The sequence below is a fragment of the Dicentrarchus labrax genome, unplaced genomic scaffold (assembly GCF_905237075.1).
Source record: "Dicentrarchus labrax unplaced genomic scaffold, dlabrax2021, whole genome shotgun sequence".
NCBI lineage: Eukaryota > Metazoa > Chordata > Actinopteri > Moronidae > Dicentrarchus > Dicentrarchus labrax.
In genome coordinates, this window is record NW_026136719.1 from 27,483,963 (window position 1) to 27,542,876 (window position 58,914).

Consider the following 58,914-nt stretch of genomic DNA (forward strand, 5'->3'; position numbering starts at 1 on the left):
TACAGTGTGTTTTCACTCTCTTATGGTCTGAAGCTTGTACACTTTAATACTCAATGACAGGCGAGACTTCATGGGGAAAAAAGCAGATTAAACACCCATCTCCACCCTCTCAAGCTAGCAGATTTATTTGATGATTGTAGATTTGATCTAATTTTCTTGATTCTTCATTTTTCTTGTTGTCTCTATTGTCAACAGACTGTGAACTGTCAACATCCTGACATATGCTGAAACTAAGAGCATCCTCTCGCCTGCTCACCCTCCCTCTCTCATTGTACCTCTCTGAAAAACACACACAGCTCACTTCCTCACTGAGCTGCGGCTCAGGACAAACTCCTCTAAGCTCGCCATGCCTGATGACCTCATCTGATCTCAGCCCTCACACATCACTGCCTCTGAATCCCAGTTATCCTTAGAGGCCTCATATCTGTAAACACCAAATATATACACACACGCACAGTGATTTGGTGAGTGTGTTGTTCCCCATGTGAGGAGGGAGTATGAGTCAGTGTGTGTCCGTGTGCACGTGCAGTTGGGTGGGTGGAGGTGGGGCTAATCGTCCTCATCCTGTCACTTCCTCTGTTCCTCTGTCTGCTCAGGTTCTGGGACGACTTTACGGATAAACAACAGAAACAGAACATGTTAGAAGCCCGACTGACACATGTATTGGCTTCTTCCTCGCCGCACGCTGATGGTCGCAGAAAGTCTTTGCTTTGTTAGATGTGTCAAGACACCAGACGTACAAGGAACAGAAAAGTAAAGCAGGCCTCATTTCTGTAATTAGCAGAGTGATAAATAACCAGTGTGCAGTGGATATACCTGTACTACACTGACAACATTGGAAAGAAACAGACATGACATAGAGATACATATTTTTAATTATCATGAGCAATAAATAGATTTTGGGAGATATCTGGTGTTGAGGTAATTTCTTAAAGGGTCAGTTCACCAAAATAAAAAAAACATAGTTAGCTCTAGTGATATTTAACCATGCAGATACAGTAGTTTTCTTTTCATTTGCACTGAGAGCTTACTGATATTTCTGCTGCCACACACCGTAACAGTGAACATAAATAGGATTTAATTTGTTGTGCTCAAGGCATTAGAACAAATTGCAATTAAAAAGATTACACATTACACACATTAACACATTTTTCCAGGAGCAGTGTCAACAACCAACAGGTTTTCTTAGGGACTATTTTTTCGGTAGAAAGGAGTTTTGTGTAAGAATTACCAATTAGGCAAAGCAAGCAACTGTCCTGGGAACTGCTATGAAGGCCCCAGATTGTCAGTGTAACAATTACTTTATTGTATTTTTAATGAATTGGAACTGTTTGGACATTTTTTTTTTACAAAAGCTGAAATGATAAGGACCGTACAGTGGTTTCACATAATCTTGAGGCTTGGAGAGAGATGTGTCAAGATCCAGTTACATTTTTCAACAAATTTGAATGACACACAGCAAACCTTGGGTTGGGGAAATGTGTGTATTTGGATCTTTATATGGCTCAAACTACATGTAGCTTTTGAATTTGTAAATATAGGTGCAGTATTATTATCACAAAATCAGTTCAACTCCACTGTATTAGGGTGGAGGCTGAAATCTCAGCGAGGATATCTCAAAACGCGGACAAATAAAATCAATATTACTTCACGCAGATATAGTAGGTACCTCTAGAGGTAGTAATGGAAGTTTAAACAAAACATGACAAGACTGAACTCCCTTCTCCTTTAATATTTGAGCCAGGTTTCTCCACAGCCACTCACCCAGTACAGTACAAGGAGTGGTTACAGAAGATCATGTGTATTGTTAAATGTCTGTATCCAACCTCACGGGGCCTCTACCCAACCCTAACTACATGAGGCCATCGCTGATGAAACACACTGAAAACAGCTCATATGCTCTACTGAATCAAGCCCTCGCCCCAAAGGCAAACTCATCATCTTCATCCCTGCTGGAGCGCCTCTCCGCCCTCTTCCCCAATGTCAGACCTTTGCTCACAGAATTCAATTAACTCTGGCTCAATCAGAGCGTCTCTGCACGCGTCACAGCTGAAGGTGAAGGTAAGGTGAGCTCCCAAAGTAGGCCGTTGACGTCTGAGAAGTCAGGGCTGAATGCTGGAGCCATCAAACTTCCGGAGGCTGGACAGGATGTGGGATTTATGTGACAGGCTGCCCGAAGATGTTAGCATTCCTGGGCGTCATGGACCTCGCCAGAGCGATGGCCTCCTTGCCATGTGACATAGATGGCCGCACATAGGCTGCATAGATGCTTCCCTCCCCATCAGGAGAGAGTGTCGGTCACAGCTTGTCCCCGCTAACCAATGCGGCCTGTCACAGTGCAACACGACACACCTGGCTGACACATCACAGGAAACACAGCAGTTATATAAACATCAGAACGAGACAAAACACTTTGGTTCGGTTTAGCTGCACAAATAATCAAAATGAACGATGATATACACTATACCCATGAATTATGAAAAAGAGAGGAAAACAAGAAAATAAATCACATACAGCAACTTGTTAAGATTAAACCAGTATTCTCATCCATTTGTGTGGTTGGGCACCCTTGCTGTGGCACAGAGACATCTCCCCTCTAAACTTCTCACATGGGTTCATTTCAATAACTGTTAAATGACAGTTCTACTGCAGAGATAGAATTCTCCAATATTTCACAAAAAAGAAAAAATCCTCAGATTTATCTTGTGAACCGTAATGTAATATTTGTACGTTTGATATACAAACATTTTTTTGTGTGTGTGTGCTTAAGGGGAAAAATAGGCAAAGAAGCCTGTGTGCAACAGAGCTGTTCTATGTAATGTGATTGACAGCAGCACTTTCACAGCCTATCTTGTCATCTTTTCTGAGATGATGGACATTTTCTCTGTTTCTTGCCATTTTTTTCTCTCAACTGTTCCTCAGGTCTAAAGCATTCGAGCATTCGACCCATCTCCTTTCATCTTCCTTCAGGATACAAACTGTTCTTATTTCCAAAGACACAAAGGGCAACACAGTTTGATGGCTGAAGTAAAAAACTTGCAACAGTTTCATATAAATAAATATTTATTTCATGCAGTGATGTACCACGATAGTGATTCAACCTGTAGCCAGTAGATATAAGCTTTTACATTTCTAGCAGACATGCTAGAGAAATGTCCATGATGTGTTTTAAGACAAGCATTTTGCAATATAACATAATCACATCTTTGAAATGAATAGAAATAAAATGGCCCCCTCCAGGGGCGACTCTGGAGCCCTTTGTGTGCCACAAATGTCTTACATCTTCCCCCAAGTTTACACAGTGGCCACAACTAATCATCTTTTCTAGCCAATGCAGAGTTAAAATGAACCTTCTTGGGAGCCACGTGAGTCATGCACAGCGTTGCTGCCCACGTCTTTGTGTGTGGGGGCTGATGAGTAATCCAGCTTGGACTGAGGCAGGAGGCGAGCCTTTGAAGCCAAGTCTCAGCGGAGTGGGGAAATATTGAAGCACAGACCAGGCTAAACACACCGCTAATGCAAATCTAATGCCAGTGAAGGCACAGTCAAGTGAGTTAGTCACCATCATCAAAATTCGACTGTACGATCTACATTTGGTCCCATTTGGTGTTTTGCACTTCAATGACTCAGTGGAATAATATGATAATTGGATAGTAGTTCATTAATACAGCCAGCTGAGCAGGAATAAACTCTTGACTCTTGACTCTTGACTCACTTGACCAAAATGTCACCGTTGTAGCAGGAATAATCCGCAGCAGACTGGCTACAAGAATAAGCAGTGATGTAAAATTGGCCTCAGGCTGCATGAACAACAAAGGTTGCCTGTAATTCTTACGTAAAGTGTATCAGTGGACTGAGGTCACTACTATCAGCTGAACCAATTGCACATGCCACCAATCACAAACCCCAATTTTAGATTTGACAATTCCAAGTAATAGAATACTGTGGACTTGAAACAATTGACATAAAATTAATAAGTATTTTGACATACAATTAATTGTGGTTATGTTCAAACAAACAAGACAAACCTTTACAGGTTTGTGCTCCTCCAATGTGAAGCTGATTTTCTATGTTTTATATGATAGTAAATGTTGGGCACTGACATTTTTAATCGTGAACTAAGGTTCAGGCCCTATTGACTCAGTAGGGCTTGCCCGCCTGTCAAAAGTAGCAAAGAAGAACCTGCATTATTATTGTTTTTGGCAATCATGTCAGAATTATATGAATGCAAAGTCTCTCTTTAAAGATGTCATAATGCACCTGGAGATTTGTTTTTCACCACCTGCATTCAGCTTTTCGTCGCTCTCTTTTCAAGTTTATCAGCGTGGCATTTCACCATGGTGCTTTCTTCTTAGCAGAGACTATAGCGGTAGCAATGGCATCAATAACATTTGTAATTTTAGAATCGAAATTAATCTTTGAGATCACTGACTGAGACTTCAGCAGGGACTGATATGGAAGTGAAAGGTTGAATGAATAATTCACTGGTGTTTTCAGTGATAAACCATTTTATGATTAACTTTGATTGAACATTTGTGTGCACAGTGATAATCATCTCCAAGAAAACACAGCAATGATCAGAAAGAGCAACATCAGTCAGCACAACCTTAGAAATGTTAAGACTCCTTGAAGATGATTAAGTCAGAGTGTGCCCCATATTGTGTGTGAGCTCACATTATCCAGAATACATCACAGTTCTTGAATGTTAACCTCACCAACAGTAACTACGAAGTCAATGCAGATGGTAGACAGCAGTTCAGCAAATTAATCAAAAAGTTGGCTTGTAGATGTTTAAGAATGCAGCTCGACATGATGAATTCAACTGAAGAGCAACATGTTCAAATGAAGCAAATTTCCCATGAGACATCTGCGTGCACTGGACAGAATTATTAAACAAAAGATCAACTCCATCTCCTTGCTGGTGCTTCATTCATAACAGAAGTTGGGAGGCGGAGAGTCCTGCTGCAGTCTTATCTTGGTCTAGCCAAGTTAGAAACAAAAAAATAAGATTGTTCTTCATAATTAAATCATTAATTAAAATGAGTTACCTGATGTTTAATAAAGCTAAATTTAGTGTTTTTAAAGTGTGAGTGACAACGTATTGATATCAAATTTGATGCATTTGTAGAATTAGTTGATTGGATCTTTTTCATTCTACTACTTATCATGAAGGAGCATGAATAGGAACATAAAGTCCAGAATAAGAGTCTGCTTCTGGGCGTTGGTGGCTGTCAATATACTACTACGATGCAGTATGTCTATGCCTAGTAGGAGAAAGGAGAAGCATATTGGCAGTACTAGAAGTAGACAAAGGACTCTGTCTGTCCTTTCTTTGTCGTCTTATCAGCAAGTTCACTATTTGAGAATTTGTTTAGTTTGGCGACATGGCAGTGACTAGGGGAGTGAATTTATTGCAAACATTAACCAGCACTTTCGGGCACCCTGGTAGCTCACCTGGTAGATCGTGTGCTACAAGTGTCAAAGACTGATTCCCTACCACAGTGACCCAGGTTCGATTCTGGTCCAGGTCTTTTGTTGCATGTCATGCAATCTTTCTCTCTCCCCTGCCTTTTCTGTCAATTTCTCCAGCTGTCACTGTCTAATAAAGCATAAATAAACAGCACTACTATTTTATCCTTCAATCCCACAAGGGGTGAGGCAGGGGAGAGGGAAGAGGGTAGGGAGGAGGAATTTGGGACACTGATCTGTGAGCTGGTTGTCATCATACTGACACTGAGTCTGTGATGTTTTGTCTTTGTGGCGCCGAGGCTGCTGTGTGACAGGGTGCATCATCTGAGGCCTGGCCTATGGGTGTCGCAGACTGAAGCATCCGTCAGTGCCTTAACTCCAGATCTGCTTGGGTGGAAGCTGAGCTGATATGGAGAGCCCCTGAAAAGATGCCTGCTTCCCCAGAACAGACTGAAGTGATCAATGTAGTTGATTCCTTCCAGCTCACAGTTTTTGCTGAGCCATGTACTCAGTGATAAGAGCCAGCTGAACCTGACCCCTCTGTTGACCATTGGCAGTGGTCAACTGATAAAATAAAACTGGACCTGGGAAGCAGCATGGTTTAATCTTCTTACCACTAATGTTTCTAATAGCGCCAACAACCAGAGTTACAGGATGAATTGTCTCTTTAGATGAGTTTTTTTCCTTTTTATATTGGCTGGCACTCTAAATACTCCCATGTCCAAACTTGTCATCTCCACTTCTGTCCCATTGTGATTTATTAATGGTTCAAACCTGTTTTCCAGCTGTCATGTCATGTCGGGATTGACTGTGGTCTGTGTTTATGCCCACCTATGGCTGTCTCCCAGATGTACAGGGCTAAGCTAAATTCATAAATTCTTCCCTCTGTGGGTGTACAGTCTTGCATTTATCTTTAGGTTTAGCACCCAGATTATGCCCACAGGTAGAAATCCCGTTCACAGCACATGACTTCACTGGTTTAATTTAATTTAATCTTGGGAATGTTATATTGTCATTTAGATACAGATGTCCATTTAAATCTTGTTGACTTGAATTCTAATGAACTAACTCGCTAACTATCTAAGTGTAAATATCCTTGTCTTGAGAAAACACAGTGAGTAAAAGATTCTCAAAATGTTACATGTTAAACAATTACAGTTGATAATCATAATTATTATATTTCACAAAGTAACGAGGATGGCCATAATCAGGCTATTATGCAATGTCTAGCACACACACAGAAGACAGTTGTGGTAGCACACTGTGATGATCAACAACATGACTTTAAATAGCTGCTTTTTAATGATCACATTATCACAGTTTCCATACAAAGCACCCTCTAATAAAACAAGAAAGTTGTATAAGGCCCACAAATCATGCAGTGCAGAAAAACATCAACCATTATAAGCCTCCGAAGCAGTGATCCATTAAATTGAGAGCACAAAGGGACAAAGAGAAAGGGTCAAGCACCGCCCAGAGTGTAGTCCATGTTAGAACCTACAGGACGCAACAGAGCCATCCATGTTAACACAAGCTTTCGTACCCTCCTCAACAAAAACCTACTGTATATTGCCTTCTGTTTGGCGATCATGGAGAACATGTGCGCTCACTAACAGCTTGCTTTGCTGCGGCTATGTGATTATACATGTCTGTTCACATGTGAGTTGCCACGATGCATCAACTTAATTAATGTGAATGTGCTCGGAGCAGCCTGGAGTCATTCCTGCCCACGGTAGAGAGAGGCTGTTACATCACTCACACACAGAGCAGAAAACACAGGAACACACACAGAGCTATTTGGAGACATTTTCCTGCCTGTACGTGTGGAATAATGGTCTCCTTGTAATGTCAAAGACAGATTCCTGTTCATTTGTTGTACTTGGTGAGCCATTCCTGCCTCTTTTTCCTTTTATTTTCCTCTTCAGAGCAGCTTCAGTGAGGTAGTGTGTGCTGTGGAGCTGCAGCTGCTGAGCCACACACTGACTTCTGGCTGCATTCATTAGCTCCTGTGTTTCTAGGAGGGTCTGGTTAACAACCCTGCGCAGGCTTTCAGCCCTCATCTGTGTCTCTCCTCCCCCTGCCCTCCGTGCCAGGCTGCAGGAGTAAAGCTCAGACGGTGTGTGTGGTCCCCCCCAATGGGTGCACGGGGGCACTGTGTGGGCAAAGGGAGGGGGTTTTGGGTGCCCACAGAGCCAGTGGCCTCTTCCTTAAAAATTTGTTTCGCATAAATTTGTATAAATAAACAAAGGAAAATCAATCTTGGTGCCAAAGTTAACAAATAATATATTTTTTATGAGAGCTAATACTTTTTATTATCATGCAAGACTTTGTGCCAGCCTTTGAAATAATCCAGCCCAGAATGATTTTGTAAATATTCCTGCAGGAGTGAGTTTGTGCTCCCTGACCCAAAGGCTTTACTTAAATTACAAAAAATGAATAAATAAATAAATAAATATCCAAGACTGTAGCTGTGAACATTGACTGCACGGTTTTATTTGCAGTCTCCAAGGCATTTTGTGAACCTTAACATTACTCATGGTTGGCTGCAGTTCCTCATGTGTCACAACAGTTTATAGTCTGTCCTCTGTGGATGCTCGTGAAGTCGCCGAAACAAAGCCTGGGTCATTTGTGAGGGTGGAAAACCCGAAAGACAGAACATTCATTTTAATTTCTGAGATAGGAAATGTTCAGACGTCTCCTCCTTCTCAGTTTATCATTACATCTCTACTACTGTCACACCATGGATGTCAGTATGGATAGTGTAACTTGGCAATAGTGCAACTCTTTGGGGCTACAGTAAATTCTTGTATGTTTGCTTTTTAGAGATAACTGTGATTATATTCTATATGTGAATTTATACTTGCAAGTAATTAGTGCTTTCTAACAGGTCCTGTATGTACTTACTAGATTCTGGTATGATGAGGTGTTGTGTAAAGTTTAACACTCTGCTATAAATGGTACACAACGACGTTGTCTGCTCAGGCAGCCTGCCACCCAGCCTGCTGCTCGTCTATAAAAAGCGATAAACTCTTACTTCTGAATGACAGCACGAAGCACGACGAGTCTTCAGTGTCAGACTGTTGCTCTGACTCATACAGCGAGGATTCATCAAACCTCACATCATCTGCCAGGCATGTCAGGAGAGATGATTCTTTCAAGCTGAACCAACAAACTTTGCACACCAGCGTCTCCAAATGGCAACGAGACATCCCTGAAAACTATTTGAACTTCAAAACCCAGAAATCCTATGAGGTGACGTAAGTAAACTGCAGTCTGTCTGTTCATGTTTACCAACCCGACCAGAGTGGATTGTTGCTTTATTGTTGTGTTTCATTTCATCAGTACATTTTATCTTGTTTTTTCAATGTTGATGCCTGACATAATAAGGCTAGCTCGCGTGTTTGCCCGGTGCCAATTATAACATCATATTATGAGTTATGACTGATGCGAAGGTCAAGTTATCAATACTGAGAGATTCAGAGTTCTCTGTAAATCGACTGATTTTCATGAAATTTGGTTTGTCATAAACCTGATACTGGTTACTTAATCAATTAATTAATTCAGTTACAGAGTGGCTCTATGCCAAAAAATATGAACAGCCAGAACACTTGAGCACATTTCTGTGGCACCTTTCCACTCCTGACTATCTTTTCACTGAGCTGATTAGAGCCGCCTTGAGACTGAATTCATTTTCACAAATAAACAGGTTAAATCTTTCATGTTTATAACACAAGATTTCACGAAAATCGGTTCAGACATAAGAGATTTACTCTCCCCCTTGTAATGAAGTCTGTATCTCTCAGCATCTTCAGCTAGCAGCTCTTGAACTCCCCAATATGGGGTCCACACGTCAAATCGAGAAGGCGGTTTCTATGCTTTTATATCTATGGCTGAGATGGCTAACTTCTGGTTTACCCCTCTGTTCATTTGAATGGGGATAAAATGATTTAATCGTTTGTTTCTTCTAGACTTTCCAAACATTATTGACCCAAATGGATATATTTCGGATAATGAAACGTCCATTTTGCGGGGGCTGTGATGCTCACTCTATTTTACAGCTATTGTATATTACTACTGTAAGCATATGGGAAAAGGTAATTTCGGCCCCGTGTGCAGCACGACAGATGTCACTACTGGAATGACATAGTTCGGCCACCATAGACATGTATACATGACATATATATGTCTGTGTTGGCCACAATGCTAAATTAGCTTCAAAGCCCACCGCTCTTCCTTAGGGCCTGATTCAGACACCACCATTATCAGCTCCTCCATCATTCCTCCCTATCTTCTTTCTGCCCCCTTCTATTTGATTTGGTTACCACCCAAAAGTTCAGCATGGTGGCAGAGAAAAATCTTTGTGTTCACGTGGGCGGCAACCGTTGTGATCAAAATGACTTCCCCTCTGCTGCCTTCCCCTCACATGACTGTAGGCGGCGACCAAAACATTAAAGTTGCGGACTGTGAAACCAAAATAATGAGTTCAAAATAAAGCTCTGTAGGGCTGAGGGGAACTGCAGTCCTGAGAGATAGTTCGATAGATTTTTCACTTTGAGCAAACCCTTCCACATTACTCACAATTTGATCCTTCGTTAACGTGAAAATGCATCTTTAATACTTACATTGTCTGTTTTCACATTCTTCTCTGATGCTGCTGTTCTTATAGGGTTTCCTGGCGTAGCTGAGATCTTCATCTCATATGATTCCGTTGTTGGAATTTTTGAGACAGTCTGGAGGATAATGTAGGTAGGAAAGTTGCTACGTGGAGTGGACTGGTATCATAATGGAGGCTCCCAGGGGCCGCAGGGCCCGTCACCCTCTCCTTATTGGGATGTGTGTTGGCACAGTCCCCCCCCGCTGGCAACCAGCAGGCTGGGGGCCCGGGGCAGGGGGAGGTGAAATGTCAAGAGCAAAATGCAAATTCATGCTGACAAGCGGTGCAGAAAACATGTTCTCTGCGACTCGGGGAACCTTGATATTTCACAAAGTCAAATGAACATGTCAGCCAACACTGCAGGGCAACTATTGGGTTATTTAAAGAGGAAGTTCAGAAACCAGGCCGGCGTTACGTCACAGGCAGCAGGGACTGTTTACGTGCAGCTCAGCGGACAAGGCTCGCCTTTGTTGTGGTTGTTATCCTCCTTCTCCAGCCTCCCTCTGTCTGTGAGCCATCGCCGACTCTCAAAGTGAGACACAATGAGGGTGGGCCGATAGATGGGACACATACTGGTTCACATTAGTCTGTCATTACATCACTGCTGTGCTCTCATCCGCCAGATCCACTGTCAGAACCGGTCCCTGTGTGTTGTCTGTCTCCAGCACCGAGTTCCCAAAAACACCATGTAGCTCCCAGCTCCAGTTATGATTAGCAGCAGGACAACTTCAAGACTGGAGGAGCAGATTCAACCTCAAACATTATTAATACAGGCTGCTGCTGTTCAATGCTGTTAAAATGGAGATCAGAGAGTGAGGACAATGGAACTTTCTTATTGTCACTCTACTGTGATAATGTGATTCTGAGTTTCTAAATGTGAGTCACTTGTTGTCAGCTCATGTCTCTTGCATCACCTTGAAAAGAAGCGTGGCTCTGTGCCTGGCAACGTCAGCCTGTAGGCCAGTCCACCATTTGGTCGAGGGTGAAATATCTTTCACACAAAATTGTATACAGACATTTTATTTATTTATATTAGTCTATTTGCTTCTGCACATTTAAGTGTTTCCTGTACAAACAGATAGCTAGGGAGGGACTTGTCGTTGATATTGATGGGTGGGTATCTTCCAGGCATTTTTGTCACTATGGTTTCACTGCAGCTCAGCAAGGAAACAGTCCATGAAAATACAAAGAGGGAATTTTGTACTAAAAAGACAATAATTGGGGCACCCTGGTATCTCAACTGGTACAGCTGGCACCCCATCTACCAAGGCTGAGACCTTGCTGCAGTCGGCAGGGGTTTAAGTCTGACCTGTGGCCCTTGGCTGAGTGTCATCCCCTCTCTCTCCCCCTTTCCTGTCTATCTTGAGCTGTCCTAACGAATAAAGGCAAAAAGCCACCAAACACAGAACAAGGACTGTGGACTTGTTCCCACTACGAAAAATGCTGTACACTGTACAGTACACATGGGTATGTGGATGTTGTTTGCAGATAGACCAGAAAAAGTTCTCACAGGAAGAAACCTTTCCTGTAAGGGGTTTAATTTAATATGTTTGTGCGGTACAGTATGTACCATTTGTAAAATACAATATTCATATTAAACATGAGTAAGCCATGCCTGCATTTAATTCATAGCTGAAGATCTGTTTCTTCAGCACAGGATGTCCCGATGACGCACTCCGACTCTGACGTCTGGGGTCATGCTCCCATTTGTCTTGAAGTCTGTGGATCGTCGCTGTGCTGATGAGCAGCTCTGTGTAAGAGGTCATGCCTCCTGCAGTCGGACATGAAAAACACACTGAGCTGTCGCTGCAACTGAGAATTAGAACATCCAAATGTGACGTTATGACGTCAACATTTACGTGGCATTCACAACTGACGCTGTATCAGAGTAAATAGAGCATGCAAGTAGAATATTCTCCATATGCTGCCTATGGCTAACGGGAGCAATTCAGGCTGCTTCAACCGCCAACGACAAGGGCCTGAATGCAGTGTCCCACACAAGGACAAAAAAAAAGTGGCACCCATGTCTGAAAGGCTAACAACCCTGTCTGTGTGAATGTCCCCAAATAGAAGCTAATTGCAACAGGGAACGGCAGTTTTCGGCTGTTCGGCAAAGTGGCAAGCCCAGACAGAAGAAGACATGTGACGCGACCAAGTGATGTGTCCATGTGAAGAGATCTCTGTCACTGAGCCTACGTGCACATTTGACACAGCCAGCCTCACGTTGGCCTGATAATGTCAATATCATTTCCCTCATCTCCTGTCAGCTCGCTCCTTGTCACTGAGACGGGCTGAAAATGGAGAACTCCCACACTCACTCAATGACAGTGCTGGAGCTGTACAAACAAAGCTCTCAGTGTCAGTAATTCAGGGGTATTCAGACTTTCTCCCCTGCAATCTTCTGCGTCACTGAAATGTTGAATAGTTTAACAAAAGCACTTATTCACTTTCTCGCCCAGAATTAGATGAGAAGATCAATATCCCTTTTGTTAGAGGTGGTATCGATCTTCTCGTCTAACTCTCAGCAAGCGAATGAGTGCTTTGCCAAAATGTTAAACTATTCCTTTAGTCCCAGCTTCTCTTTTTGAGATGGGGGATGAGATTTCACTGGTTCAGGTTCCAGAAAAAGCAAACAACGGATAAATTAACATAACTACTGTTGTTCCGAACTGAAAAAAAAAAACATTAAATGCTTTTATTCAGTCAAGTACCCAGCGTGGGTGTGAAAACAAGCAGTGGTTTAATGGATTCACATAGTGGCGTTAAAAGCCTGAGAACTCTGGGAAAGTGTCAAAACGAGTGCTGAGGTGCCCTTGATCAATTTTTGCAATCTCCAGTCGCTTCAGTGTAAGTGACTGGTTTTACTGGTTAGTTTCTAGATGGAAGTGGTCCACATGTGCAAATATAAATCAGAATCAGAATATAAATCTAACCACTAATGCCCAGTGATCCGGGCTGGAGACAGCACACAGATTGAGAGTGTGTCTTCCTGGTGAGTCATGTGGCTTCAAGAAATCTGCCATCTTGTAACCCAGCAACAGCATACGAAGCCAAGGCTGACGAGAAGTAAAAAAATAAATAAGACCTGTAACCCCCCCGACACCTCACACCACCTCACCCTCATTCTGTCACACATGTAAATCTGTCCGACCCAGCTCGACACACAGGAGAACAATGCACAAGCCAACTCCACAAAAACATGTGCAGCCCTCAGCACCTTCCTCGGGCTCGCCCCAAAAAATTGTATCACCTTAATCAGATTAATTCAGGGGCTAATTTGTTGCCGGTTGCCTGGCTGGCGTCAGTAGCACAGATCCATAACTTATCGAAAGCTGATTAACACGTCAATCCTCCTGCGTGTGCCTGCTAAGAACGAGGAGCTGTGTGGCTGTCAGGATTACTTAAGTGTGAACGGAAGACCAAGGCATCCAGACGGGAGAGCTCTGCATTAACTCTCACTCCTGTCATCACAAGCTCTCGTCATAGTGATACCTCAAGTTGGGCTTTACATTTTAAAATACATTGTTGTAATTCATCATATTTCATTAAACTAAAACAGTTTACTGTGTTGGGAATGTGAAAATGCAGGATAGGATATGGTGATATGCAGGCAGATGGTCTGGAGGTGGGAGGATCACAGGATTGTGTCTCTACAGTAGCTACTGTGCTTTGAGAAAACGTTCTTGAACAAGGCACTGAATGTTATTAAAAGGACGCTGCTGCTTCTGACCTTTGACCTTTTCAGTGGAATTTGCACATCTCCAAATGTAATGTCTGAGTATCTTCTTCCAAAACGCAATTTAATCTGAGATTAAAGCTCTGTGTTTCACATTGTCAGCTCTCTTGGGAACTCAGGTTACATGATGCCTCCCAGTGGTGACTTCTGGCAGTCAGGCGACATACAGAAATGTTCCCTCAATCTGTTAATGAGCTGTGCTTTTTGCCACTGAGCCAAAGAGACAAACTTGGGGGGGGCTCTGCAGCAGGCCTGTCTCGTGCGGCCGTAGCAGGATGGTAAAAGAGGAGCTGGCGTGATAGTTCCTGACAGCATCACAGTCTTGGCCATGAGCACAAACTGCCTTGCTTACATAACAGGCCCATTGTTACCGCCTGGTCACTGTCATTAAATTTCATGGGAATCACATTAAATTACACCCCAAACAGCGAGGAGGTTTGGTCAAAGCCAAAAAGAAGATGAGATTTAGGAGTTAAGAGTGGAAACAGAAGACACATGTTGACACAAATTCTGAGACGAAAGGATCGCAGTCTCATCCCACCACGTAAGTCACGACACTGGGGGCAAGCGGGCACTCTCCAACGAGCAGAGGCGGCACAATGAACCCAGCTTCTTGTTAACCGCTGGGAACTGCTCAGTTGACAGAACTCTAACACTCCTTCACAGTGCTGACACTTCACCACCTGTTCATAGCACTTCTGGTATCAAAAGGAGTCTCACAGGAAGATTATTTATAGCTGTACATCTGTGAAGAGATTGGGCTTTGAGACAGACACAAGACACACTTCTTTCATCGGTTCACAGTCATTTTGTCTTGTGAACCTCGTCACGCAGTGCTTAATAGTTAAATCAAAGAACAGTTTTCTCTTTTGAGTTTGTTTGATGTGATTCAAGGAGCCAGGGAGGTTAAAAATGAGTCAGCATTTACAAACAATACAGCAAAACCTGTTAATAGTAATATAAGAAAACAGAAAATAGTTGTGATGAAAAATTAAATAAAAAGTATTTTCCAGCCTATAAAAGCCCTCACATTTCTCTTGCAACACACTGATGACTGCAGACACTTAGAGAGGTACTGACATAAAAGTACCAAAAAACCGTTAAAAATAAGTGATATTAGTCATGTTGTGGTTTGAGTTTTGGCTTACAGTCTCACCCCTCTTTCTCAACCTTATTACTGTCCAAGTTCCCCTTGAACAAAGCCCTTAAAAGGATGAGTTCAGGTACTTCCAAATGTGGAATAAAAAGGCCATGTAATCTTTCCACTATGGACTATGAACAATGTGCATTTGTATGACCACACTCCATACCCTAACACTCTCTCTCACTCTCGTACACACTGATGTAATGATGCAGGTGTTTTCACGCTGTTCAGTTGGAATGATTTATTCATAATCATGATAGCATAATAAAACAATGAACATTGAAAGCACTGACAGTTGAACCCAAGGCCTCTCACACACAGCATGCACCACCCCGACCCCAGCGTTCACAGATACACTGAACATTCCTAACGCCAAGAGACTCCTGGCTTCTCAAAGTCCTCTTTTTTTTTTTAACTCTTCGTCCCAGTCAGTTTTTTCCCCTGTTCTTTTTTTTTTTTTAATCCTTTAAATATATTTTGATATAAAAACAAGCCCACGTATGATGAATCAACCATGTTTGTGAACTGCTTCTCCCCCTTCTCCTCCGGTTATTGTCCTGCCCCGCCCCACACCACCTCCCACTCCTCCGGGCAGTATTGGTTGGAGGACGAACATGATACTGGACCCTAAATCCTCTCTCTTCCTGTTCATGCTCTCTTCATGGACACTTGAAAAAAACCAAAAAAACAACAGTCTGATGGGGTGATGGTGGAGGTTAGGGGAGACAGCACTAAAAAAACGGTTTGATAACCTCCCTGAAAAAAAAACAAAAGCAATAAAAAAGATTCCTTAAAAAAAGTAATTAAAAAAAGAAACCACAACAGTCCAATCGAAAGTGCTGGAGTGAAGTCTGGAGCTCTGTAGACTGGAGGCACTTTGGCACAGAGCGAAGGCCCCACACCTGACACCACACCGAGAGGAGGGAGGGAGGGAGGGAGGGATAGGAGGAAGGATGGAATGACAGAGAGCTTGGCTGAATTCATGCAGAGCCACGCGGTGATACAGAGATCCAGGAATGATGGAGAGGTAAGGGGAAGAAGAAAGCACCTGACAAACGTGGAGGAAAAGGCCAGCCTCCCCTCCAGTTAATGCCATGTTCGGGAGAGGAGGAGGGGAGGAAAACAATAAGAAAGAAATGGGATCTTCAAGGTAGAGGAAGAAGAGAAACTTGGACCAAGAGAAAGGAGACAAAGAGAGAGGGTGAGCAGCGGCAGGTATAGAAGGAGGAAAGAGCAGTGGCCCATCGAGAGAGGAGGAGTCTGTCTGGCAAAAGCTATACAACACAAACAGGAAAACAGTCCTTGTATGGAAGCAGAGGGTGGCTGGCGGACGTCTGAGGTCAGGGGAGGGGGCACCGTATGGCAGTCCCACAGATCAACAAGCTGGGCAGGCAGGAGGAAGGTGCTGTGGTCCCTCCTCTTCTCCCCTTCCTCCTATTTTACAGCTGTGCTGGGCTGTCTCTTGCCCCCCCCCCTTCTCCCCCCTTCGCCCCTCGTGGGCCTCCTCTTCACAGGTAGAGCTCCTTGGCTCTGATATGCTGCAGCTTCTCCCTCAGCATGCGGAAGGAGGGCCGCACCGCTGAGTCCAGGGTCCAGCACTGCTTCATCAGGTCGTACACCACGGGCGGGCAGCCGTCTGGGGCGTCCATCTTGTATCCCTTCTCTACGCGGGGCACCACCTCTTTCAATGGCTGAGAGACAGAGACAGAGCAACGTTGATATGGATTGCATGATGTTGGTCGATATTCAGCCGATACAGCTGACAATGTGAGCCAACTGCAGTGATGTAAATGTAAGGAGTGGTGAGGGACGCAGAAATAACTGAATTCATACTGTACAGTGCATATTGGGTCACATTTTCATCACCTGCTCCAGCAGTCTGATGGCACAAATCTAATTATTTTGAGGTCAAGACATTCCACTAATGCTGTACAAAAATAATAAATAAATAAATACTGGTCCCAGCAATGAAGCCTGCCATCTGCTGGTACACCTTGAACCTTGGTGAGATTTACAGAAATCTGGTGATCGGGCACTTACAATTCTAGGGTAAGGCACGCGCCCAAAGGAGTAGATCTCCCAAAGTAGGATTCCATAACTCCAGACGTCCGACTTGGTGGAAAATCTCTGTTGGATAAAAAAGAAAAAAAGAGGGGGGGACAATTCACACATCAAAGAAAAGGTATGTAAAGAGCTTCCTCTGTCTTAACTGGGTCTCGGTCTGTTTGTTTTAGTGCTGTTTCAGGAGTTCAAGTGAGGACACATGAATAATATGACAATAACCACAACTCTATATAAGCCTATATTAAAAAAATTAAAATGCCAAATGTATTCTGCGAGTTGAAGTTTCTGGTAAGCATCTGCTCCAAGAAGTGTGTACATGCAGATTAAGACACGAAAATGGAGGAGAAGCATGCTGCCTCTTAGTTAAACGGCTGCTATCGAACAAAGCCCAAAGTCCTGAACTGGATTCCAGTGCATCTGAACTGGTTAACAAGTTCCAGGAGTATAAGATTGGATAAAAGCTGTCTGAGCTTTTCTATACAAAGCCTGGGCCTCATGCAGGAGGAGACCTCTGTAGAGATGTCGGCTCCTGGTAGAAAACTCCTGAACGATGAACACTGAAGGAATTCTAATTTGGGGAAGCTGACTGCAATGACGGCTATGGTGGTGGAGATGACAACTTCCATGATCCCACGCTACTTTACAACATTATCAAACTTTGTTTTTTTTTTATGCGGGAGACCCCCTAGCTGCAGAAATGATATACCGTACGTTTCAGAGATAGGGTTTCATTTGCCAATTTTTTCGTACTTAGAATTTTCTCAATGAATGAAATTCCTGAGTTGTCCAGACCTGTCGAGTCTGCCAGGGGATGGATAACACTTGTTTGGACTTCAGAATCAAAACGCATTAATCTGAATGAATTTATAGTTTAAATATGATAATGAAAACAACTAATAAATGAAATGTCACCAGCATCACAGCTGTTTTTTCTTGAGTTGAGTATGCTAATGATGAAATCTCATAAATGTGCACCTACTGCACTTATGGACACATGGCTTTTATTATCAAGCGGAAACATTTACAACATGTTTGTGCAGTTAACAGCTTGGTGAAGCCCAACGTTTGGGTTTTCTTGATTAATGTGATATCAGAGCAGTCAAACAGGTGAAAACAAATGCCAAGAACACATCAGCCCAGGTGTGTGAGCACCTCGTCTTCCCCTCTCACCTTCTCTCTTAGTGCTTCGGGGGAGGTCCATTTGACAGGCAGCTTGGCAGTGTCCTGTATGGAGGAGGCCTCCTTGGTGAGGCCGAAGTCGCTGACCTTGGCGATGTTGTCGTCGGACACCAGCACGTTACGAGCTGCCAGGTCTCTGTGGACGAAGTTGTTGGCCTCCAGGTACTCCATGGCTTCACACACATCACTGGGTGACACAGTGAGACAGGAGAGAGGACGAGTGAGGACTGGTTGATTAAAGTAATGACAACCTACAGGTGTGCTAAAAGAATGAATGCAAAAATGATGGCGAAGATAGCAGAGAAAACACACAGGCTACATGAGAAAATACTACACAATACATTACACAAACACACAATATATTTCCTCCTCTACTTTCTTTATGTTCATGCAGTTAAACTCTAATCCCCGGCACTCTAACAAGTTCATTGAATCATGAAATAAGTACTTGCGAATGCATGTGTATTTATGCCTGCTGATCTGAGTGTTCACACTTATGTAATGGTTGCACTCTTTTCAAGTTGTGATGGGTTACAGCATCAGCTAAATGACTCTTAAATTCAAAAATAAATAAAAGGCACTTGACTTGTAGATAAAGAAGCCATTTATCAAGGCAAACAACCTGCAGGATGGTTGCTTGTGTAAACAAATGGTTCTTTTGTGTTCCCAGTCAAGTGCGTGATACAGTTCTTTTGAAATTCTCTTCAGATGCTGACAACTAAAGAGCAGCAGTTTAGCTCTAGACCCTGAGCTGCACTGATTAAACATTTGTCTTTTTTTTACAGATGTAATAAGTACTTGAACAGAGATGAAGAGGACTCACAGTGAGAACTTGAGTAAGCAGTCTCCACCGAGCACGGTCCGTCCTCGAGAGCGCAGGTAGTCCACTAGACTGCCCTGTGTGACACAGTTCAGATTATTATTAACACATGTGGAAGACCGGGAGAATTTTTAGTATGGGGCCACACTATGTTAGAAATATGTTTTTACAGCAATCAATTTACAAATTCAAACTTTGTGATGGTTCCAAACAGGACTGAGTGACAGTTTTGTCATCCAAATATCATGTCTTTTCTATATAATTTGTTATTAATTATTTTTAATAAGTTATTTAGGCAATAAATGATACTATATATATATATATATATATATATATATATATATATATATATATATATATATATATTTATTAGCTTGATTAGTAGTAATTTCTTCTTTATATGATAATAAAAGGAGTAGTTCCACATCTTTTGGAAATAGGCTTAGTTGCTTTCTGGCACAGACTTAGATGAGAACACTGATATCACTGAAGTACAGTAAAGTAAATATGAAGCTACCGCCAGCAGTTCATTAGCTTAGCTTAGCATAAAGACTGGAAACTGATGGAAACATCTAGTTTGGCTCTGTCGAATTATGACAGAAATTCACCTACCAGTATCTCTAATGCTCACAAATGAACTTGTTGTATATAATTTGTTTTATCCATACGTTATGTACCAATATGCCAGACTATTTCCTTTTAGTGAGAAGTTGCCAGCCGAGGCAAAATAAGACTGTAGGAAGCCTAGGAACAGTCCAGTTAATATTCCCCAATAAAATGGCTTTGGTTTTTGTGCAGATTAAAACAAAATGCAATGTTTTAAACTATGTCACTACAACTATAACACTGTTCCCACAGGTTAACAAACAAACAATAGTTTTCCATGAGAGGAGACTGAAGAAAACTTGTGTGACAGACCTTAGCCATGTACTCTGTGACAATGTAGAGACTGCCCCTCTCCTCGACAATTACCCCTAGCAACTGCACCAGGTTGTTGTGCCTCAGTTGCCTGTACAAAACAGAACAGAAACATGTTAGCATGCTGGAAAATATCAAGGTGTCTTCTGTGTGTCTTTTTCTTAAAAGAGCTAATGGAAAATAATATAGTATATTTTAAAGGTAGCATGAAGGACAGAGCAATAGTTGGAGGATCTTACGTCATGACTGAGGCCTCTGCGATGAAAGCCTGCGCTGTGGCGTCATTTTTGATACACTTGACCGCCACCTTGGTCCCTCTGTAGTCTCCTACCATCACATCTGACAATGACACAGACAAGGTGAAGTTTTAGTACAATACTCAAAGCCACCATGGTCTCTGTTGGCTCTGATCTATGAAGTTAAATGATGCAGAGATCCTTGTGGAATCAATTCCTCACCTCCAAACTCCCCTTTGCCAATGGTCTGCAGGAGTTTCAGCTCTTTCCTGTTCAAGGCCCAGCCGCCTGCCAAGAGAAGACAGAGAACACTTAGCAGACTTCACAGTCGACCACAACCATGCTGTAAGTTTAATAACATTATTGTAAATCCCCCAGAGAAAAGGGTTATAAAAGATATAATGTTATCACACAACACATTTATATGAAATTGAGGGTAAATTATTGACATTAAAGAAACAGAACTACTTAACTATTTAGAAAAAGTTTCACATATATCTTTTGGTCAGAGTTATACTTTCGGGATGATGTATCTCTCATTTGGGAGGAGCAGTGTTCATTTATTTCAAACATTTAGCTCTCCCAGTTTTCTGGTGTAAGAATTAGCCGGGTCAGATGGGTACATGAAGAGAGGCAGAGGTGGAGGAAGACTCAGATTGACCTTGAGAACTGGTGAAGCCCAGCACTCGTCCCCAGACACAAAGATTAATTACCCTCTGTTGATTAATGCTATTAGTACTAAGATGATAGAAGACTCTTTAATAGGATGCAGGCCTTGTCTGCATACTGTGCATGTGCCACAGACTTTACGCCTGTGAGGTTTAAGTGACAGTATATATAAACAAGTACAATAATGTCCCAGTGTGCTTTGGTGCCAGTGTCCCTGTAGAGCAGTGTAATGAGCTTGGTGTGTCCTTACTCCTGGAGAACTCGTCTTGCGCTGCCACTGTTCCCTCCATCAACTTGGGTTTAATCAGCCTGGTGCAAAGGCCATCGGCATCTTTGGTGTAATGCTGGGGACAGAGTTAAGAGGATTAAATGCATTTTCAAAACATAAAGACAAAAGTCAACATGTTTAAGTGTTGGAAAAATAAGAGATATAGAATACTATAAGATCCAGGTTGTCATTTTGTAAGGGGTTTCATCTTTAAAAAGTTCCAGTTTTTAAAAAACCTGCAGTGTATCCTGTAATAGTTCTTCTTCGTTCTGCCATCTTACTATCTGACTGATGTTCATAGATTAAATTGGAAGGTTGAGTCTGTATACAAGCTTTTGATTTGTAAAACAAAAGGCTGCTGTTTCCCACTCTACAGAAGAACAGGAAGGTAATGAGGAAAAGAAGATTCAGGCTATGTTGGAAGACTTGATGTGAGGGGGCTCCATCTATTTAACATGTACGGGATAGCAGTGGTGTTTGCCTTCACCAAACAGAAAAAGCATGAGGGTACTTTCATCAACATGCATCATTGAGAAAGAGAATCAGAATCATAAACAGGATCTCTGCCTCATTTCCATCTGATACAGATTGTTTAGAGAAAACTAATTTTACACACACACACACACACACACACACACACACACACACACACACACACACACACACACACACACACACACACACACACACACACAACCATGAATAAAATCAACCCAATTCACTGAGATGACTGGATCAGTCGGTTGAAATGAGTAAACCTCTGCTGGAGATTGACAGTACGTGTATGGCATCTGATTAGGGCTCCAGAGTAGATCCTATGCTGGGAGGTGTGAAGGTCTGGAGCATTTATTGTGGGAACCAGCAGCAGAGGAGGAGTGTGTGGGTGTGAGAGAGGTCAATGCGTTTGACCTTTCACCCCCAGAAGCACAGCAAACCAAACAAACCCCAAACCCATACACACACACACACACACACACACACACACACACACACACGTATATATATATATATATATATATATATATATATATATATATATATTTGCCAATCATTAAGAAATCAGTTTAAACATTTGTATCAATGCACACTGTAAATGTCCCTTTTTGGTGATATTCTGTTACGTCATCTTAATTAACTCCAAATTTGAGAGACAGAAAAAACGTGAAAATGTGAATCAGTGTCTTCCTAACAGAAAGCTGATGTCATCAAACATCAAACCTCTGTGTGACCACCAAACTAATAAAACAGCAAAAGAAGCAGCTACCCCCCCACAACAAAACCATTGTTATACAACTGCGGCATGGCAAACTGACCACACAGTGCAAGTTACCAAAACAACCACCAGGGGGCAGCATGGTGGAGCATGGTCAGCTCCACTACATGATATTCAGCTGACACTTCCATATGCCAAACAACTACACCACCCTCTATTCATACATGTAAATACAGAACCACACACAATAACCTTGAGCTATATCCTCTGTTATTATGTGCAGTGTTTTCTATATCAGCATTTAAAATGAACAGTAAAGACAACTTGAATGAATGTTGCATAATTAGTACCGCTTGTTTAATGCATTTTTAGTACACAATGGTACTAGACATATCAAGATCTCGCCCATATGTAATTAACACAGAAGGGTGTAATCACAGAGTAAAAATACAAAAAGGGCACTGTAGCTGAAAATGCTTCCACCGTGCTGCTACACCATTGTAAATACCATATGGAGCAATCTTTGTTTCACTGCATACATGTGACTGACAGGCATAGATCACTGTGGATGTAGTGACTGGCAGAAGGAGGCCTTTGGCTGTTTGGGTATACACACTATATGCATAAATATATATACTATATGTGTGTATGTAGATCTGTGACAGGCCAATAAGACCAGGAGAACAGTGAGCAAGCCGGAAAAACACACAAGAATCCAAGGAATCCTCTCACAGGCTATTATAGAGAGAGAGAGGGAAGACGCAGGGGAATGGATAAAGATATAGAGATATTGGGAGAGAGAGAGACAGAGAGAGATGTAGGGAGGGGAAGCAAAGTAAGAGGTTGAGATGGATAACAAAGAGAGGAGGAAAGAAAGCAATATGCCAGGTATACATGAGGGAACACAAAGAGAGAAACAAAAGGGAGGGAGGGAGGTGGAGAAAGGAAGTGGAGGCAGAACCAAGCCTGGAGGGTGTGAACGAGAGAAAGAGAGAGACTGAGTGAGAAGGACAGAGAGATAGAGATTGTGGGTGGCTGATAACTAGAATACACCAGGGATGTAGATGGTTTCGGTGCCAGCTGGCACATTCCTGTCGTCCACTTCCAACGCCCCGCGAGGCAGAGAGATGAGGTCCAATTAAAAGTGTGATAGCCGCCAATCCAGCTCTTCTCTTTATCTGAGAGGATGAAAGGCTGCCACCCCCCCTCCCTCCCTCCCTCTGCCATCATGTCTCCTGTCTTCGCCTCTCCACACTCTGTCCTTCCTCTGAACTGGCTTTCAGATAACAGGCAGGGAGTAAAGGATCAGACAGCTTTTTGAAGAATGTGAACATATACTTGAGCCTGATTTTTTTGACGGAAACCCCCTGGGGACACTGTATGTGTGTGGGTCTTATGTTTACAGAGTTATGTAACTGTACTGCTATATTACCACAGTGCAACTGAATTTTACTAATCATAAAATATAAAAGTAAAGTACTGGATTCTAAATCTCAACCATAACATCCTGGATATAGAAATCAAATTTAAATATGGATGATTTTTATTCCCAACTTCACACAGACTTATATATCCTTGTATTTTCTTTCAGTCAAAATTACAACTGATAACAAAAGCTTATGGGTGTACTGCAAAATAATCAGAAAGGCCTTAAATATAACAGACTTTGATTGCTTCACTACGCTGTCTGATTGACAGTGAGTGGTGACTGAAGAGGCAATTTTGAATACATAAACATTACTGGAAACAAAGTGAGAAATAATACAAAGTTGATGAAATAACCCACCTGTTTTTATACCTTTAACTTTTTGGGGAGGTATCTATAGATAAGTTTGCTGTGAAAACCACATTTTTGTCACAATAGAATTCTGGAACATTCAATACAGCCTTCTCGGCCAACAACTAATGATTATTTACTAAGGATTAATTACTGATGGTCCTGCAGTTTATTTTGAATTACTGATGAATCTCTAGATCATTTGCTTGATTAATCCTTTTGTCTATGGGATGTCAAAAAATATGTAAAAATGCTCATTACAACTTCCCATGATGTCTTCAAATTGCATGTTTTGTCCAATCATGTTTGTTTTACACTATCGCATGAGATGAAAAAGAGCAGAAAGCCCTTAAAATTAAGAAGCAATACATGAAAATATTTAGCATTTTTGTATGAAAAATGACTGAAAGTATTCATAAATGATCAAAATAGTTGCAGATGTTTTTGTTGGCAAATGACTTCTGATTCAATGAATTGACTAACTAGCTCTACAGTCTTCCTGGAGAAACACTTTTTGTTTTTTTCGGCATTTTGCTTTATTGGACAGGACAGTCAAGAGAGAGGCGGTGACATTGACAGTGTGATACCCGGGTGCCAAATGGAATCCATATTCTAACCCACATTTTCTGCCACAGCAGCTGTTTTAGGGCAGAAAGTATTACTAGCAGCTCGCCCTACATCTCACTGACATTCAGGAGAGAGGAAGCATCATCTGCAACAAAATGAAACATGGGTGACATTAAGGACAGAAGGTCAGCATGTGGTTTCATTTTCTTACAAACAACTGTGACCTTTCAGTTCTCACTATGTTTAAGTTTAAAGAGACGCCAACCAATTGGCACTGATAATGAGACAATTATCCTTTTCATCTGCCTGACTGAAAGCCAAGGGTGTTATGGGTACCATGGTAGCAGCTATGTTCTCTGTTGTCCCTCACCTCAACCAGCTGCATGAGGTTCTCAAAGTACTCCTCCTCGTCAATAGTGAGCTTGCCGTTGTGGTAGATGATGCGGTAGTGCTCCACCTTGCCGTCGCAGCTGACGCACAGGGTGTAATCGCCGGGATAGTTGGTGCTCTCCCTCACCAGGAACAAGCCCGTCTCCGGAGGATAGAGGAGCCGCTCAGCCTGCTCCCGAGTTATCTTCCCATGGAACCAGCTACATGGAGCGAAGAAAAGATGGGGGAGGGAAAGGGAGAAAAGAGCAAAACAATGGAGAGAAAGAGAGGGAAGAAAACTGGTTAGGGGATTCAAAAACTGACCTGTACGGTTTGTATGCCCACACACAGACAAACACGTAGATGCACACAAACAAGTTGCAGCGACAAACGTACACCAGTAAGAGACAACAAGTCTGACAGAAAGTACAGAAATACAATGATGTGCCTCTTCTTGTTCTTGTGGAAAACAACTGAAATCCTCATCTGCTCCGTGTCGGTGCCAACAGCATCAGATAGGCCTAAATCTTTATACCGTCCCAACAACAGATCACACAGGCTTTCATTTTCTGGACACTCATTTTTCTCATGTGCAACTTCAACCACACAGAAGGATCCACTTGCACGTATCACAGCCCACAACCTTCCTCTGAAATGAGAAGTGAAAAAGATGAGCGTGGCAGTAATGGGAAGCCGGTAACAGCACTTCCAGCCTGTTCAGCTTGAGTGGTGCAGGGGTGGGCCCACCTCGACTACAGGAGTCAGTGAGAAAGTACCTGAGCCCAAACAACAGGAAACACGGTGCATACACACACACACAGACACACACGCATGAAGAAGAAGTCGGAAACTGACCCGCAGGCACTGCAATAACAGGAAAGTGCAAAAACTACTCAGATGATGTGGTGGGTGGGACTGAACCAAGACATCCACTCCTGACTGAGGTTGGGAACAACAAGAGCTGGACTGACTATTTGACACACACTAGAGAAAAAAAAATAATAAATCAACTCCGGCCTCTGCTAAGCTAAAAAGCTGTTCAGAGATCTGCTGGTTGCTCTGCGAACAAATAAAGCTCTTGCTTCCTTATGTAGAACCAAGCTGTATAGCCCTGCTCCCCCCTCACCATATGGCCTGGTGGACACATCTATAGGATACTAATGGATGGATTAGACAGCTGCATTACAGTTTGTGTTTGCATTAATATCCTGGTTTTGATCATATTCAGAATATGGCTTGTAGATGAAACATATAGAAAACTGGTTATTCATATCACTGTTTACATGATCATAACGTATCCAAGTTTAAAGGTTTGTGTTCAGGTCTCCTGATTCCTTCACATCTCAGCCTATTATTTTTGTACTAACTGAGTTACCTCAACAACTGAGAACAAACAGCTTGGTTTCTGGCTGTCTGATCCGCATTTATTCTTCTGCTGGATTTGGCTTCTCCATCTGATCATAAGCGATGGAAAACAAGAGCAACAACACACTTCATGATCATGATTTCATGCATTGCCACATCAGTCTTGCCCTTCCAGCGTTTTGATCATTACATCATTTACCATCAGAGGTTTTGTAATACTGACTAACTACTATGTAACTTGAGTTGAGGACGCACCTGCATACATGGCAGATAATTGACAGACACCTGGATGTGATGATGGCACTCACTGACACATCTAGTCTTTACAAATCTCTTCTTTGCCAACACAAATATTTCTCAGAGTTGTGTTTCTGTATTAAACTGAAAATGAATTATCTCTGATCCACAAATGTAAAGTGTAGTGCATCTCATTGTAAGGATTCAGAAATTTGATACCACTTCTCTTCTGCCTCTGCAGACCTGTGACCCTGAGGTCAAACACACTACGATCCCCAGCACCGTACCCCATTGATTTATGTCACTCCTTGTGTGAAAGGTCATTTTAGCCGCAAATAGTAGCAGCCTGCAGGGTCCCTCTATCCATCTTGACTGGTGAATGGGTGGTAATCAACAGCTATAATTGATTTCGCCCCTTTTCCAGGGGCTGCCTCCGTCACTCCTACCTGCTCCTCCTCCTCTTCGTACTCAGCCTCAGCAGAGGCCCTCGTGGCAAAGCAGCTTAATACGGGTTGAGTTGATTAGATCAGTGCAGGCAGCTTCTCCGATGGACAGCAGCTCCTTAACTCCCACTAATCCAAGAGCAGGCGCCAAGCGTGGACGGCCCAGAGACACACATAGCACTTGGTGGACACACACTAGCTGTTCTGTCCATGGCAATTAACGGCAGTTTTCGTACATTACATCATACTGAAACAAAAAATAAAAGCACAAAAATGCAGTAAACAACTTCCAACAAGGGAGGGAGGAAGTAGGGCAGCTGGGTTGAACACGCCAGCTTTCTTTAAGGGGGGTGCTGTTATGACTGGCAGATGTCTACCACATGGGGGCAGCAGAGAGGGCAAGCTGTTATATGCCAGTGAGGGAGGCGAGGACTGTATCTACTGTTGAGTATCAATCGGTCCGGGTGAGTAAGGGGACATAAGACCACAGCTGAACCCTTATGTAACCCATAGGAGAGGGAGAGGTCTTCACTGAGACATCTGTTACTCATTCACACAAAAAAAATCAACAAGTCCCCATGGCTTACAGCTAATGACTCCAGAGGAATGACTTCTGATGACTTGGGTGTTTTGAAAAAAAAAAGTTAACTATGCCGTGATCTCAAAGGCAGCAGTAAAGACATGAGGTCAGAAAGCGTAACCATGCAAAATATTTAGGACTCTAAATCCTTAAAGGGAAATCAAAATTGTGATGAGAATTTGGTAACTAGCAACTAAATGATTAATCAATATAACCATCTGTAAGTTAAGTTAAATGTAATTAGAGCAACAACAAAGTGTAAGCTACCATTGGAGTTCAGACATTCATGCTGTTGTTGTAAGCAAAGCCCTCACAGTTGCATAAGGCTAATTTAAAGTTACCATTGGGCCTCTTCAGACCACACACACATGCACAGAATCCCAATGCCAGAGCTGGATGACCCAATGACCATTTCAAAATGGTGTGGACAGGCAGTATAAGTGGTAGCAAAGGGAGAGGTTAAAGCTTTCAGCAGCAGTTGATGAAGCTAGACAAAGAGGGTCAAAAGTCTATTTAAATGTTTCCTGCTGATGTTACAGTGACATACCACCATCTCTATAAGCACTGCTGAACAAAAAACTCTCAAGCTTACTATTGCCCCGGACTGATCTCTGTATCTGGTGCAAGTTCACTCCCTTTAGGGTATATGGGCCTTTCTCCTGGGATTGTAATGTAAGAATGAATCAACTTAGCCACACACGACGGCCCTTAATATTCTCAAGCCAAGAGGACCAACCCAAAACAACAAGACCTCAAACATTCACTAATTAGTCACTTTCTGTAACAGCACAAAAGCACAACACTGAAAACACTGATGAACATAAAAATGTTTAAAGAGTGGGACTTCACAATCACTGCTTGATTTATATGAACACAAGTTGATAGTGGAACATGTCTCATAGTTCATCACTTCTCCCAGGAGAGTGACTATCCTCTTCTTGTAATCCTACATTTCCGTTCTACTAATCTGTAAAGTTTAAATACTTCATTATCACTTGAGGGATAAACACACAAAAGGGTTGTGTATCAGATGACACCATCCCATAGCTATGTGATGATACTGTGGCAGCCTGTATGCTCTCGGCTTTCCTGTCTCGTTTCATTTGCATATGCCTCTCGTTATGTTTTCCTCTTTTTGAAATAGCTGCTGTTTCAAAGAGCCTGATTCAAATGTAGCGCACAGCTGGTCCTGGCCTCTGTAGCAGCCAGACACAGACGAGAGAAGACACAGTACAAATCAAAAGACTAAGATTGAATTTCCATCTTTTGATGCTTTGCCTGACGTTTGATATCAGCACTACATTTTCCCTCGCTGTAGGGAGCTGAAGTGAATGGAGGTCCAACAAGTTGTTCACACGCTTAAGGAAAAGAGAGCATTTGTGGCAAAGATGGAGAAGAAATAAACATAGCTAAGATGGTTATTTTGGCATCATGTTTGAGTTTGTGTAGGTTTCTAAGTACATACATGACACATTCAAGAAAGCCCCCCCCCCCACACACACACACACAGTTATGTTGAGGTTCATCTCCATTACCCCTCTAGTACTTACGGCATGAGACTGAGTTTCCCTCCTGACTTGACACCTTCCCTTTTCTGGACATAGTTAGCCGGGATGGTGCCTTCTCTGCCCACTGTGTTTCTCGCTCTGTACCAGTTGGGATCCTGAAACATACGACAACACAACCTTAATACTGGTGCAAATAACCGAGGTGTGCTAAGCAGTCATTCTTCTGTAGGTGACGAGAACACTGAGGTGTTAGCAGAGGTGAAGCAGTGGGGTCAGATAGAGAGTGGATACAGGCAGGGAGGGCTGCTGTATATCTGTGGCACAGACAGGAGCCAGAGAGTGCCTCCAGCTAAAAGGAAACCTGCTGACTGGGTCTACAAATAATTTTGATGGAGTTATGTTCCTGGGGATCTACTGTATCAAGCTCTTTGTTTTGTATAGGTATGAATGACAATCTAACTCCTATGACAGCAGTCAGATATTAATATTGGAGTCAAAATCAGACATACACACTGCTTTTAGTTATTAGTGTTTGCTGACATTTAATTATAAAATAATTGTATTGTATATTAATCATATAATATAGATTGTTAATACTTGGAAGGACTTTAATAAAAAGGTAAGTATACAGATAGATGGACAGATGTACAAATAATAATAATAATAACAACAACAACTGCATAATTCCAGTATGCAGTATATGATCAGTAACTAAACAGTTACTAGTAACTAGGGAACTAAGGAACTAGGGAAACTAGGGAAACTAAAAGTGTAACATATGATCATAAATACATACATACTGTAGCTGTGCAACCTCATTAAGAAGTAAATTTAAAACAATTAACTCTTAACTCACTCCTCATATAATAATCATTTGGCCATGATAGGGGCTTTTTAATGGGTGATGTAGTACATGTAGATGGAATTTATTCCGAGCCGCCTGCCTACTTACCCTGGTGACTCCGATGATGGTCAGTACATCTCCTTTACAGAAAGGCAGGTCCTGTTCGTTGGCAGTCTGGAAGTTGTACTTGGCTACACACTCTGTGCCAGTCGACCATGGTGCCTACACCACACAGGACAGAGAGGAAGCAACAGGGATGTAACTCAGTTTTGGGAGTTGAACCAAGGTATTTGTGACAGACATGCGACAACACACAGCTACAGAGTCACAAATGGTACATAGTTGGTAATAATTAGGTCAACTTCAAGTTGAATTTTACAATGTTGTTATATTGTAGTTCAGTCATCAACACCACAGCCTCGCAGCAAGACAATCTTGGGTTTGAATCTGTCTTTATAGTGGTAATATGCCATTATTACTACTAGAAACTTTAGCCAGCTTTTTCAAAACACGTGATGAATATCTCACAAATTACATAGAGTACATGAACAGCGGTGTGGCATTGATCCAATCTATCTCTGTGCATATACATGCTAACACCACCCATTTCAGAGCCAGAGATTAATATACCCTAAGGTGGTTATATGAATCCTGGCAAAAGTTTGAGGAGACTGCACTGCCTTACAAAGGCAAAAGGGTTTAAACATTTTTAGGCTTGATTGCAAACTGTGAAACCTTAAGAGATGTTGTAATGTTGTCATTTTATGTCCTTTTAGGCTGGTTATTTTGCTCCCAACTTACACAATACCAGGCAATATACTGGAGGAAACAGTGTTTTCATTTCCTTCATATACTGCCATAGCTGAAAAAACTGCTGTGACTCATTTGTTTCTTATTTGTGCAATAGAACATTTGAGAAATATTTCTTTGAATTCTTACGAAAATTATGTCAGTTGACTGTTTTAACTATTTTAAGGCATTTCGTTTAAAAAAAAAAAGAGGAAACAATGATAAAGCTGTTGGCTTATTACTTATTACTTTTTATATTCTATGTACTCCAGACGGTAGAATAGGCCACTACAAACCTATATAAAAAGGCCCAGTCCTGCATGCCCTGGCAAACCGTAAAACTACCAGAATCTTAAAAAATATCATGTGATACAGTTTAGTATTACACTGCCAAGCACTGATAATACCTAAAAAAAAGGCAGATACTGCACTCTGCCTTAGTATTTATCTAGTCTGTTTAAGGAAATAAGCTTTATTTTGATTATTTACAGTCCATAGCTTAAATTTAATATATCTGTTTTGCTAGGTGGAAAGTCTGATATTGATATGAGATGAGATAGAGGTTAGTTAACCTTAGCAGGAGTTTAGTTTTCTCTGTCAAATATTTCATTTACCTGCTGCCTCATTTAGATATGTGGAATAACAAAGTGAATTGCCAATATTTTAGTTGGAAAAAATGATATTTTTCATTTACAGATAACAGCCACTGTAGGGAAACAATCTGTAAGTAATTTCAGTTTTAGCTTTAACTAAGGCTAACGGTAGCCATCTCAGCAGCTAATTACAGTATTCTTGTTGCTTCAGTTTTTGGATATAAAACATGGCAAAATACACAAAATAATAGGTGGAAATTGTAATTTTACCAAAAAAGACTCAAATACAATGTAAATGCTGGCAAGGATAAGGATATTCCAATCAGTACAGTGGTTTGATCGGTACAGTGGTTTGATCCAAACCCACAATAAACTGAATGAGATGAAATGAGAGAATGGGTACAAAGCAGAAGGTGTGAGTGAGCTGGTGAGGCCCTTGTACAAGCTGCTTTATTCCTGACAACACAAGATACAGCTGAATGTGTCTGATGCAGTCTCAGTCAATACTACTTAATGAGACTGGACTACTGGAAGAGACTGCAACTGAGGGAAATTGAGATGCACAAAAACCTCTCCTGCTCTCCACTGTTATTAATTTCTATGTGGTCACTAGAACCAAAGGAGTTTATTTATGAAATTTGCTGGAGAGTATGTATTCGTGGGAAATGTCCTTAAGGATCTTTAGTAATTTAAAATGTAGCCTCGCAACAGGGGAAGCAAATCATGAGCAACATCTAACTTGAAAATGCATTCACACATTTTAGAGCTAAAATAAGCTTTCCCTGTGTGTGCTTCTTAAAAGGAACATTTTAAATGGCATATTCATGTACCAAGCGTCTTCCCCCAGAGGTAAACTATAATACAGTAGGTCATTATTGTGACATTCAACTTTAGTTCACCTCCTCAGTGACCTACTAGTCCGTTTTGAGGCTTACTGTACTTGCTCAAGTTTTTTCCACTTGATGGCTGGATGCTGTTAGATGCACAACAATTACTGAATCTTTGACCTTTTGGTCACAGGTTGGTAAGAAGACCATTAGGTCACACCGCTGCCGCATCTGTGTCAAGAAAATTTTTTGACCTCTGGCCAACAGAAACACACTGTTAATTTCTAGACACAATAAATCTTAAGCCAGAATTGCCGAAATGCGTTTATATTTATAAACCTACTTTTCTATCCAGGTCTAGAGGCTCAAATATGCTGAGTAATCCGACATGGTTATTGATTGTGGCATTGCAATATGAATTATTAATTGCAACTTAGATCCACTGTCAAACACATAATAAAAACCCCAGAAAGCTAGTATGAAACAAACTAAGACTGGTTTAAACTCCAACCTACAACGCACAAACGTTTTGCACTATTTATACTATGTACAGTTTAGTTTTAGTCAAGTTTAATTTTCTGCTCATATATTTGCACACCATTTCTACTTGAACAATGCATAGTGTATATACTTTCATTTATAGTCTTATATTTTCTATTATATTTTATTATGGGATATTTTCTGTACTCTTTTTTGCACTACTTTGCCCTATTGCTGCTGTGTCAATCTGAATTTCTCCTAAGGGGGATGAATAAAGGAATATCTTATCTTAACAAAGCATAAGAAAAATAAATTCAATAGATATATCACAACCTGACTCGTGCTGGAAAATATCTAATTCGCTCATTTTATGTGATTACACTTCCATATGACTGCAACAGATTCAAAGTGGAGTGACAGATAAATGCAACCTGGATCAATAGGGACATGGGAAAGCAGAGGATGCAGTAGTGAAATGAATCCTACTCTGATGCTAGCACTTGAAAGGTATTAGTTAAACCACTGAGACAGCAGGGAAATGTAAAAACCACTAAAACTGAGCCAGACACGTTGATAGATGTGTGCACAACAGCTATGTGCATTGATACATTATTTCACCACCTTGGTGTCTTGCATGGATTCCTTTACGTGTTCATGTACGCTCACACACCTGTGTGAGTGTGCATATGAGTTAACCTAAGTAGTCTCAGTGGAACTGACACACATATTACAAGATGGTATTAAGGTTGGGCAGCATGACCAAAATGTTATATCCCAGTATATTTTAAATACTGGTGGCTAAGAATATATATCAAGGTTATCTTTTTTTCCCATATCCTCCCAGTATCGGTGGGGAATTGTCTTTTCTGCTTAACAAGTGCAACGTTTCTGAAACATATTGCTGAAACAATCTGCTAATAAATTAATTAATAAAAAAAATGTATCAATCAAGTATTTTGATAATTTATTGCACAGCAGAAACTCTTCACCATAATTCTCTGTTTCCAGCTTCTTCAATGTGGAAATTTGCTGCTTTTTTCTGCTTTATACTATCATAAACTGAACAACTTTTGGTTTTAGATAGTTGGTTTGTCAAACTGAGGCATTAAAAGACTCAACTTTTATAGACCTAGTGATTCAAGCTAGGGTAGGTAATGTATTTCAGATGCATTTTGTAATAAGCCCAGCCTATTATATCATTCAGGCTGAAATAAAATGATCGGCTGGCCGACATGCCTGTCTACCTAAGCCAACAGTAGCAGATAATGGTTATCGCGTAGCTGTATGAAATGTAGAGGGGGTAGTATTAAAAAAGTGTTCGCCCACATGTGCACACTGTTAAGGTAAATGTAAAAAAACAAAAACAACGTGTGCTTCACTTACGTGCATCCCAGACATGATGAAGGGAATTGGGCAGCAGGTGTCCTCAAGCAGGAAGCGGTCACTGTTCAGCTAGTACCATCAGAGCTATATCAAAAGAAGAGCAAGGCATTAGAAATACAACCAACTATCGGCTTATTTTACAGGCAGTAAGAGTCTGTCAAGCATCTTTGCAGCAAATTACTAGTCTTTTAAAGGTGACCTTGATACAATGACAGAGAGGAGAGAGAGGGAGAGAGTGAGCTGCAGAGAGAGAGAAGGGGGGAAGAGGGAGAAAGACTGTGAAGACATACACTGTAAGTGATGAGAGGATGTACCATGTGTCTCATTTTGGATGGGTGTGTGCATGTGTCAAAGACTGTGGTGGTAGATTAAATATTACAATAGTTTGAAGGTTTAAAAGTAACTCCGGCCTCCCGCAGAAGGCCCCATTCAAAGCATCTCACTTCCGACCAGCCCGGAGAACAGGAAGTTGAATAGGGAGGGAGAAGGAGGAAGTAGCTGACGCATATTTTCCAGTGCTTCGTACGAGGTAGGGAGGGGCTGTACTCGGAGGCCAATGTGAACATAGACCTCCCTTTAGACTGACTACAGCCTCTCTTAACGGAAACATGTCAGAATAGATCAATAAACACAGTAATCAAAGCCGTACAAACATCTTGAGTATAATTCCTAGCTCAATTTTTCTAGCCAAAAATGTGTTCTTTAATGTCTCCCTTTCCCTGTATGTCTGAGGTGGGTCTTAATAAGAGCCCACAGCTTTCACTTTGATGTCCACTTTGTCCTCTGAGTGTAAGCCAGTTGTTTTTCACTTGCAAAGTAACTTCGTGCTCTGTGTAATTTAAGAGCCATGAAAATGATGCATCTCTTTCAGAGGGCCTGGCTCCTGGCTAGCATGCTCCCTGAGAGCATCCATGGCCAAGCTTCACAGCACTGCCATATCCTGTGCTGAAACAGGAAACAGCCTAATTGCAGACCATTGCAGATCTGTATGCAAACTGACGGAGCCAAATATATCCAAGGCCAGGCTGCTCTGCTACACCCAGAGGGCACTCGCTTCTTTCCCTTCGCCATTCTTTATGTCTAGAGCAGCACTGCTTAAACAGAGCGGCGCTGCTCACCAACCCACAGCCACACTAGCAAGCCAACAGAGGAGAGACAAGTGAGTGCTATTCTTATCTCTCTCCAGTGCTGAGGAATGGCTTCTAGCTATTCAAGAGCTTCAGCATCACACTGCTCACATCGCTCTCCTTGAATTAGTCATGTGGTACCGGGTAAAGACAGACAGCCATACTGAAAATGCATGTATTGGTATACCACACATGTCTGATGCTCGAAGAAAAAGATAGTAGATAGTACTACTCCACCAGGTGTTATGCTACTATATAGTGCATCAACAGTGTGCAACATCATCTATGCAGAACGCTGAGGCTGTGTTAAGACCAACAATGGCACTGCGTCAAAAAATAAAATAAGGGGATATTTGTGTTTGGCCGTGTTGCTAGAGTTACTGATCAGAAGACAAAATACAAGCCAGGAAGTCCAGTTTGAAGTCTTACCAGATGCCAAGACACTGCATAACAGTAAAAATACAGTAAATTAGCGATGCTACATGGAACAAGGTAGTGGACCTGGTGTGTCATCAACCAGACTGGAAGCAAAGTGCTTCAGGCTGATGTAGCCCTGCCTAACAGCACCAGAAACAGAAATAACATGAATCAGGAGGCTTGCATTTTTTGATGCAGTGCTATTGTTGGTCTAAACACGGCCTTACAATTTATATTCTGACCGTGATCAAGGACTAGCTGAGTGCTTGACACCAAAGCTCCGTTTTAAGAAACAGTCTGAGTACATGGCTCTTCATTTGTTATGGTCATACATCAAAGTATACATTGAGCATTCTAGTTCCCACCAGCTACCAGAAGTGCCAAGCATGAGTGGAAATCACTTCTATCTCCACTACCCTCCTTCAAATGTTCTCCTTCTGTGCAACAGGAGCTGCTCGTGACAGCGTCATGGCAACACACTGGGAAGTGCTACATCAAAGGGTGCTGTTACATCACTCAGAGTACAGCACTGATCTCTCCTTTGCTATGCCAGATGACAGGAATATTACTACCGTCTCTGTCTTATGTGTCATTTTCATTAGAACTAGTATTGTGTTCTACTTAAATGGTATACACACATCTTTTTGCTTCATTTCTCCAGCTCCAGCCCACAGCTTGGGAACTGCTTTGATAACTAGAAGAATATGATGGAAATGTGGGGTCCTGTTGCTTGTTTATCATCTACTTTATGTCTGAATGATTATTATTATTTCACTGCACTGTGCCTCTAAGACAAATCCCTGCATATGCATCATACTTTGAGAATGAAGCAACGTTAACTTTAGTTTCTGAACTACAGCAACATCAGAATCCTGAAGCTGTACTGCTCTGTTCAACAGAAAGCATAACTGAATAGAGCAGTCAAAAAACATCCTATGGCAAGCTGGCTCTGAGCTATCCAGGCCTTCTGAAAGACAACACTTCTCAAAAAGGTGTTGGAAAACAAATCTTCTTTGTCAAGAAAATCAAAAGGGTCTCATCCAGCTCCACTAAGATAGCTGTGAAGAAAACATAACTCCTACACTGACATGTCAGGGGGAAAACCATCAGTGGAGGGCGGCAGTGATGCAGAATGTTGCTGCTGCTGCTGCTTCAGTTTGTAGAAAGAGAAAAAACTAAAACACAGTTTAAATTATAGATGATCAAATAGTAACAAATGTGTTTCCTTTAAAAGGAATGCTGTAGTTTGTCTGATTCATTTGGGTCATGTTCACTGCTTGTCATACCGTTTCAGTGATGATCGAGTAATAGCACATTCCCCTTCTTAATTCAAAATTAAGCTCATCTAGATGGAAAAGCTTAAATCGTCATCTTACAATAGCACAAATCAGTCTCCATGTTCCTTGTCAAAGGAGCCAATGTGTGTGTTGATGGGGTAAAGAGCCTTCTATCTTTGTATTTTTTTTTTTACTTCAGTAGATTTTGAACTTACATTCCAATCCAGTTCTCATTAGCTGACACTCAACCCAAGAATCACAACACTGAAGCAGAAAGCCCCAGAGAGGGCTGGTGTTTAACTGAAATTGCTGAACTGTGGCAATGTCTTGGGTTATGTAAATAGAAGACTGGTCCAAGCAGGCCCAAGGCCACCGACAGATTATAGTCCTGCTAGCACAGCGTCTACCAGAGGTTATAAAAGTCTCTACTTTTACTCAGGGTGACAAGTTAGCTTGGCCCAGATATATGGCTGTTTAAATCAGGATGTCATTAATTGTCCTGAGGGAAATTCAATTTACTGAGCCAGCACTGAACAACAGCTCCCATCACACTCAACAAAGTACAGCATTATATACTTTAACCAGTAAACAACATTCCCATCAAATTCCAAGTCTGGTTAGTCAAGTAGTGCCACACAAGAGCTCTGTATGCTGCATAGAGAGAACTATACACAACACTAAATGTTTTTTTGACATTTGTTATGATGCAGCTGTGTGTTGGTTCTTTGAGAATCCAGTTTTTAACTTATGCCACACTAAATTATTAGCATTTCTACATTTGTAAAATGCTACTCAATTAAATCAATATTTATGTTTTACCAAAATTTGAGTTGTAGCCTTCTACAGCTCACATGCACATATACAGAGGAGAACACAGAGGATGGGCAACAAATAGGGGGGAGGCAAAGTTGCACGTGAATTGAAATTCAGGCCAAAGCTGTTAACTATGTATTCAACCATGAACTAAATATGATTGGTACATGTACTTTATGCTTAATGCACTGTGTGATTTTGAATTATTTGCTATTTAATGTTTATCTATGTAGTTTTACAAAGGATTGGTTTACCTAGAAGTAAATAAAACCTTGTGCACATGTGAACATGGATAAGGCAGCATTCAACCTGACAGGTCAGAATCAGGTGTCTGGTTGTATTGTTTTGGTTTCTACAGCTGGCTAATTCAAAAATGAGAACCATTGTATGTTCAACCAAATTCAGGTGCAGACACAGAGACCTCTATGTGACCAATTCCCATCCTGTATGATCTGCCTGCTCCGCTACAGCTGGGCGGACGCAAACACGCCAGGACACACAGCTACACTTCCCTTTACAAACAACCACAATTAAAATATTACTTTATTTACAATATTATACATATACAGATTTTATTCATTTTTAACAATGACATAATCCCAACAACAATGTCATATCTCTTAAAAAAGCATCTTCAAGGCAGTATCACAAGTACAGTGCAGCTATAGCCATCGAGCCTTGACTCAGGCTCAGCAGTTTGAATGGTAGACCGTACTGGCAGCAAAAGAAACGGGAGAAAATATGGAAATGTGACCTACAGGGTATGCAAATATACAGTATAAGCTCACAAAAAAGCTTACAGTGCTGGAGGCTCTTACAGAGTGTACAGCATGGAACTGTCAACAACAAATGGCTCGTGGATGCATTGCACTTCCCTATATGTAAAGTACTTGACAGCAGGCCTGTTTGCAACAGCAAATGCTGAACACATGAGTTCCCAGTGTCCAAGGCACACAGGGAACAAATATGATATCCTTTGTTGGGTAATATGCAAACACAGACGTGTACAAGAGTGAGATAATACAGTTTAGAGTCTGTCCCCATGTATGATAATCAACACAATTTGCATTTGATTTCTGTCACTGCTTCACATTTACATTACAGACAGTCAGCGGAGCCTGACAGGCAAGCAATTAGTGAGCATTAAAAAGTATATCCTGTATATTATATATTATTTTGTCTTTTTACTTACAGGATAAATCCTTAATCTACTTGAACACTCTGCTGTTAAAACCGTGAGCTCTGACTTCCAGTAGACAGATTCCAGTATTGAGCGGTGTATGAAAAATATAGCCAGATCAGAAGGAAACTCTAAAGGTAATCTTAAGTGCAAACTGACAATACATGCAAGTCTAACAATCAGTAAACTTTAAAAGCTTGCGGCATGTCTTCATTAAATCACAGCATACTGCAAGGCCAACAGGCTGACAGTTGAGCAGAAGAAGCAGATCTGAGCAGTCATCCCATATGTGGCAGAGTATCAGAAAAACTGTTTTAAATAAACAACAACGTTTTGATTTTGGATCCTGACTGACTGTATTGAACAAAAAAAAAAAAAAAAAATAACATTACATATGCTATACAATATAGCAGGGCTGCAGCTGTATCTAAACAAGTGGGAGAGCGGCCACACACAGACATCTCTTTGTGTCAAGCACTCTCCTTGCATCTGTAACTATGTGGATGTGTTTGTGAGAGGAACCAGGAAGTTGGCTTCAATTAGTACCAGTGCAGGGAGATAATGTGCCCAGAGATGGAAGTCGTATCCCCAGACATGTAACAAGCCCCAGTGTCCTCATGTCCTTTTCATCTTGATGAGCAGTCTCGCACCACAGCAGGCAGTCGCCACTGGACCTCCACATGCTTCAATGATCACATGACACTGACACAGAGATGAGGAAAAAACCAACATACAACAGTGCTCTTCCGAAACAACATCAAAATTAAGTGGCATATAAAAGAAATGTCCTTTCTGATGCCCGAATACCAATAGGGGCCAACCCGGCCATATTTTAAAGGATTCATAACGGCTAAAATAAAGCGTACCCTTTCTTATTTGTACTCTACTTTGTTTTGTTCACCTCAGCCTGCAATGGGTAGCAGCACTACTCTCTGTTACAGCAGCATGTCTATACAGAGTCACTAAATACGATGCTAAAGAATCCATTATCTCTCCGCTCTCGCATTAGTGTGCAAAACACTTAGCAGCTTCTCCTTTGCAGCCAGGGCAGATCGTTGCTTTCACTGGTTAAAATGACAAAGTTAATGTTAGTATTCCAAGATGACAGAACAAAATGAAACTTGTCTCCAAAAGTCTTTTCTCTAGCAGATCATGTCACATTAAATTCACTCAGTTAAACTTTTATTTTATACTTTAAAACAAACTACATTTTGAACCAGTGAAAAATAAGGTGTCTCAGCTCAACTACAGCTGTTATTTTCATCCTTGGGTTTGCCCATTAAGTCTTGAGAACAATATATAGGCCTCTGGCTTTTTTTGTTGTTCAGCTCTCTGTCACACAACCCTTTACGTGGTCTCACTGTCATTACTTGCTGAACAAGTACAACAGGCATGAGTGGTATGAGTAGCTGAGAGACATTCAGACTCAAGCACGACACTGAGCTCAAAGCGCTTGAAGGGGGGGTCTAAAATGTCTTAAGCAAAGAAAGTATTGCATCTGTGTCTCACCATTAAAAGAGAATGTATCACAATACATTGCAATATGTATTACCTGACCTTGCTGTTCGTAAAGAGTGAAGAGTGGACTGAAAGCCAGGTATTCTAGTCTTGCCTACATACATCTGCTTACGTTTTCAACAACTCTACTGTACCTTCAATCTCAGGGTACAAGTGGTGGCAGTCTCTATTCATTTTACACTGAGTAATAATCCGGATTTGAGAACTCACTGATACGATATTTGAGCCATTTCAGAGAAGGGTATGTATTATGTAGTGTCTAACAGCATATCCTCCAGCAGGTTTAACTAAATTATATCAGACACTTAATTCTAGGGTTGGGCGATAGGCTGATACATACCTCTTGGCTCAACAATAAGGACTGCCCACACAAGTGAAATGCCACGTCAGGCTAGTGAATCTAGCAACTCAGTTTGATTATGAAAAACAATTAAGCACATCGTTTTTTCCAGAGATGATGATAGAAGTAGCTATGGGGTGAGCCATCTCACTTCTTTCTCATCTCAGGAGAAAATAGCGATGGGTAAGGAGACAAAGTTTATGAGCTGAAGCACTGTTGAAACAAGTGAGATATTTAGAGAAATATGATAGAGAAATTTGTCAACCTTATGAGATGCCATATCTCTCTTTCTCTTTATACTCTACCTTGCTCTCTCACCCATATGCGCTCTCAGGTAATGAAATTTGGCACTGATCAACTTGTGAATTGGTACTCGGTACGGTTAGTTTATTGCCTTCAATTGATAGTGACAGCTGAAGAGTGACAGGAAAGGGGGGAGAAAGAGAGGGGATGACACGCAGCAAAGGGCCGCAGACCAGCGTCAAACCCATGGCCGCTGCAGCAAGGACTCAGCCCTGGTACATGGGCCACCAGCTAGACCAGGTGAGTTATCAGGATGCCCCTCAAGCAGTCAGTCATCAATGATGAAGTACCTTGATCTGTCATCAACAGTTTTTTTGTTGAGCAGATAAGAGCAGTTCTGCAACTTAAAAACATGTCCGTCAGAAAACACTTGCTGGAGTGGTAATTAAAGACAATGTTGACAACAATCCTTGGACACACGCTGTGTCAGTGATTTAGCCAGCAGGAACAATTTACCACAAATCACACCACTAATCAAACCCTTCAAACCAACGAAGATTAGAAATGTATTACTAAATATAAAACATTTAAAAGCTTTGGATCAATTCTTGTTCCTGAAAGAGAAGGCTGAGATTATAGCAGGGAGGATAAAGTTGGGTAAGTATTGTGGTATAAACAGGTGCATGGAAGGGACACTAACGCCTCAAGTAGAACAGTGAGACAGGAGAGAGCTGCAAGGGATGGTAAATAATGAAGGAGAAGATCATGGAGCAAAAGGAAGTTAAGAGAGACTGTGGCTTACTCAATCATTACAACTGTGTGCCTGCCTCTGCCATCTGCCACATGAAACATTTCTATCCATCTTCACCTTTTTTTAGCTGTGGTGCTGTTTTCACTGCGCTTCAGAAACTCTTTACCCTGTTCTTTGGCTCAGCAGCAACAGAAAGAAAGACGGATACAGTCCTCTGGGTTGAGGTTGGTTTGCGGCCTTTTAAACATTTATTTTACTTTAAAATGCTGCCCAGCACAACCACAGACTTCTAGCATCAACCAGCAGCTGCACTACAGGGATTAGATATAAGTGCCTTGCTCAAGGGTATCTCACTGTTAATCGTTGAGGGAAGAGAGGATGCAAGATTAATGATATTTCCCAGACACAGATTTACCAGATGGCTCAGAGATTTTAACCGTCAACCTTCAGTGCACAATTTCTGACTAGTTCACTTTACAGGACTGAGAACTAAATGTGTATTTGTCCTGCTCCCTCTAACAGACAGTAAATAAGATGCAATGGATTGAATGTGTTTGAATGTGTGTCACATAGACCATTTGTCACCAACCCCTGAACGTGACCAGAAATACCAACAAAGTACACCAGGGTTGCCTGCTAGAGTGCTAAACTGAGCAAGAGGAGAGAAAAAAAAAATACCACATCCACAGGAGTCATGTGCGTATCTAATCCACAGCCGTCGTCCCCTATTTTTATCTAACTGAATGAAAAATAGAGCAGCGTGACAGAGGAACCTCTCCCACCAAAGACAGACAGACAGGCAGGTAGACAGGCAGTCTTCCTGCCTGCCCCTTTGACGTAACAAGTGACAAGCTCGGGCTCGCCACTGATGACGGATTACAAAAGCTGGGAGGCAGGAAGTGGAAGAAAGAAAGGAAGAGGGAGAGCCCCCCCCCCCTTCTTGAGCTCTGGGAGGCTGCTGGACTGGAGAAAGCAGGGGGGAGGAAGGGTAGTGGTGACAGCTTATTGTTTGAGCTGTGTGTGCTGTGGTTCCAGTCTCAGCGCACACTCATCAAGGCCTGGCTATTTATATCCTCTCAATATCCATGCAGGCAGAGGCAGGCTGCAGTCGTTTTTCATCATTGCATACATTATGGAGACGGTGCATTAAAGAGCCTGCCTGCTGTGAGTGTGGCCTGCCTGCTCTACTTTTCTTTCAGGATTTCCCTATTTATATGTGAACTATGTGGGGTGCTCTATCCACGACTGTACGCTGGGCAAAAACCCATCATTCAATTCTCTAACAAAATTCAGGCTTAATTAAAATCCTCTACAATGTTAGTGCTATGGAATCTATTAGATTAGAGGTAGTCTAGCATTTTTTAGCAGTCTAGCAGTTTAGCATTGCATTTTCATTAAGTTGGGGGACTTGTTAGATTAAACAAAGAATGGTAAAAATCCCAAGGCAGTGCAACATTACAGACATTCAACAGAATACAGTTTATTCAGGTAACTTAGGCAAGGCTACACTGGGGCACCGAACACTGCAGGACACTTTTAAAGAGAGAGAAATTTCATAAGACAGCAACAAGACCAAAAAAAGATCATATAGACCGGTTGTTGGGCTATTTCAAAGCCTACTTTTCTTAAAAGCTTTTTTTTCTTAATACAATGCAGAGCTATTCACCTGTATGATCTATAAAAATACATCCTAAATATTAAATGACTCGGATAAGATTGGGGGCAAAACATCCCTATTGATAATAACAAAAAGATCGAATAATACCAGTGTTAGCCTTAAATATGTATTATTTTTAACAGTAGCAGGCAGTCAATACTGGCAAATTAATCTGCAACTATTTAGATAATCATTTGAGTCATATTCACTGGGATTTTACTGCAACAAGCAATATGAAGTTGTCAACTTAGGTTTTAGAAATTGCGATGGGGATTTTTCATCTTTCCCCACTTTCACATTTTATGTATAAAAAGTAGTTGAATAATCAATAATTAAAATAATCAGCAGATCAAATAATCGGCAGCTTAATCAAAAATGAAACTAACCATTAGCTGCCTCACTAACACTAACAGCTCATTACATACAGTAGTTTTAGGTTGAGCATGTAGTGAGGAGAGTTGAGGCTATAAAGTGCAGTGTATGAGTGTTACTGTCCGGCTGAGGTATGCATGCGTCGGTGTTAAAATGCAGAGTGGAACAGAAGGACAGAATGACTGAGGACTACTCTGGCTTGACAGCGAAATGATATGTTGAGACAGGTAAGAGCAGGAAGCTCCCTAAGTGGTGATGGGAGGGTTGGGAGGTGAAGGGGATGCAGGCTGAGAGCCAGGGGGTTGTGGGATTCTGGGAGGCTCAGTGCTCTTCTGACAAGACATCTGCTTGGCAGCTGCACAAGCACACACACCCCAGCCTTTGCTTATCCTGTCAATGTTTCTGAACTCTCACTGACAACATACACACAACCACAAGTACACACCAAATGCCCTCATCCTTTGGCCTAAAATATGCTGCCACTTACATACATATGCATACACATTCTTCAGCCATGGCCTAATGTATGCTGTCTCTCAAACACACAGACAAACAGACACATACAGAAGTGGCTACAAACATCCCAGGGGGTGAGGGAGAATGAGTGAGGAGGAAAGGGGGGGGGAAAGCTGCTTGCTGCTGCTTTCACTGCCTCTCGTCCTCCCTTTGATGGCAACACATGACAAGTCTTCCATTCAGACCAGAGGAGGAGGAGATGAGGAGGCAAAGCACGGGGATGGAGACACAAAGAATGTCATTAGCAGCAGCCACAGCAGGGTGCTGGTACAATATGGCAGCGGCATTAGTGGTGACTGGAGCTCCAAATCTCTTAAATAAAAGAAGCATTCAGTGGCAGCAGCACTGACACCATGGAGAAAAAATCTGACTAAAAAGAAGGGAGAGATGTGTGGGGAGAAAATGGAGCCTAAAGGCAAAATCCAAATGACAAAGGGACACTGGAATACTATTTGGCTCAAAATAGAGATTATACAGATTACCTGGGCAGGGAGTAATCCTAAATTGAGAAAAAAACTGAATATGTGCAGATTAACAGATGTGAAGAAGGTAGACACAAACAGACCTGGTTACCCAAGAGAGAACACAAAATGAGATAAACTCATCGGGTTGTCACACGTCACGACGTCCAGGCGAAACCCAAGGGAAGACCAGGGAGGGACATTTTGAGCAAAAATACTATACGATATTTTCTGGGAACTGTTCAACCATTCCAAATCTAGTCCAAATCTTGTGCCCTAAACTGAGCAACCATTTTTGCTCAGCAATCCTCTCTGAATTGACTTTCAAGGCATAATGAATTTGTAACACTCGAAATGAACTGACCAATCAGTGTTGGCATAAAACATGATAAAATAAAAGTGTAAAAGAATAAGTTGAGTGAAGCTGCCCCAATGTTCATTATTCTCTTCAAATAATTAAATGTTTGAGTTACATTTCAGGCTGAGTATCTTCCTTTTTGGTTACATAACATATTCTAACTGCATTTCGTTTCAGTGTCTTGAAATTTCAGAAACATTTCAAGGAAGCATATCTAAATTAAGAGTTCACAGCAAGACTGTGACTGGGAGAAAGAGAGACAGAGACAGCACAACACTGAGACAGAAACATGGGGAGATGTAGAAATGGGGATACAAATGTTACAGAGAGAGAGGTGCTCTCAGATGGAAAGGACAAAGATCAGGAGAGCAAGGGCCTAGCAAAAGAGGAGTTAGAGCAATGGAGTGCAGGAGTATAGACAACAGAGGATGGGGGACAGAGACAGACAGGAAAGTGTTGAAGACTGCCTGGTTTCTTGGCGGAGGAGTGGGTCTGCTGGTCCTTAATATTAACAGCAGTCATCTGTCGCTTCCAATGCCAACCATGAATAATAGAGGCTCCACCCAGCTATGCCAGCACTCTGAATTATTAATTCACAACCACAGACTTGCATTAGCGCACAGTGTGGGGCGCTCTCCACTGTGGGGTGCAAGCACATTTCTCTGCTTTGACCGAACCACATGCGTGTCTCACACACAGGAAGTGAAAGAGTGTGTGTGTGTGTGTGTGTGTGTGTGTGTGTGTGTGGTTGTCCACTTGTGCACGCACAAACTATATAGTTGCAGACATTCAGCACATGCATATTCTGGCTTGCATATTCACACGCTGACAGGAAGTGAATCTGTAATAATCTCTGAAGCTGGATTTTCCTAAGAGAACTCCTCTGGCACAGAGCTGCTAATAGGTTTTACATTTTGGACAACAACAAATGTGGTTTATTTAGAATATATAGCTGTAATGGCATATCACCATTTCACTGTCAGTGAGTAATAATCAGTTATGAGTAATGGGCATTCAATCAACACTAAAAATGCCTGTTGCCAAAAATGTGTAGCAAGTGTTTGGTTCCCCAAATATTGAGATTTGAAAGAAATAGACAACTGCTCTCGCAATATCTAGCAAAATAACCAGTTAATAATCATTACTGTTTCAGCCATAATAGTACAACCCAAGAGACAATGTTAACTAGGTCATTACTTTCTTTTCATAGGCTAGGTTAAGAAATGTAGCCTAATTAGCTGAAAGGAGAACTGGCTGACAGATGTAAATCAATGCAATGCTGCTTTAGTAGAATGGTATGCATTGTGTATACGTCAAAGTCTGAAGGCTGGGTGTGTGTCTGTCTGAATGTGTCATTGTCACTTCTTCCCATATACCACATGCCCTAGTTTAAGCTCTCATTAAACCATACCACATATACAATGATTCAAATGCAAGCACAATCATATGCACAACAACTCTTACTCGTCTTATTGGCTTTGCATCTGCTGTAAGGAGCACCTCACCTAGAAGATAGCTCTCCTACACTCCACAAACCTTTTGATCAAAGCAGAAAACAACTCTGCTTCCCCACACACAAAGCCAGCCAAAACAGCCTGCCAACCAGTCTCTAGAGACAGGCAGGAAAACAAAACACATCAGCTGAATCACAAAAAAACTGAAACGCAGTAAACATGTAGACTACAAGAACGTGCAGCTGTGTTAAAGTATTTGAATGTGTGTGTGTGTGTGAGTGTGTGTGTGTGCGCTACAGAGTGTGTTGTGTAGGCTGAAATGTGCATTTAGGCACCACATTCAGAGTCTGTTTTTACCTGTAGAACATTGGGTTATAAGGTGATGCTCATGGTGTGGGTGAGAAAGCCCAGGTAGACAGTGAAACACATAAGAGAGAATTTCTCCTAATGCAGAGCCAATGTTTGCAGAGGCAGCAACTGCAGACCTGGCCTGCAGAGAGCTGGGCTCAGGGATTTCTTCACTAAATTCACAAAAGCCTTACGCACACTGTGTGCAGTGATAACCCTGTTCACTCTCACAGCCCTGGGACAGGCATACCGCCTTAAACAGAAGTCTGTGCAAACAGAGCAGTATGACATTACCGTGTACCACAGGATCATGATAACTTTTTCCCTCGTAATTTCCTCGTAAACAAACAACCATCTACATGTACCTTCTCAGTAACTCACTCACTACCTATGATTGTCTGCTCAAGGTAAACAAAATCAAACACCATCCCGGGGTCCCGGAGCAGCACTAAGGCGGTCCTCACAACTCTAGTTCTTTTTATCCGGTTCAAATCAAATAAAATGTTCAACCAATTGAACCACTGGTGTTGTAGTGTTTCTCTGGAACCATGTCACATTCATTCTGGTACTAACTACGGGTTATTTTTAGAGTTAGAAGATAAGTCAATTAATTGATTAAAAGAAAATGAAACCAGCTACTATTCTGATAAACTGATTAATTATTGAGAGTCATTATAAAAAAGAAAATGTGCCAGACTTCTCTGGTTCCAGCTCCTCAGATGTGAATATTTTCTTTTATATTTTCTGTTATCCATAGACTTCTGTGATAGTAAACTGAACACTTTTAGGTCTTGGACTGTTTGTCAGACAAAACAATAAGTTTGAAGACATTTCTAACATTTAGTAGACCCAACAATTAATATAGAAATAATTTAACCAATTAATCATAAGATTGCAGTTATAGTTATTTGTATTATCTATTAATCACTTAACTATTACTTGATTAATTTGTTAAAGTTTCACCATATAAAATGTCCTAGAATAACAAAAGAATACCTGTTGCTATTTCCAAGTGCCCAGGGTGATGTCTTTTGGTGGCTTGTTGCTAACACATTTGAGAAGCTGGAATTATTTTGGCAAGATTAATGACAAACAATTAACAAAGTTATTGTCAATTTTTAATCAACCCTCATATCAATTAATTGTTTCAGCATTAAATGATAGATATTTTTTTAAATAATATACTGACACATGGTAGAGAGACAGCAGGAAGGGACAGCACCGGACGCACTATGGACACCTGAGCAAACATCCGGCCCATGCATTGCATTTTACAGTTAAACTCGGGCAAATCTACCAGAACAAGAATTCAGCCATGTGCTGTATTCACCCACAACACACCATTCAATGTGAAAAGATATGTGGCAGGACTGGTCCAGAACATTGCTTTACATGAGAATACAAAGAGAATAGTACTTTATTACTGCAATAACATCACAGTGACACCATGAAGCGCCTCCTATCCCAATAACAATGGCAATCTTCTGGTTGCCTGACTGAGCTAAATGCAGGAAGCATATTTGGCATCAACCATGAAAATAATCGACGACCTAACATTTATCCAAACGTAACCCTTTACTGGACACAATGAAGTTAACACTGAAACAAGTCAAAGAATATGCAGGGAGGGGATGGTGTGTCCTACATGGTTGGTACATTCTTGCATTCCCAGGAGACTCAAGATGGAGCTTTGCAGAAACTTGAGACGGCTGAGTGGCTTTATTTTTCTCCGATGCTGACCCCACCATGGTCTATTCACAGGCTTGGACATCAGCAAGAACAGCGGATGGTGTGTGCGTGTGTGAGAGAGACAGAGAGCGACCAAGTAATAAAATATCGGTCTGAATGGGTGTGGGTGACTGAACGTGTGTGCATAATGCAGAGTTCACCCTACATGATTTTAGCACTCTACTCGCCGTTTGAGCGATCAGAGGCAAATCAATGCACGCTATGTGTATAATGTTCAAAGACGCATTCAGAGGAATCGACTGAAAGAATTTAAATATCTGATCATGTCTGACACAATGAGCTTTAGCCAGTGAAAGCAGACATGGGCTTTCCTGCAGCACCAGACAGGAAGCAGCGAACCGGGTACTTACTTTGGTAACGGAAGAGAAAATGAATCAAATACCATCTCACACACATACCGTAATAGACAGTGAATCAACTGTGTTATGAGTCGGTGTTGATTCAACGTGGATCTGAACCACCAACCAGCACTTATTGTAGTAATAAATCTTAGTTATGCTATAAATGGTTGTCCTTTGTGTATGTTTTTAAACTACTTTTCTAATTAAACATGATGTGCTTGTTATTAATGACTCCTGATGAAACGAGAAATAAGTCAGATAGTGTGACCAAGGCTTAAATTGGAGTAGGTCAGAGACTGGAATGAGTTAGTAGGAGGAAACAAATAAAAGTCAACAAGTTAGCAATGTCAGCATTAACTATAAATACAAAATCACTACGAACACTAAACTGCAATAATCGCATTTCCTCATTTTACTGACATCACTTCTAGTATAGGAACTAAGAATTGACCTAACTCATACCATATCAAAAGACAAAAATAAATGTGATGGCTTATAATAAGCACATATTTAATGTGGCTAGTGTTTCAGCCTTTATCTACTAAATAAATTGATCAAGAAATAAGATAATTTCCGGAAGGTAACCCTGTCTCGGGTGGCAAAACGATATTGATTTTTTACAACCTGCACTAAGCAGAGGACAGAGAGAAGCAATGTATACATGCACATATTCTGAAAATGATACTGTGGATAAAAGGTCTTCACTGGGATACTGCATTTGCATGATACCACTAGTAAATAATTGATTCCAGGTATATGTTTGGATGGAGATGTTTGTACTGAGTAACCAATATCAAATCCTTACAGGCTTCTGACCAACCAGTACGAGTTGCTAGAGCGTTGAGACACAATCCCTCACAGGCTTCCCACAAGTGAACATATTCATTGCACATCCAGCTGTTTGTATTTCTAATAACGATATGCCACTACAAAAGTTATTGTCCAGGTACCACAGGCCAACATGTGGAGCAGGGCTAGCTGTTAGGACATTGTTGGCTGAGATAAACCCCAGGAAGATCAGCTGTTGCGCTGGTAACGGCAAATGGGGCTCCAAATAAATATTCAAAGACGGAAAAACATGATACCAGCTTCTCCAGGGACAGAAAAGCATATTATTTTTACATTTTAACTGCAACCCTTACTCTGAGTGTTAAGTACAACAATAAGATATGGAGCATTTCCCTAAATTTTCAGGATTTAAGCAATTATTGCAAAGGTATGGGCCACAGACCCACGATGATGACTTTCTTGTGCTCCTAGGATTTCCGATTACAATAATATGGTAGAACATAAGACCTAAAGAGTTATCCCATCTGCCCATCACTAAATCCATTATTCTGTATCTATTTCTGCATCCATCTTTCCAGCTACCTACCTCTCAGTAAGCCATGGGGCTCATCAGCTGGTTTATCAGAAACTACTGCCCAGATGTAGGCCGCGGTCAACAATCAACATCTCTACGCCGCGCAGATCTTCTGGTTTAATCTCTCAATTGAAAACATGTGGGATTAAATGTTGCTTTTATTAAAAAGATAGCCTGAAGGGAATTCTACACATAGAAAAGATAAAGTGAAAATTTCCTGTACAAGAGTAGACCCAATTCTGGTCACTTTACTTTTCAGCACTCTCTGTGACATCAATAAAGCAGAGGCGTTTACGTTTTCTTTGAAGTACATCAGATGACTCAATTGCACAAAAACTATTCTGAAGTGCATTGAACGGCAGATAAAAGAGGACGCACTGAAGCCTCCCTGCTGAGACAGAATTCACTGTCATTATAATCATCATCAGATTCATCTTGTGTTCCTTTTGGGACATTCACAATGGCAGCAGAATTGAATACTTCTATAAATGGAGAAAACGCCATGAACTTTGTACTGCCTGCACTGCTTCCTGTATTGGTCTAAATATGAAGGCTTAAGTGAAACAGGACACAGGTGTTGTTGTGTGCAGGGCGGGGGAGTGATCAGACAGTGGAAGTAAGCAGCAGAAGCGTCACATATTAATGACATGTTGGCTCAGGCCTTTGGTACAGTCAGCATGCTGCTTGGCCAGGGAACTCGTGTCCAGTTCGAAGGTCAGTTTGATACTTTATTCATGTGACTGACACAGTGTGTATATGAGTCTAGGGTTGAACAATTCATCAAAATATATTATAGAAATCCCAATATGGCCAAGTGCAATATCCAAATCTGAGGCTGCAAATTTAAGTTTTATGAAAAAGGTAAAACATGTGACAAAACTGCATTATAATTAAGTACTGTAGCACTACAGAGATGGCCTGACCTACAAATCTTGTTCTGCAGGTGTTTGTTTGGTACAGACCACCAACAAATGAATCATGTCACAATCTATCAATAAATATGCAATATGGTTTTTTATGGTTTTTTTAGCATATCGTGCAGCCCCACAACTCTCCTTAAAAAGAAATTAAATTGCGTGCTGCAAAACCATATCATCACGCATCACGAGAGCTTTATATAGTGACATAGTACATTTTCTGAGAATTAAAATGAGTAGCAGTTGACCAGATGGTAATGTCTGTTTTAGGCTAATCCACGGAAATAGATAACTGACAAAGTAAGGTATTTCATTGCAATTCCAAATAAGGCAGCTCTGCTGACTTGCATGCAGCTTTCTCCCAATGACCTAAAAAAAACCTCCTAAATATATTACATATAATATTAGATCTATTAAAAAGGACAGCTGCTTCCATAACTGCATCGCCAAATCACAACCGACTGACAAATCTCAAACTTGAAGATAATTACAAGCTACTCAAGCCAGATGCCATAAAACATTAAGGAAATCAGCCCAAAATCTGGCTGAAGTTGGACTTGAGGTGGGAGAGAAGGAAAGTCTTGGTTATGAGTATTATTTTACACAGCAAAATGGGTCTATGGCTTCTGTTTAGACCTTCAAGTAGTAACTAAATTAATCAAAAAAGATAAGATGCTATCAGAATCTTACATCACTACATGACAGTGATTGATAATCATCATAGCTTCACTTCACAAAGCAATTAATCGGACCATCAAATCGTAATGTTTGGGAAAAGGGTGAAATACATCTTAGCTTTTGTCCAGTAGGAAATAGTGGAGACAAACAGCTCATTATTTTTACTAAAATAAAAGGAAGTGCCTGACCGTTTCCCTCAGCTGACATTTTTCCTTCTACTCATTAATTCAAATCAGCTCTCACACAACCCCGAAAAGCAGACTGATGTCATCCAGCTGATTTGTCATTTAAATAACAAACCAGTGTGTCACACTGGTTTGCAGCATGGGGTAGCTCTGGGTATAGGTGAAGGTCGTTAGACAGGGGCAAGGAAGGACCCACAGGTTGTATCAAAACTGGTGCCTTGGTAGTTTTGGTCCATTAATGTCTTGCAGCTCACCTCAGGTACTAAATGGTTCTATGTATAATAAAATAGTTCAGCTGCAGGCAACAGGAACTGGTGGGGGTTGCCTGGGTTGACAGATGAGGGTCCATAACTTCTTAAATGTAACAAGCACAAAAACATAGATTTTTGGGGAAAGATGTTCTGGTCATACTGTTTGTTGGTAGTTGCATATACAGTACACAGCACTGGAACTTTCTGTAATTGTAATGAGTTCAAGGTGAAAACATTTTCTTTGATGCACGGATCTAAACTTTTAACAGCACCACAGCTCCAGTAGCAACACATGAACAGCGCAAAGAAGAAAAATAAGTAATGAGATATGACTCTCTCTGAAATGGTATATTCTAGAAATGCTAAGATACTGGACCATCATTCCCAGTGGGAAAACTCTGGAGGCTGTGGGCGTACAAAAGACTAGGCATGTGTCCGGCCTGCGGCTCTACTCATTGCCTACATTGTGCAGCTAGCCAGCAGGCGTGGTGGCAGAAGCCTCCCAGCCTTCAAGGAGCTGCCTGACTGACCAGCCGCTGCCCAGATGGAGAGGCCTCGCTGAGTCTGCATGCAAGATGGCAGCCACAATGCCACTATTCTACTGGGCAGCATGATCATAAGGAAGGAGGGTATTTTGGGGGGGGTTGCCTCTGTCACAGCTCAGCAGGTGCTGGACAGAGAAGAAGATGTAGGAGTGACACATCAGTGGGGAAAATATCTTGGAACACTGATGATTGTGATTGGTTTCTAAAGCACAGCCTGGCCAGGTTTATGTAGCACCTTATATTCTAAATTAATAAATGTGATGGCTTGATTTACTGTTATGGTGCTGAAAGCTGACATCTCTCATCAATGTAGTTAAAGAGAAAACACAGGAACTTAAAGCCATCACGCACCAAATGTGTTTGTGAAATAATATAATGATAATTGATTTAATCTGTGATGCTTCACAGATCAACACTCACATCACACTGTGAGAGACGAAAAGAAAAATAACCTACACACTGTTGAATTGGGAACTGGAGCTGAAACAATTAGCTGATTACTAGATTAGGTGCCTGACAAACAATTTATCTGCAGCTATATTAATAATGGATTAATCATTCCAGTCATTTTTTAAGCAAAAGTACTAAACATTTTACTGGTTCCAGTTTCTTAAATGTGGGATGTGACAGACATTTTTCATAATTCTCTGATGTTTTATGTATTTTAACAACTAATAAACTGACAGAGAAAATAATCAGCAGAATTCTAATGATCATTAGTTGCAGCCCTAATGGGAATCCATGCAGTATAGAAATAAATGTACAGTACGTATTGTAGATTAGCTTTATACTGCTAGCAATCTGATTAGTAGTATGATGAGCAGCTAACACAAGAGTATCCATCACAGGAATGAGCCAGAAAGCTCGTCATGTCTGGTATCCACAAATCACAAAGAATGTCTTGATTGCTTATCACCAGAGAGTGTGAACATTACTGCTATATGATACACTTATTCTGTCTCTACACATATTTAAAAAGAGGAAGCGCTGCAGGTGCAGTTCTGATTTCTCTGCCAGTTGCACTTTCTATCATCCTTTTCAAATATTTGTACCGTGGCACTGCTCGCCACTTTGCATCTTCCAATGTCTAAAATACACCTGTATGACTCAGAATGGCACATATGTTATCAGAGACAGTAAAATACATCATGGTGTAGACTTTGTGTATTTTGGCATAAAGACACTGCTAACAACTCAGTGCACTTCACTGTTACAGCTACTAACACACAATATGAGGCTACTGAAATGCACACAGCCATGAAGTAAACGCTTCTGAGTGCATCTATGCAGAGTGATACAGCCTACTGTGGGGAGTACGTTTTGCACCATCTGTGATGTCCTAATGCTCAAGAGTGTCAGTATACTGTTAAGCTCTGCACTAAAGTCACCATGATAAAACCCTCCTCTGTTATTGCACTTGCTGATTAAAGAGACAGCGGACACTGAAGAGAAGAAGCTGGAGGGGAAAAAACGAACTAAACGCGGTCATTGTGTTGAGGTCAGCAGGGCCTTGGACAGGCTTCAAATGTGCAATGAGATGGTCAGTGTACAGACAGAGGAGCCATTACTTCCCTGCTGAGCACATAAGCCAGGCTCAGAGCTTAACGTAAGACAGTAACACAGCTCAGCTCCTCGCAGCTTTGAGGATCGACCAGACAGCGATTTTCTTCCCCTCCTCATAACTCATTGCTAAAAAGAGGAGAGCCGACACGTAGCTGGGCTCACAGGCATGTCCTGTCACCTCTTGTCCTCGATTAGACTACTCCAATATAGTCATCAGTCAGTCAGTGACATGGGGAAGGAGCTATTGACGAAGAGAAGGTAGGGAAGGGAAGAACTTAGTGGGGTCGAAGATTTAATCTGAGAGTCTTCTGCCTCCTTACTCGATGGGTCTAGCCTCAGAGATGGAAAGCTGTACAGTCTCACTTACTGGGACCAGGGCTGAGTTACACTGTGATTAGAGGAGTGGTCCATGTAGACTTCAATTCTAACTCTTAAACAAAAGGGCATTAATTGCAACAATTCTCAGCAGAGACCCTTGAGACACGATGTTGGACATCCCAGCATACAGACAGCAGGTTAGCTGACAGACGCAGCATATGGATACCTAACATGTTGCAGTCTGGTTCAACAGATTCCTCTGGGGATAATGAATGCCAAGCCCTAACACCCCCACTAGCTCCAACCAATCTTGGTAACAGATTTCTCTAATAGAAAACTCAAAGCTATCATGCTGCTCCATCAGCACTCAGCAATCACTGTAATCAGAACAACAGTAAAGATAGGGGGTCATCAAAATGAGTAATTTAATGTAATTATCCATCAAATCAAACAGTCCACTTGCCAATGTCTCTATCCAGATTATAATGCAAAATCTAACTGCTGGTCAGCCTGAAACTGACTGTAGATTGCTAGTTATTAAAATAGGCAGCAAGGGATGATATTTTAGATTCTGAGCAGTAACGTGTCGGATATCAAGCACAGACACTGAGATAATATGCTATTCGTAAGATCTGTTCCCTGAAAACAACCCAGGAGTAAGATTGGAAGTGATTAGTCACAAAGCAGAGCAGTCTGGCGGTCTTCACCTAAAGTACATGGGAACACTATGTAAAGTAACAATGCACGGCAGACACTACATTTCTTTTGTCAGTCAAGCCACAGCTTGCAAAGGTATGTACATTTCAACATTTCAGGCAAACAGTTATCTTGAATTACAGAGTGAGGAACTAACAAACAGAACCAAAGCTGCACGGATGACAGGCTTCATGTTGGTCTGGTTCATGAAACTGCAACAACATTTAACAATGGCCCAATTCAATTGTAATGAATTTCATGTTCGGTAACCTGTGTGTTAGGAAGAATCCAAGCTCAAATGTCACTGAGTAAGACACTGGAGCTCTACCACCCCCAGGATAACCTGACCTCTGACCTCTATTGGGAGGGGGGCAGGAGAAAAACAATTTCCCTGTGGGATAAATAATATCATCATAACAGTGTTTCAACCCCCCCCAATTATCTGTTACTGTCAACAGGACAACTCTATGTTAGTTCTGCACAACTACATGCAATGAAACATATTCCGATAAAAGCAAAACAAATGCTAAAGAATGTAACAGTGGAACAAACATTATATAAAAACAATATCAGGGGAGAGATGGGGATCAGAGTTGTCTCAATGTAAGGGGCTGGACCTCCAGTCCTGTGTTCAAGTGCAGCACGGAGGTGGCTAAATTTACTGGGTCCATTATCGGACGGGATAATTTTCCTAAATACAAAACAATACCAATAGGCCAGACCACAGTGCTAGCACTAGTTTAGTATGCACATGGTGAGTATTTCAACGATACACTAACTGTCTATTTACAGTGAGGTCCACGACATTTTACACAAATCCCAAAACAGCGCATCCGCCTGCAACACAATGCTGCATGGCTCCTTCTTTTCCCCCCCGACTCCCACCTTTATCTTTGGGCTTCCCTACAATACTGGACCACACTGTGTCAACAGATACTTATGGAAAACGGACAACAGAGTCAAAGGTAAGGTCAGGACCACAAAGCGTTAGCCGCCGACTGTGGAAAAAGGGGAGAGGAAGGTGGGTGACGAGGAGGTTTTTGGGCACAGCCGCAAAATCGCCCGAAACAACAAGATAATTATTTTATGTAACGTAAACCAACAGCACACACATCGTTTGACAGTTGCCCTGTTTTGTTTGTGTCTACGTATTTGCTGCTCTACTGTCAAACCTAATGAATGTATTGTGGAGGGGGGGGTAGACTGGAGGGGTAAAATCTGCTAAGACCTTAGCATAAACGGTGTCCGATAATGGAACTCGTGGCGTTACAGCGTACGTTAACTAGCAGCTAGCTCACCGCTAACGCTGTGACACAGATTTAACGTTAACGGTCGCTTCGGGCGGTGGAAAACAAGAGTCACAACACAACACTTCAGAGCTGTTGGTGAAGGTAGAGACAACCCGGGACTAACACGGAACATACAGCCCCACAGTGACATTTGGCCGAGCGCTATCCCGACGCTTCCCGAGCTAAAAGCGTTGCAGCGGCAGCAGCGGCAACACAACGAGACAAAACAGTGGCTGCGCGGTGGGTAACTCACCCGAAAGATACCGCTGAAGTGTCGACCAGATGTTGCTGCAAATCAGCGATGAAGGCCCATTAGGAAGACTCCTGCGGTTGGGGGGGCATCCAGGTGTGGCGGCGTTAAGATAAGACAATCCCAAACGTGGCTTTGCTTTGACGGTTGTCCGTGCTGTCTGCATGTGTGTATATGTGTGTGTGTATATTTGTGTGTGTGTGTGTGTGTGCGCTGGCGGAGCTCCGCGAGGCCTGCTGCTGGAGGAAATGGTCTCCGCTCCGTCAACGGAACACGCATGCGCAGAGGAGTAGCACAGCCACGGGGCGAGCGGTCTGTGAGCACAACCGTGTGGCCAACAGGTGCGGCTGTCAACTCATGGCGGACTTGTTACTGTGGGAGGTTTCCCTCTGAGCGGCCCGCCTGCCCGCTACGTCTCCAACCACCGAATAAAGCCACCGTATGCAGTCGTACAGGATGAATACAGTGTAATATACCGGGGCATCTTGTACTATCCAGACATAGTGAGCGTAATATCTTCAAACCGGACTCCCACACAGCGGTTTGTGATTGACGTCTCCCTGCTGTTGATGAATTATTCCATGCAGTGATTAAAAACAGCTGTGTAGTAGTAGTAGAAGAAGCTACTGTAACAAAACACACCCTTTCTTTCCTGTTAAACATTAAATATATAGTAAGAAGTGCCCCAGGGGTCTCATATTCATTGGATGTCATTTGGTGTGTAGTAGTTTGATTAACTGCTCATTTGTTTGGGAATATAGGTCACACTGCATTATTACCTGTCCAGTCTACCTGTTAAGGGACACACTGAACATTCCTGAATAAATGTTTAATTACCATCAACCACAATAACTATAAACAGGGGTCCAATAGCAGCCCCTTTGTGGGTTAACCTCAAAGGTTTGGTTTTCACTCGTAATAGCGATATAATAGATTATAAAGTCTTTATTCTCAATGAATTATCACACTAAGATCACTTACAAGCAATTCCAACTTTTTTTCTTCTTTCTTCCTTGTTGTTCCAAAGCTTTGTAATGAAAGTGAAAATATTCTATTTTTTCACAGAAGACAGTTTTTTGTGTCACAGTAGGAAAAGCACAGGCGCAAATATTCAAATTAAAATTTGGCTGAATTCCATTTAACTGCTTCAGTTTCAGGCTCCTGATATTGTGCATGCTGGCTCACTGGGACATACTGGGACATTCGACTAGAACGGAGCCATTATTAATGTTATTAACACCGCTACCTGTCTTGTATTAGTATTAGGGAAAACAGTATCACAAGTAAAGTAACTCACTATGCAGTGTTATATTGCTGGTTAACTATTCCTGCTGCATTAATCTGCAAGTAGCATTTGAATGTTGCAGCTGGTTGAGGATTACATATTTTGTATTTTAATATCCAAAGTAGTAGTAACTATAACTATCTGTCAAATAAATACTGTAAAGTACGTTTTCCTCTTAAATGTAATGAAGTTGAAGCATATAGGAGCATTAAATGGAAATATACCCTAGTGTCTCAAAAGCACACTAGGTGGTAATTGTGGTGTTGCATTTTCTCAGTGACCGTGAAACAGATCTTACAGTCCACACACAGTTTGCAAGATCCTTTTTTTTTTTATTTCACTTGCATATAAGGGAGCACCCACCGTGATCCTAGAGTCTGCATTTTGCCAGTAGATCTAGGCTGAAGGTTTTTTGAAGCTTCAAATACTTTGCCTGAAGCTTCACATGTATACCTAAAGACATTTAAATACATGTTTATAGATCACGTTTACCAGAGGCTATAACAAGCTTACAAAAAGG

The 58,914-nt window shown here is 41.6% G+C and overlaps 1 protein-coding gene across 1 annotated transcript; it reads right to left on the reverse strand.

Moving 5' to 3' along the window:
- Positions 1–15,229: 15,229 nt before the first annotated feature.
- On the reverse strand, positions 15,230–57,375 carry LOC127351478 (tyrosine-protein kinase CSK). The gene is made up of 13 exons (XM_051379030.1): positions 57,113–57,375; positions 34,133–34,216; positions 30,169–30,282; positions 29,259–29,371; positions 25,085–25,304; positions 21,140–21,233; positions 20,443–20,508; positions 20,224–20,323; positions 19,985–20,075; positions 19,070–19,143; positions 18,238–18,433; positions 17,044–17,130; positions 15,230–16,694 (listed from the first exon to the last, which is right to left on the reverse strand). The coding sequence occupies exons 2-13, from the start codon at positions 34,145–34,147 to the stop codon at positions 16,512–16,514; spliced, it is 1,353 nt and encodes a 450-aa protein (XP_051234990.1). The 5' UTR covers positions 34,148–34,216; positions 57,113–57,375; the 3' UTR covers positions 15,230–16,511.
- Between the last annotated feature and the right edge of the window lie 1,539 nt (positions 57,376–58,914).

What these genes read in the sequence shown, in the direction of transcription:
- LOC127351478 (XM_051379030.1), bottom strand. An exon ending in ACCTCATGCAGCTGGTTGAG is followed by an intron (nt 21,234 to 25,084) that starts GTGAGGGACAAC and finishes CTCTGTCCCCAG; the next exon opens with CATTACACCAAAGATGCCGA. An exon ending in TCACAGAGTACATGGCTAAG is followed by an intron (nt 19,144 to 19,984) that starts GTCTGTCACACA and finishes TGTGTCACACAG; the next exon opens with GGCAGTCTAGTGGACTACCT.